This window comes from Thalia democratica, chromosome 2, assembly GCF_965202585.1.
Source record: "Thalia democratica chromosome 2, ktThaDemo2.hap1.1, whole genome shotgun sequence".
Lineage (NCBI taxonomy): Eukaryota > Metazoa > Chordata > Thaliacea > Salpida > Salpidae > Thalia > Thalia democratica.
In genome coordinates this window covers 9,766,104-9,838,192 of record NC_139166.1, presented here as the reverse complement: position 1 = coordinate 9,838,192, position 72,089 = coordinate 9,766,104, and positions in this window count along the sequence as shown.

Genomic DNA, 72,089 nt, shown 5'->3' with positions numbered 1-72,089 from the left:
AAGTAGAACAGCTAGCCACAAGGTTTAAAAATTTAGGTTTTTTTTACAATTAAAAATCTGAAATCAAGTTATTGAACAAAATACACTAGAAAATTACCAAATATTGAAAACTAGATCAGCTCAAACTCATTCAAAATTTAAAAGAAAACTAGCTTGAGCTTTTATAAAAAACTAAACTAGCCTGAGGCAGTCCAAGATTTTCTAACATTCCAAAAAATTTTCAAACTAGCAAGGGTTGCCACTGTTTAAGTCAATAAAACTAGCTAGAGTGAGTATAAACAAGCCTGAGTCAGAATGAGGTTTTTAAAAACTGAAAAATTACTTTAATCTAATAATCAGTAGAACAGCTAGCAAAGGTTGACAATTTGGTAGTAAAGTTGTGGACTGATTGTGGTACACTTAACTTATTAGTACTACCCATCATAATTAAATCCTACCTTATTTAATTAATATCTAACAAATACTAAATTCTAACTGAGACTACTTTCTATAATCAGACACTATAGTTTTGAGTGATGATTCTTTTATATAAAACACAACAAGAAATACTAGCGTATACAAAATTATTAATTACTTTTGTAACACTTTAAAAACTGGAAGCTATTTAAATCTATATCAAAAGACTTAAAACAATAAACTAAAAATTAAAAAAAAACTTTTAGTAAACAAGAAACTGTAAAATTTTTAATAAACTATTTAACTATAAACCTGGATTAAATATTAAAACAATTAAACACCAGTTGAAATATTCACTCATCAAAAAATTTCACAAAAAAGTTCAAGATATTTTGTTGATTCAAGCTGCACACCAAACTAACTAACAGCTTACATATAAACTGCCTGTCATGTTCTGATGTTTTGTTGCATCAGTGTTTAGTTTGAAACATTTCGTCATATGATCCTCATTGGCTCGTACATTCAACCGTATTAACTCTAAATATTCTCTGAGCTCAACTTTAAACAATAAATAATGCAAGTATTCATTCTAAAGTTTTCAATTTTACTACAAATGTAAAGAGTTGCATTCCTGAAATGTTTATTTCATAGTTTAAATGTAAACAAATGTAAATTAGTCACGTGTGCAAAATGAGCCAATCAAGGTAGGTGTTTAATTTTAACTGACGAAAATGACTCTTAGTAATTTACACAGGGTTTGTTTTTGAAAAAATACTTTTCAGTATGCTTTTTTCTACTAACTAGACCCGGGTCCGGCCGGATCTCTGTTAGGATCCGGCCGGACCCGGATCCGGACTTTTTTTTTAAACTAGAATCCGGCCGGAACTGGATCCGGACTTTTTTTTCAAATTAAAATCCGGCCGGAAACGGATCCGGACTTTTTTTTCAAATTAGAGTCCGGCCGGATCCGGATATCAGACAAAAATGGCAATATCCGGCCGGACCCGGATAGTGAGTCCGGTACATCACTAATAAAAATGTACTTAAAAACTAGTTTGGTAACATAACAATTAAAAATAGATGTAGCTTTTATCAACTTATAAAAACAGATAAACAATACTTATAGCAAACATTTGAATACTTGAATGATAGGTTACAACCTCTTTAAAAAAAGAAAAACTGAAGAACACTGAAATATTTTTACGTTTAGTTTTATCAGTATTTTGTGCTAAAAGTGTAATTTTTATTTTATTTAATAATTCCAATTGGACTGTAAAAAAAATTTTACATACGAATAGATAAATAAATTATTGCATAATTTTTTAATAACTTTAAAAAAGTGAATTCTACCATAACTGAACTTAACCTTTATAAATGAAAATAAAAAGATAAGTACTGTTAAATTTATGCTCCTATTAAAAAAAAAAAAGACAGTAATAGTATTAACAACAACAAATTTTCTTCTCTTTTTAAGTATACTTTTTTATATTTTGCATACTTTTCTAATTTTAAAGTTGTAATACTACAAGGCAAAAAATATTTTAAACATAAAAAAGATTTTTTTTTTCTTTTTGATTTCCCAAGAGATTATTTAAGATAAGTTTGCTTGAAACAGTTATCTCAGCGTACTTTTTAAATACTTAATTTTTTGTCAAAGTATATACTTCTTTAACTATGTTTTACGTTGGCATGCTAAAAGAAAAAACAAAATGTTTGTGAGTATTCTGAACTTTATTCGAAAAAGCAAATTAAAAAAATAGTCCAAAGAATAACCAGATAGAAAATGCTGCAATCTAGACTAAACCACTGTTATTGTAACCAAACAAAGTTCAATTTTTTAACAAAAAAAAACAAGAAAAAATAAAAATAAAAAATTGCTTATCAAATGACAAATACTATTTACTCCTTAAACAAAAGTAAATAGACGAATAGCAATGATCACTAATGACCTTAGTAGTCACTTTTTAATAGATAACTTTTTATTTTATACTGGAACTTTCTAATATGATTTATATTTTTGACATTGAAGTATTTAAAACCTTTAAAGATATGATAGAACACCAGATAAACAGCTATCAATTTTTAAGTATTAACTGCCAAGTATTTAATAGTATGCAACTTGTTGTAATTAGATATTTTTTCTTAACATTAATATATTATGTTTACACTTTTAATTTGTTTTTTTCGTAATAAACGTAACAATTTTAAAGCAACTATTGTTTATATTTTTAAACGAAAATAAGTATATAAAATCGTTTGACAAATTTTTAAAAAACATAATTAACTGATTTCGCAATCTGGAATTTGTGCCAAGAAACCAGATCCGTCCAGATCTTGATTTCAAAAAACGATACGGACTCCACTCTGATTCTAACTAAACTTAAAAGGATCTGGTTAAAAGAAACGGAAAATTAAAACAAACAAAATGTATTAATTTTTGACAAAATTATTAGAGAAGAATTAGTACTTACAGATTGTCTTAGAAAATAAAATTAATTATTTCATTCAATAATAACTCAAGATTACTATGAAAAAATTCTATGAAAAAAAAAACTCTAAGCAAAGTATTATAATTAAAAAGTTATCTTAAAAGATAAAAAGGTCTAAGTAAAACATCAACCAACACAAATCATCAGTGTAAGATTTTTTTTACAAAAAGTTTGACTTTTTAAGTAAACTTTTATCAATTCTAAAAAAGTTTTAAGATCACATAAAGGTGATCTTTTATTTAAATATTCAGTTATTGGCAATTAATTTTGCTTAATTGGAAGTTTCTTTTTTCTGCTAATGGTAACGTTTTATTCCCAAATAATAAACCCTCAATATTCTATATGTATGTTCTATAACAATTTTGATTGGTGTGAAAATTAGTTATCCGAAAATTATCAATAGAACATTTTTCTACTTATTGTTTATAACATAGTACTGGATATCAAAAAAGTATTAGAAATGTAATGTAATTGTTTTAAAACTTTAATTATGCAAATCCATATTTGACTTTCTGTAAAAGTTCTAATTAATTTATTTTAGGTTTGCTTTAATATTTTTTAGTAAGTATATTTTATTTTAAGCTTTTTTCTGTAAGTAAACTTGTTAGTTAGCAAGTTTTAAAAACTTTTTTTTAAAAGTATTGGTTGTCAAAGATAACAATAAGTAGCTACTTTTTATTAAAACTTTTTGTTAGAAACTACCTTATGTACTTTTTGCTATTATTTCCGAAACATATACAATTTATATTCACTAGTTTTCTATGGGTGCAGGACATTTTAATTTTGATAAATAAAATTCTGACTATTACAATGATGGAAAGTATCAGTGAATGTGAAATTTGTCTTCATTTTCGCATTATTTTTAAATCAGTTGAACCTTCTGATATATTTTCCTTAAGTCAAAGTAATGAACTTAAATCTATTCTTTAAACAATTTTTATGTAGTAACTTATACACATTTAATTCCTAAAAAAAAGACTAACTGAAATACAGTTTTTTATTAAAACAGTAATTTGTTGTTATTATAATAAATAGATATACAGTTTCTTACAACTTTTCAAAATTTTATTAATTGAAAAATTAGCTTAGCTATATTACTATATTATTAGCTTAAATTAGCGTTTAAGCAAACACTGAGGATCTTAAAATATAATCAATAGTTTTTAATGTATGACATCTTAAACAAACTTTAAATGTCTTATTTTCTTTTATTTCACTAAATACAAAACTTTTACATAATTATTTTTTCCTCTTATAGCTTATTACTAGTTGTTAAAAAGGTGTATTTCTATTTTGTATATGAGTTAACTAATTAAGCTAACTTTTTAATTTATTATTGTAAAATCTGTTAGTTTAACAAAACTAATTATGATGTTAAAATTAATAAAAATTTTAATTTAACTTTAGTTTTACTTACGTTTACTACTTATACAGCGGAAAAAAATTCAAATAAAAACAAATGAAATTAGTTTCATGTATAAATCTACCTTAAATAAAAAAAACAAATGATGCAACAAATTGTTTATTTACATGATTAATAAAAACAAAAGTAATTATAATCAAAAAAAGCAAACATTAAAATGTTGTACAGTTAAAATAACAATTAAGTTGTTTAAAATAATAACAAAAGTTTAATGAGATAAGATTGCATTATGAGAATTAGTTTTTTAGCTTTTTTAAAACAATTAAAAGTAAAAAATATTTAAAACAACCAAAACTTTAATTAAATGTTTCACTCTTTTGAGTATGTTAATTGCTTAAAAATAAAAGATTAAAAAGTAATTAATATTTAAATGTGATAGTGACAGCTGCAAATAATCAATAAAAAAAAAATCAATTATTTTAAACAACTTCACGCACCATCCATCGCATTGTCTTGAGTGCCATATTGTAATTGCTGGTATCGAAATAATTCCAGTGCATATACTCATTACCTGCATCTCCTTCTGCTCCATAAATTCCGTTCATATGTTGGTTAAAACAGTTGTAGTACCAGTTGCCTCCATTTCCACCATAATTAGCAGCGCAATTTACACCCGAATCGTCGTTATCCACCTCGTACGTACTGAATTGCATGTTGTTGTGGAAATCGAGTGCGTCATATCCTGTTTGATAAAGTTTCAGATTACTTAATGTTTAAAAATAAAAATTGTGATGTTTTTATTAAAATAAGGAAAGCTATCATTTCTATTGTTTATAAATATACAGCGTACGTTTGTATATAATATAATGTATAAGAAGAATGTAAAAAAGAATATTTCAATTAAATGTTTATCAAAGTAACATACTAGCAAATTAGCGTATACTTGATAAATTTAAACTATTAAACTTTGAAACTATAAAAGTTAAATAAAAATTATGACTCAGCACTGTACTCCTTGTTAAATTAGTTGTCCTAATCAACTTGTATCTAGTTATAAATTAATTAAAAAATATATAAAGTTGAGTTAGTTTATCAAGTTTAGTAACTTTTATAACTGAAATATTAACTAGTAACTGTATACTGATAGAGCATTGGTATAAATATAAGAAAAAGTATTATGAAAAGTTATACCTTCAGTCATTATATTATAATAATGAACAGATACCTCTTTTCAGTGATTTTTTATGGTGACCCCAAATACGAAAAGAATATTTTCTTGATAGAAAGAAAGTAAAGACTGTATTTGATTAAAAGAAGACAAAGATATTGATTTGTGACAAACCATATAACATAAAAGACGTGTAGTTTATCTAACTGATAACAAAGTTCACTAAAACAATTTCAAGTAGTACAAAAAAAACACCTCCGATTAATTAAATATGACTTAACAGTGCTACTAGTCATAATAATGATACCTTGTGAAGAGATGATAATTTATAGAATTAAGATACATCTATTCCAATAAGCTTATATAGAAAAGTGTATACAAGTTTAGAAATTATAAAAAAAAGATTTTAGAAACTTAGCAATGTTTGAAGCTAGTATGAGATTAATAACTAAGTAAACAAACTTATTTTATTTATTTTTTGTTTAAATATGTCATATGTTTTACATGGGTCATTCTATTTTTACTTTAACGAAAAATAAAGATTTTAGCAAACATTTTAATTTTTTTTTTTCATCCCTTTCAACTTTGATTTGCTTCTGTAAACGCACGAGGCGAGGAAAATAAAGGAAGAAAAGATTTCTATAAATAGTAAGGGAACGATAGTTGGAAGTACATACAAACTAAATACTATTCTGACTTGTTCTAACTTCAATCTTAAAAAAATATGGTGATATTAAGAGTTTTTAAATGCTTAATTCTATAGTTCGTTTTAAGATTTTTCTGTTAGATATAAAATTGTCAAAAATATTTAAAAAAAAGTAGTTGTAAACACCTCATAACAAAAAAAGAAAACACAGTGTAATGCTAAAGAGTCTGACGTATTCTTGTGTTTATAAAATATAAAAACAAAACAATAAATAAATAAAACCTTAATACATTTCAAAGTGTCTGAGTTTTTTATTTACAGTTATTTGTTACTTTAAGCTCATTTGTTCTTCTTTTAAAACAACTTTTACATAAAATAAGAAAAATACTATATTTTTAATTGTATATTATTACGTGTCTTAGTTTATTTAATGTTTTTTCTGTTAGGTGTAATTTTATTCTACTTGTGAATTAATTCTTTGTAGTTTATACTTTACTTATTAAGTATTAAAAATTAAGTAAGTAAAGCTACTATATTTAATAATGTGAGTCTTTAGCGGTTCTAGTAGCAGAATACTTGTAGAGTATTAGTGTTAGTTAAAAAAAAGACTTATAATAAGTTACGTTCTAAAAAAGAGTTTCCAAAAGTGGGCCAAGTGGTCCCATTGGGGCCGTAAGCAGTAAAAGAGCCACATGGGCCATGAGGTCATAATTAAAACATACACTAGATATCCTGGAGTGGCAGCAAAAAAAAGTCTTTGGCGTTTTTATTGATAGTTGTGAAACTTACACTAGATATTTTGGAGTTGCATATGAAGAGCAAAAAAAAGGTCTTTGGTGTTTATTATGGCAGTATTTTGAGTAATCTTGTTGGAGGAGGCTATAGCTTTTCTAATTTTTTTAAAAGGGGCTTTTTGAAAAAAAACTTTTGTAAACCCTGTTCTAAACTTATTTCACTTTATACCAAGTCAACACCTTTTAAATGTCATTTAACTTATTTACATACAACAAGTTACTTAATTACATCAAAGATAAAAAAAAAAGTTTTTAGTTTGTAATACTAAATTTTTAGACAAATTTTTATTATAATTCATTAAAACATTTATATGACTAAATTTTAACATTTTTGACCAATTCAAAACAAATTAAAAACTTTCTGTTTTTATTTGTAATACTATGTATATATTTAAATATTAACCTGCATTTCCGGAGTAAGATCCTGCCTTGAAAGACATTCTATAATTGTCCGAAGCATCAGAAACTTGAAAACCTCTGTGAATAAGATTTTATATCAGCAAATTGTTTATAATAATTAACTACTACAACATCAACTTTTAATTTTCTAGTTTGCTATATCTTAGAAGAATTATTACAAAATTAATCAACAATTTATTTTATAAAATAAACTAACTTGTATTCAGCATATTTATTTCTACCATCAAATGAAGACATCTCGATGCGAAGATCTACAGAACCAACACTTGTTAACTTGTTGATGTTTTTAAGACCTGTAGAAAAATAAAAAAAAAACTAATAAAGAATGGATGAGTTCAATAAAAAAACTAATTGCATAATACGCAGTCTAACTTTAAAACAACTTGTAATACTTTACAAATGGTATTGACTATAAAAGCGTAAACAATCAAAAAAAAATTCAGCCTCAACAATGAAAACAGAAATCAAATGTCCTGACAAGACGTTAAAAGGTATCCGTAGTGTGCGACTCGATAACCGCAAGGTTTTTTCGAGTACCAGGTCTTAAAACCAAATGTTTTGAGCGTCTTTTTTGTCGTTCAATAAATTATATATATATATGTATTCTATACATTGTATATTTTTTAACAGCTTGTATTTAAGTTTATTTATTTACGTTGGAAAACTAAAGAAAAAGCTTAAATCTTTTTTTATAAGTTTAGTTTTTAACTATCTTTATCTTTGAAATTTTAATCGAAAGTAATACTAACCTAACCAAAATTCTTTATCTAATTGGCCGAATCCGTTTTCATAAGACACCCAGTCTCTTGCGAAATTAGTTGATCCGTCAAATCTGTTTTGGAACACCTGCGAAAAAATAGATAGTTATTTTTTATTATAGGTTTGGTATAAAAATACTGTTTAATAATAAAAAACACACTAATATTTAAATTCTGGAACAAGTATACATTAACACAACTTATTTTAAAAACTAATTTGCAAGTTTAAGAATTAATTTCATTTTAAAAAATTTAAGATTAAACTTCGATTTAAAACTTTAAAGATAAAGTAAATAACTAAGCATTTTTAAATTTGTACACAAATTTAATATAATGAAATAAAACAAAACACTAGTTTTAACTTTAACTGTTTCTTCAGAAGATTAAAAAAGTTCATGGATGCTAAAAACCATGTAACAGTTAAGTCATTTATCCTCAAAAGGTGTTTGTGATAAAATGTTATTGACACATTTACTTTTTTATTTACTTTCAATACTACTATTTTAAGTTTGAAATTTAAGTATACGAAATGTTACTCAAACATTAGTGGCCATTATATAATATAATAAAATAAACTTTATAAATACTAACGGCCCATCCACCGCCCGAAGTTTCCATTTCACAAAATAATTTAATTGTTTCTCCTTGAGTTTCTACCTCATATATTCCACTTACTACACTCGGATCAGATTCTTTGATATTTTTGCAACTATACCCTCTTCCTAGATTTATTAAAATTTGTTAGGAAATTTCTTAAAACTCTTTAAAAAGTATGTAAGAATAGCTATCACATTGAGCAATAACAAAAATAGATTTAAACAAACTGTTTAATTTATTATTTACTATTTAGTTTTCTAATACTATTTAATTTTTGATTTTAACTTAATAAAAATTTTACATCAAAATTTATAATTTTGCAATATATCAATATCAGATAAAACAAGTAAGTTAATGTTTTTGATAAAAAAACAACATTTAAAGTTTATAAACGATTTATAAAAGTTGTAATTACCTACTTATGAACATAAAAAAGCATGTTATAACTAAAACCATTGACTGTATGAAATATTTTTAGTCTTGAAACATTTCATAAACTTGTATTTTAAATAAATTTTAAGCCATCTAAGCTAGCTTACGAGATCTGATCAAACTGGTATGATAAGGCTAAGTGTATGCAAAATACAAACTTTAAAAATGTTTAACAATAAGGAATAACAATACTTTATTTATAAATTTACCTAAAATATTAGGTGAAATAGTGGTTGTTTGGGTTGTTTCTTGTAAAGTTGTGGTGTTCATTTGTGTTGTTTCATATTGGGTTGATGTTTCAGGAAAGTAGGTTGTAGTATCCGGAACGTTGTTTGCTAAAGAAATAGAAAAACATATAAAACGTTTCAATTACTTTTTGTGCTACTTTAGATTTTCTTTTGCTTAGTTTCAATTCTTGATCAGAAAAATTATCTTAAACATTTTTTGATGTTTATTACAGTTTTTTCATTAACTTATTGTTTACAAACCCGTAGTACTTTGTGAAGTTTGTGGGATATCAGTAGTTGCCACGGGTGACGTGGTTTCCTGAACATCATTTCTCTTAACTGCTGACACCACCGCTCTGAAACCAGACATTGTGACATCACAATCAGATCGGAAGTCGATCATCAGGTTGTTGGTGTTTGTTTCCGTGGTTCCCAAACCTGACACCTCTGATATCAACCGGCGGGATCCTTCTGTGACGTCGAAAAGTGTGACGCCGTCGAATTCCGCCTCGACTTGGAAATGGGTGAATTGAAGGTTGATTACGTAATCAGGATGACATCGAACAATCCATCTGTGTAATATTTGGAATTATCTTTTTGAACTATGTTAGTTGGTTTGTAGTAATTAGTTTAACTCACAATAAAAAGTGTTAACATTTAGTTTAGTTTTTCAGTAGAGTTTATGTATTTGTTAATGTACTTTGCTATTAAAAGTATACTGTATAGTATATTGAGAATGTAACACTTTTTTATAGTGTTTGTGTAGATTTTTTAGAATTCTTAGTTGAATTGAAAATAAACTTTTCGCTTCACTGGAATAGAGCACGTTTAAAATTAATCATAATTGTTTGGATTAATTTATTTGCTTATAACAGAATACTGTATTATAAAAAAATTTACAAAATGACTAAAATGTTTTTAGAAAACTTAGTTAGATGTTCTTTACGACAAACTAAATACTTACAGGTGTTTTGAGTTGCTCGGATAGGAAGTAAGGTTGTAGTTGGCAGATGATATTATGACATTCACTTGCTGAGGATCCTCAGTGTCCAACACAAGTTCGCTCAGGAACTTATTCATCTTCTTCTTTTCAGGATGGCCACCAACGGCGCTGTAGCTGAATTCAAAAGATTCTTGTCCATCTTTTGAAACCCTTATCTTTGTCCAAGCTGCTTCATTTTCCTTCTTGAAAAGATCATCTAAAATGGTTGTTTCATTAAGTTCGAAACAATTAAGAAACTAGTTTATTAACTCAATTACATTTTAGTTTTGATTTAAATTGCTGTGGTGTTCTTAACATTTAAAGTAGCCTATCATCTTCTTAAAAGTTCGACCAACTAAATTATAAGAAAAAAATTACATTAACTATTTAGTTTTGATTAAATTATAAAAACAAAAAATATGCAATGACATATGCATAGAATTAGCACTTAAAGCATAAATTTATTAATAATAAACATAGTTAGTTTTTTGTCGTTATAAAAAAATGTTTTTATTTAACTTTTATCAACAAAATAACTTACCAGTAAATACTGTTGGTTCCAACACATAATCTTGCGCCTTGTTGATAGTTTTTGTGGTTTTGTCGGCGTAGAAACTCGTCAGTTCCGTGTTTTCATCCAAATAGACGGAAAATGTGGTCATTACTGAAAATTTCCCTGAATTTTCTACAATCACATTCACGACTTCATCATTTACAAGACTGGTGGAATTCTGTTGATAAAGTTATTTGTTTAAGCAGTGCTGAATAATAAATCAAATTTGAACCAGTTTAAATAAAATCTCATTTAGCAGCTAGCTTATTGAAAATAATTTTAATTGATAAAACATTAACACATAGTATTTCCAAAGTATTATATTAAAACAACATGTCTATGCATTAGAATACGCTTATTTAAAAATTTAAATAACTTTTGTTTATAATTTTAGTTGTATTAGCTATAAACTTTATTTTTAACTGAACAGAAACTAACTGAGTAGTAGTCAAATGGGTTCTGAACTTTGTTTACAGAAACTGGATTGGCTTTCAATAAAGTTGCCAAGAGAAATAAACAAATCATGTATTTAAACATGTCCTTTGCTGGCTGAATCACTGTTTAACTTTTAAATAGTAAAATAAAATAAGTCTATTTGAATTTTTTTATCATAAAAAGTTAACCTTTATATAGAACTTTTAGAGCTGTTTATTAGTTTTAATAAACAAAAAAAAAACATACTTTTATATGATATTATTTAAATATTGATAACATATTAAGTAAACAAAACTTAGTTTAAAGTATCACAAATAATAAATTAATTAATTCTGTTACACTATATTTTTAATTATAAGCCTAAAAACTGATAATCGTAATACAAATAACTTATGTTGTTTTTTTATAATTTTTTATTTTTTTTAATAAATTTCTATAACTTAATTAGTAATTTTTGTACCAGTTAGTTTATCATTAAAATATGGTATTCTTTTCATAAGTCCATTTTTTAGATTATCTTATTAAAGTTTATTTTGAATTTACTGAAAAATCAGATGCAATTGACTTTTAATTTAGTTTTTTATGTTAAATATAATAACTTTTGAAGATTCTATTTATTAAATATTTTTTATCCCCCAAAAAGTAATCAAAAATTTATTTTACTTAATAACGTTTAATTAGTTTAAACAAGCGTATTATGTCTTTAACTAAAATAAAAGAAAAATAACATTTATAATGAACAGTAGTTATAAACACTGAAGCTGAGTGTGCAAGAAAATTAACGGTTTTGAATAAATAAAATAAATAATTGTTTTCAGTAAAACAACTAAAATCAAAATAAAATTGAACAATCAAACGTGAATTTCGAGTGACAAGAAAAAAATTTCGAATTTTAAAACAAATAAAAAACAAAATATTTGGACTTGATTTTTAATTAAAAGTTAAATACTTAAAGTTTTTAAATTAATAACTTTTTATTTAACTTAATAAAAATTTGTTTTCTATTTTGTTATTCTGAAAACTAAATTATTTTTACTTAAAATAAAAAACAATGCACTATTAAACGCCTTTTTTTCTTATTTTTATTAGTATGTAATCTATTACCTTAAGTTGTTTTTTAGTTTATAATGTTTTTTTTAGCAAATTACATTCTAGTTTTCCATAATATTTTTAAGTTGTCACTTAAATATCTTATTCACACTTGTTATTATATTTTTCTTTAAATAATCTTAGACTGTTTTAACATATTTAAAACCGACAAAACTGTTTGGAAAAAATATTCGAAAGGTTTTATTCGTTAAATAACAGTATTTTAAATAGTTTTTTCTTTAAATTCATAATTTCATCTCTATAAATATCTTTAAGTAGTTTTAAATAGTTTCAATAAACATTTTTTTAATGAATTTATGTATTATAGTTATTTAAAACTTACAACCATAAAGTTTGAGAATTAACTAAAAAGCATGCTATAAAAATTGAGAAGTAAAATACTACAATTACAATTAATACACCAAAATAAGTTACAATGAATTTTATTTTTTATTACATGTTTTATATTGCAATAAGTTTGTTATGTTAAATATAGTTTTGATTTTGGTATTTTGAATAATTTTTTAAAACAATTTCATATTTAATTGTTTTGTTAATGTTAAAACTAGGTTTTTAGAGTTAGATTGTTAACAGTTGACAAAGCAAAAACATTGGTTGTAACGAGACTTAAGTAAAATAATAATTCTGCTTAACACCAAAATAAGGTATTCAACTCAACTTTCTAGCTTAGGTCAATAATCTAGTTGTTTGTACCGTGGTATTTAAACTTTTTGAAAGTTTTTTCAATTACAACAAACTCTATGTGCTCATAAAACTATCTTTACGCTTTTTATCTAGCTTTATTTATGTTGCTACAACAAACTGTACTATTTTTGTATGCTATATATAAACAATACTGAAGTTGTTTTTGGGAACTTATGAATGTTTCCATAAAAATTTGCTAAGTTTCGATAGCTGAATATAGCTTTTTTTTCTGATTTATAAAACACAAGTTTAAAATGCAAAAAAAGTCAGTTAAGACAATTACCAACTACAGCATTTTACTTTGTCTAGAAATGTTTAAAATAATTTTCTTTTCTCAGACACCACATCTTTTCAGGTTGGCAACATTTAGTGAAACTGCTACCATCAGACTGCTTATATACAGCATACTAGCTTCCTTGGTAACAATACACAAGCGTCCCAAGCAACGACAAACAAATTGGAAAGCTATTAAGAAACATTCGTAGTGTGCGTGCGAGTAAGTAATGGCCTTTGAAGTAAAGCAAATAAAAAACAATGAACGAAATTTTTAATTTACATAAGGTGTGATTCAATTTTCTAAAGAAACAAATAACTGACGTTTGCGACATTTAAAGAAATTATTATTATGAAACCGTTTATTTAAAAACATTTAAGATAGTAGAAATTTTTACCTGAATAAATTAAATAAAAAGTACATTACAAAATACGACAATAAACGACAACAATAATACTAAAAACACGCTATTTATAAAGTTTTAAATTGTATATAACTTTTTGATTGCAAATTTACGGCCCACGAGTTCTAATAAACAAATATTTTAGAACTGAGAGATGGTAAGTGTTTCTCGCTCTAGATAGAATTTTGAAACTACTATCCAAGTCGGTGTTTAAAAATTACTGTATATAACTAAATATACACTAAATTATTAACAGTTTCTAGCAAGTTTATTCTGATGAAGAGCTAAACGAAATTAACTAATAAACCTTTTTGAAATTAGTCACTTATGTTTAAATTTTTTAGTTAAACTGGTACCAAAACCAAACTATTCAACAAACTTTATGTGCTCATAAAACTACTTTTATGCACTTTATCTAGCTTTACTTATGTAGCTACAACAAACTGTACTATTTTTGTATGCTGGATATAAACAATACTGAAGTTATTTTAAAACATAATATTATTTTTGGGAACTTATGAATGTTTCCATAAAAATTTGCTAAGTTTCGATAGCTGAATATAGCTTTTTTTGATCTGATTTATAAAAACACAAGTTTAAAATGCAAAAAAGTGAGTTAAGAAAATTACCAACTACAGCATTTTACTTTGTCTATAAATGTTTAGTATTTTTTCTTTTCTCAGACACCAACTTATCTATTTGGCAACATTTAGTGAAACTGCTACCATCAGACTGCTCATATACAGCATACAAGTTTCCTTGGTAACAATACACAACCGCCCAAGCAACGACAAACAAATTGGAAAACTATTAAGAAACATTCGTAGTGTGCGTGCGAGTAAGTAATGGCCTTTGAAGTAAAGCAAATAAAAAACATTGAACGAAATTTTTATTGACATAAGGTGTGATTTAATTTTCTAAAGAAACAAATAACTGACGTTTGCGACATTTAAAGAAATTATTATTATTATGAAACCGTTTATTTAAAAACAAGGATAGTTTTATATTTGAATTAAAAAACAACTGTTGTTCACCTTTAAGACTTATTTTATTGAGAAAAAAAAATTCATCATTTTGTGACTTACTTAAAATTTTAAGTGTTCATATTCTAACGCAAAAAGAAATTTATTAACAGGTTGCTAGTTTGATTAAAACAAATTTTGTATTCATAAAACAAACACTAAGATTGTTAATGAAGAAATGTTTTTTTTTCGTACACAAGAAAATGCTTTATAGTTTATAAAAAATAAATTGCAGTAAATTTAATTATACAAACTGTAATTCAAGTATAAATTAGGAATATTCTAAAACTATTAAATCTCTTATTTAATTTTCCTAATATAAGATACATTATCACTAATTTTATGGTAAAAACAAATAAAAGAAAAACAGAACTCTAACTTCTTCCATGTGTTTTGTTTTTTTACATCGAGTAAAAAATTGTTTTTAGTTTACCATAAAGGTTTCTTTTTCTATAGTAGATCGAATATACAATATAAAGGTTTTTTAAGTCTACTGATTTATTTTTAATAAACGTACTACAACTTAAAATAGTTTTTGTAATAAATTAATTAGTACACAGATATTAATTTTAGTACAAGTATTTTTAAAATAGCAAACTAAGTCAAGATTAGATACATTTATTATAGTTCTATAAATTATATAATATTACTAAGTTTGTAATCTTTAACGATGCACTATGGATTATTTTTATATATTATATTATTTACAAAGTTTTGTTCTAAATTTGCACTGTACAATGATACTAATTGTAAAAGGTACTTAAAAATATGAATGAATATATATTTTTTAAGTATAACTTCTACTTTTATTTTGTCAAAATTTGGCTTAACTAATATTTTATTATTTAAAAACTATTAGCGTATTACTCGAAATCTTTTAATACAACCGTTGCACTTGAAAGTCCTAACTTTACAGTTTACTTTTATTAAAAATAAATTAAATGTATATTACACTTTTTTTTGTTAGAAAGTTTACTATTATAATCAAAAAAACTTTAAACACCTTACTTAAGCTAGTATTTACTAATTTAAGTAATAAATAAAGTCACAGACCAGTTTTAACAGTTTGAATAAAATGTAAGTTTTTCTATGTAAGTAAATAAAAATGGTAAATAATATCGAAAACTTTCCGTGCGAGAAATGAGTGGTTTTGAAGCAAAACAAAGAAAAGTAAAACATTCGTACGTGATTATTAATTTTCAAGTAAGATGCTTAAAATAAAATAAAAACAAATACTTTACGTTTTCGATAATTCAATAAAAACTATTTTTAAAGGCCACTCATTATTAAAACAATAGTATTATGTAACGTTTATATAAAAACTTTGTGCAAAAAATTTACTCAGTTTTTGTCAAACTTTATTTTGTTTAATCTTCATAACTACAGATACTTTAAAGTGTAGAAACATAAAGTTTTTATATTTAAATTATAAATTTAGTATTAATAATTTCTATTTTAAAAACAATTTAATTCTTTTTTTCCCAAAGGATTATTTAAACAAATTTAAATATTGAATAAATAAACTTATACCTTAACACTTAAACCTAGGTTAAAACATAATCTTATGGCTTGTTTTATAATAGAAATGTTTTATAGTTTTTAATGTAATTTATTTAAAAACATTAAATTAGATAAATAGTTTTCTGCATAAAAATATTTCGTGTTGCTTAATCTAGCACGTTTTAATTAACGTAATTTTTCCTCTAAAAAGTGTAAGTTATTTAGACTAGCCACTAATTAAAAAGGTTGAATATCTTGCAAATAAAATCTGACAATATAAAAGTTTCAAGTTATTTGTACAAAACATTCTAATGTTCAAATACTAAGATTTACTTGAGGTTAACTATTAAATAACTTAGATTAAATAAATTGTCGTCAATCATAATACCAATGACAATTTATAAGTTAATAAATAAGTCAATAAAGCGATTCAAACCAATAAATAAACTTATTGCACGAAAATCATTTGAAGCTTTATACTAAGTACTTATACCCATGGTGAAGACATTAAAAGGTATCCACGGTGTAAAGTCCTTGGACCAAATATTTTGAGCGTTATTTTTTTCGTTCAATAAACTAAATAAATATAGTATAAAGTAGGTATGTTTGATAACTGTTTCGGAACCGGGGATTTTTGAGAATTTTGGCGGTTTGTTTTTGTAACTTTTTTTATATAGAGTTTAGATGTTGGATTTTATATATGATTTTTATGTTTCAGTTCAGTAGTTAAACTTTAATGCGATTCATTCTGCAAAATGTTCTGAGACTTTCTTTCGTGGTTGCTTCAAAACTTCCAGTTTTTTTTTATATTTCGTATGTCCAAGAGTGTTGAAAAAATTTAAAGTTAAAGCTCGTGACTTTATCAAAATATTTGTTTTTTTTCAGGATTTTTTTAAATTGCTGGTTAAATGCAAGCTGCTTTTTTTTCGTAAATTTATCCGACTTGTGTTTCTGTCGTTTTTCTGCAGAAATTTAAATTTTTTACAAATAAAAAAAACCTCGAATTGCTTATATAAGAGTCGAAATGAAGAAACCAGTAATAAGGTTTTGTCGTGCATTTCGTTAAATTGATTTATTTTTAAAGATTTATATAGTTTTGACAGTAACCTTACATTAAGGTAAAAAAAAGTCAATATCTACCCATCTAACTTTACGATCTATATTAAAAAAAAACAATAACACTTAATGTTTTAAAACGATTGATTTAGCTTTTAACCTATGCTTTTTTTAGTTTTAGTTGAAAAAATATATTTAAATATAAAACTTTACAATTCCATCTCATCAATCCGTAAATTTGCTTCATGAAACTTTTTATTCCATTATTGTTTGTACAAATTTGAGTTTTTATTACCAGATATTTTACAATATTTTTTGTTTTACCAGACAAAAATTTTTAACTCGAGTTCTAACGCCAATGCTTTTTGTGTCTTCTTGTGAACTAAAAAACAGTATAAATACTTTTTATTAAAATTACTTAAGTTCCAAATTAATAATAAACAAGTTTGTATTTAAAGAGGATAAAATAAAAATTTTGTGTGGTTTTTGAAAATAACAGTTTTTTTTGTTTTTCTAATATATTTCTGCAGTTTTTTAAAACCAACTAATTCTCACAACAAAACCAAAGCTTTGATATTTTTATTAAACTTACACAAAAACAATTACTGTGCTTTACGCTACATGAACTTTTTAACAATAAAAGTCTGTTTTGCTTGTATTTATTTTTATATCAGATACTTGTTTGTCAGAAATGTTTGAGTTTTTATTTGTCGCAGTTCTTACATTCCTTATTACATTTCAAACTGATAATAATGTGAAACACACCAATGCTTTAAAAATATCAATTTTTTAAATGTTAAAATAGTGTTAGAATTGATAGAGAGTTTACTTTTATAAATTTGAAATAGCGTTTATAATTTAAAATACTACAATTATGACGTGAATATTTTTTTATGTGCCTTTGTTAATTTAGCGCTAGTTTTTTAAATACAAAAACAAATTATATTCTTGATGTTGTGCTCTAAGATTTTGAATATTAAAAAGTGTCGTAAATTAAACACGAAGGTTAAAAGTTTGTATAAAAATTGATTCAGCTGTTTGAAAAAAAGTAAAAACTTGGTTGTATAGGCTGAAGCGGGCCGGATTTATCAAAAGAAAACAATTTTTGTGTGAAACTTGCTAGAAAGTAGATTCAAATTGCTGTCAACTTTGAAAATTATGTTAGAGAAAGTTGCCAAAAATATTCCAAGTCTAAACGTGTAAAGAAACATTAATCTAACAAGCATTAGTTTGTACTGGAAACAAAATTAGTAATAAATTTAAAAGTGAGTGTTAAAAAAAATTATTTGTTTTGCACACAATGTATTCTAAGGTGAATGAAAATTTATAAAATCACTAATTCAATAAATTTTTCAAAAAACAATGAATAGTTAATCAATAAGATCTTCAGTTACAATTTAGTTATTATCTTATTTGAATTGTTGCAATTAAAAAACGCAAAGAGTATACAGTTTGAATTTAAACTGAGTAAGTTAGCGTCAAAATCTGTAAAAAAAAAAAAAATAAAAGTTGTTAATTTGTTGTAGGAGCTGCTTATACGAGATAACTTTCGTTTATTTTTCATGAATTTAAATTTATTATTATTCAAAAAATTGAATTTTTGTGTAAAATTTATTAAGTTTGTAGGCAATGGACCTCAAAAATTTCGCAATGTAAATCTTTAAATAAAACCCTGTGCATCCTAGATTACTAAGTAAGAAAGACCAATGCAAAAATTTATAGCTACTATATTTTTATAATTTTTTATTTTGTAAAATTTGGAACAAAACTTTCAGAAGTTATAATACTTGTATATTCATCAACAAACATGAAAGTTACCGAGTGATTATTGAAGGTTAGATTTAAGTTTATTTTTTTTTTGTGCCAACAAGTATATATTTTTTGTGAACTGTTATCATGGTTTATTTGTGTATGATATGTTAAGTTTAGGACATTAAACAAGTATCGAATAAAATAAAAAAAGCTACTTTAAAAAAAAATTTTTTTACAGCAAACACAATGTTGAGATACACAAACTTATTAGAAGTACTAAGCTAGTAAGACAATGTTAACAATTAATATGTACATAAAAATAAAACAGTCTATGAAAAAATACACGATCAAATCTTACGGTATGGTGGATCCTTTAGCAGATTGTGTCATTGCATCACGTGCCATCTCTTTTGCTTCAATAAACCGATTGTGTCACTGCTATCTTTCGCATCTAGACCTCCCCATCCTAGCACCTCTTTGCGGATACCCTCATCTGCTAGACCAGACACCATAACATCTTTTAGGATTATGTCTGTGAAGTCTATTACTTGATTATAGCCATCCTTTGGACAAGTACAGGTGTAAGAGCATGTACTGGCTTTTCCATTTAAACAAGCAGCAAATGATCTAGTGCTTTCAGTCAAATCCTTCTTGTACTAAGAAAGTCTGATTTTCGTACAACAACTGAAAGCAGAATGAATGCAAACTGCTTGATCATACTTGAAAGCTCACTTGAATTTATCACATCTGCATGTCCCTTTAGATAAGCATCGCCTAGATCTTCATCATAGCACATTTATAATTGACGACGTTTTTATAACTCTGTCATCTCTGTGCTTTCTTTGAACACAATTATTGCAGAAATGTGTTCCACACTTCTTCATTACAGTATCTCCCTATTCGAGGACGGACCATCTTTGAAGGCTTTAATTTAGAAGAACTTAAATTAATTCGGACATTATTGTGAATGATAAGCAAAGCAGCAGGTACAGAAGCATCGACGTCTGGTGTTTCATATGTGCAACTCTCTAGCGGGCATTTAACCACAGGCATTGTTGATTCAATTCAGTAGGATTTTAACAAATTTTTATATCTTTTTTGCTTAATTTTATTTAGAAACAATTTACAAAAACTACAAGATCTTTAAAATGAAAATAAAGTTAACAATCATGCACTACTTTTATCTGGTTGTTATAAGCTAAAATAAATTTAAGATCTCCCAAAACTATGTTAGTCTTTAGATTACACAACTTCTTTTCTTTAAAAATAAATAAGCAAATAAGTTTGTATCATTTTTTTTTCATAAATAACTTTATTTGAAAGCAACAGTCTAATTTTTTTTTACTGTAGAAAAATAAAAAATCTTTATAAGTATAAAATAACACTAGATAATAGTAACCAATCCTAAAGTATCAACTGTCAGTTGATACAAGTACAAAATAGTATACAACTTTATATACTAAAGTAATTGTGCTTTAAAGTAAATATTATACTTACAGTTCTAATTTGCTTTTTATCGTAATTAACTTAATAATTCTAAATCAACTGCTGTTGTTGGTTTTAAGTAAAATTGATATACACAGGCGTTTGACAAATTTTTAAAAATCGTAATTTACTGATTTCGCAATCTAGCTATTTTTACCAAGAAGCCAGTTCCGTCCAGATCTTGATTTCAAAAAATAAAGACAGGTTTGTCCAGATCTTGATTGAAATAAAATCCAGATCTAACCAGAATTTTATTTAAGAAAATAAAAATATTCTGATCATATCTAAATCGAAAAGGATCTGGGTAAAAGATGCGAACAATGGATTAAACACAAAATTTTATTTTATATGTATTTAAAAAAGAAAAATTAAAGTTTACAGAAAAACACAATAACAAAAATAATAGTTTCATTCAACATTAACACAAGATAATTATTAAAAAAATTTTCCTTAAAATATAAAAAGCTCTAAACAAAAACCAAGCAATACAAATCGTCAGTGAAAGATTTTTCTTAAGAAAAATTTGTCCTTTACGGTAAAAATCTGAAAAAGTTCACTTAAATTTTTATCAATTCTAAAACAGCTTTTGATCACTTAATAAAAACATAAGAGTCAATTTTCGGGTAACAACACCAATTGGCAATTACTTTTTTTTAATCGGAAGTTTCTTTTTTTGTGTATGATAATGTTCTATTCTTAACTAATTTACCCTAAATATTATATATTTAAATGTTCTATAATATATTTGCTTAGTGTAAAAATTAAATAACCACAAACTATCGATATAATATTTATAACCATTAACCCTTTCGTAGAGCTAAGTATCAAAGAAATACTAAAATTGTAATGCTATTATCTTAAAGAGCTTAAATTATCCAAACCCGTATGTGACTTTTGGTATAACTTTTACTTTGTTTTTTCAGTTTGCTAAAGTTTTCTATAATTTTCAAGCCTCTTTTCTTTAAGTAAGTTTGTTGAACGAAATGATTAAAAACTGTTTTGAAAAGTACTGGTTGTATTTGTCAACGACAACAACAAGTAATTACTTTTTATTAAAAATTTCTAATACAATTTATTTGTTGTTTGTTGAGCTTATACTAATGTTTCAAAAACAAGTATAAGAGTATTTTTTTTATGGGTGCACGACAGAATCTAGATAATTAGAATTAAGACATATAAAACTCTGATAGTTGATAGTAATTGTTATCTTTCTAGTTATTTTTTTAAAGTGTTTCATGAATTTAATTATCTATTATACACGATTAAAGTTTAGAAATCATTTAGAAGTAATTTAGTTGTCATATAGTAATTTACACACGTTTAGTTCTAAAAAACAGACTAACTGATTTATACATTTTTACTATAACAGTAACTTGTTCTTATACTTCTAAATATTTATAAAACGTTTTACAAATTTACTAAATTTTGTTAGTTAACAGACTTAGCATACACTAAAAAAAATAAAACTTAATTTATGATTTTTATGTATAACATGGTAAATAAACTTCAAATGTCTTTATTAATATCATTTAACTTAATTCTAAACTTTTACATATTTATTTAGTCCTCTTATAGCTTATTTCTAGTTATTAAAAAGTTTATTTTTATTTTATATATGAGTAAACTAATTAAGCTAACTTTTTAGTTTATATTGTAAAATCTTTAAGTTTAACGAAACTAATAAAAATATAAATAAAGATAAGTTTAATTTAACTTACTTAACTGAATTTAGTTTTAATTATGTTTACTACTTATACAGCGGAAAAAAATTCAAATAAAAACAAATGAAAATAGTTTCATGTATAAATCTATGTTAAATAAAAAACAAATGATGAAACAAATTGTTTATTTACATGATCAACAAAAGCAATGGTAATTGAAAGCTAAATAAGCAAACATTAAAACACTGTTCATTAAAATAAACGATTAAATTGTTTAAAATAATAACAAAAGCTTAATGAGATCAGATTGAATTATGAGAATTGATTTTACAGCTTTTTCAAAACAATTAATAGTAAAAAAGTATTTAAAACAATCAAACTTTTAGCTAAATGTTTCACTCTTTTGAGTATGTTAATTGCTTAGAAATAAACAGTTATAAAGTAATTAATATTTAAATGTTTTAGAGACAGCTGCAAATAATCAATAAAATTAAAATTAATTATTTTAAACAACTTCACGCACCATCCATCGCATTGCCTTAAGTGCCATGAATTCATTGTTGGTATCAAACCTGAACCAAGACATGTACTCATCACCTTCATCTCCTTCTGCTCCATATTTTCCGTTCATACTTTGGTAGTGACAGGCTTGATACCAGTTACCACCATTTCCACCAGAGTAAGTAGCGCAATTTCTAGAACTGGACTCATCATTATCAACGTCGTAAGTGCTGAAATTCATGTTGTTTTGGTACTCGAGTGCGTCATATCCTGTTCGATAAAGTTTCTGATTATTTAATGTTTAAAATTGAACACAGTGCTGCCTTTATTAAAATAAATGAAACCGTGATTTTATTGTATTTAAATAAAGAACGTACGTTTATATATAATATAATGTATAAAAACAATGTGAAAAATAATATTTCAATTAAATGTTTATCAAAGTAACATACTAGCAAATTAGCGTATACATGATAAATTAAAACTATTAAACTTTGAAACTATAAAACTTGAACAAAAATTATGACTTAGCACTATATTTGTTGTTAAATTTGTTGTCCTAATAAACTTTTACCTAGTTATATTTATAATAATAAATATATTAAATTGAGTTTGTTTATCAAGTATAGTAACTTTTATAACTGAAATCTTAAAGTGATCTAGTAACTAGATACTTATAGAGCATTGGTATAAATATAAAAAAGGCATTATAATTAGTCATATCTTCAGTCATTACATTATAATAATGAATAGATTCCTTTGTTCAGTGATTATATATGGCGACCCTTAAATCAAAAATGATATTTTCAAATAATAATAAACAAAAAAGAATTCTATAAATAGCAAGGAAACAATAGTTTAAAGACAACTACAAACTGAATACTATTCTTATATATTCTAACATCAATCTTGAAAAAAATGATGATAGCAAGAAATTTATATTCTTATTCTAAAGTTCATTTTAAATTATTCAGTTGAGCATAAAACTTTAAAACATTAAAAAAAAAAGGTATTAGAATAAACAAAGTTTAAACACTGTGTAACGCTAGAGGGCACTAAAGAGTTTGACGAACTCTTGTGCTTATAAAATTTTACGATCTTAAGTGCAAAAACATTAATTTTAAATTAACTTAGGAGGTAATAAAAAAAGCACAGCCAATAGCAGATGGTAATAACCCTGTTTGTAGGCTGTGCTTAAAAGAATCAACAGCCGTTGTGTATGCGTTAAAAAAGGAAGATTGTTTAAATAAGAGGAGGAATTCATATCGACTTCTCGACATATTAAAGAGCTCTTTTTAAAATACAATAAGTTTAAAAGATTTTATGGTCACTTAACTGAGGTTTTTTTAAAATTAGTTGTTTGATTAGTTAGATGGAACATCAATTTTTGCACCGAATATTTGTTATATACAATATTCATTAATACGTCATACTGTTTTTTGTTTTTTTAAAACTTATGAATCTCTGTTAACCAAAGTGCTTTTTTTTTATTGAATAGTTGAAGATTAAATACAACATTTTTGTCTCTTTATTAAACATATGTTCTAGAATTTTTAAAATCGTATTTTTCTAACAAACTACATACGTGTATATATATAAAATAAGGTTAATGTTTAAACGTAAACACTTTCAACTGAGCCCACTTGAAGGGCTTTTAAATAATTTATTCAAATGGCGATTTTAAAAATTCTGGAACATATGTTTCACAAAACTTTAATTTTTCATAAAGCTTTGATCATCAGCCAGTTAAATTCATTACGTCATACTGTTTTTTGTTTTTTTGCATAACTTTTGTATCTCTGTTTAGTACAGTGCTTTGTATTTTGAATTTAACTGGCTGATGATCAAAGCTTTATGAAAAATTAAAGCTTTGTGAAACATATGTTCCAGAATTTTTAAAATCGCCATTTGAATAAATTATATATAAATATATATATAATATATTAAAATAATATAACTACATGATTTATTTATATATAAATAAATATGTGGTTATATGAACTTAATCACTTTCCATAGAGCCCACTTAAATGGCTTTTAAACAATTTATCAAGAAAATTCGATTAAAAAAAATAAATAGAACAAACGTTTTATTAAAACTAAACGTTTTTTAATCTTGAGCTAGCACGGTTTTTAATAAATGACAGTTTGCTGAAGAATAATATAAAAGTTATACGAAAAAACAAAAAACACTATGACATAATTAATTGATATTGTACAGTACAAATATTCTGCGCTAAATTTAATCTTCCACGTAAACTAGGGTTTCCCAAACTCTTTTTAAAAAATGCCCCATTTTAAACAAAATAGAAAGGCTACGGTTCTCTTCAACAAGACTTCTCAAAAACCTACCGTTAAAAACACCTATGACTTTTTTTTTTGCTTTTCATCATCAACTCCAGAATATTTAAATAGGTTTCAAACTATAACCTCATACCCCCTGTAACCCTTTTGCTGCTCACGGCTCCCAAGGGGCCACTTTGCCCACTTTGGGAAACTCTGATGTAAACAAACAGCTAAAATTCACAAAACTACAACTAAGTTATCAGAAAATACTTTAAAATTTGTTGTTTTTTAAGAGGAGCTTTCTATATGTCAAGAAAACGGTATGACTACACTATTATTTTTTAAGCAACCATACAACTTTCCATTTGAAATTATATATAAATATAGTCAAATACATTTCAAAATATATTTTTTTCTTATTTACAGCTGTTACTTAAAACTGCTACTTTAATCTAATTTAAGAATTTCGTTACAAATTTTACTCAAAATAATATAAATACTATCTTTTTAATTGCCGGTACATTGTTTACTATGACGTATCTTTATTTATATAGTTTTTTTTTTAAATAGGTTTAATTTTAATATAATTTTATTTTAATCTACTTAAGAACTATTTGAATAAAGTTTACTTTTTATTTATGAAGTATTAAAAAATTGAGTGCATTTAGTAAGTAAAGTTTCTAGATTTAGTATTATGAAACTTAAATGGACCTAGTAGCAGAATACTAGTAGAGTACTTGTATTAGTTTAAAGAATATATTTATAACGATTAAAGTCTTATCCTATTTTAGTTTACACCAATCCAATACCCTTTTTAATGTCATTTTTAGTATTTATATACAAAAAGTTAAATTACATGAAACAAAAAAAGAACTTGATAGTTTTCAGTTTGTTATATTATGATACTAAACTTATACTTAAATGTATTTTAAATAATTATTATGACTATATCGAAAAGTTTTCACCAATTTGAAACAAAGTTACAGTTGTAGTTTTTTTATAATAATATATAATTGTGCTAACCTACATTTCCGGAGTAAGAGTTTTCCTTAAAAGACATTCTATAATTGTCTGAAGCATTAGAAACTGTGAAATTCCTGAAAGATTTTATTTTTTATTAACAACTTGTTGACAACAACTAATAATTATAACATTTTTTATCATGTGTTAGTTTGTTTCTATGTCCAAACAGAATTATTACAAAGTTAATAAACAATTTCTTCGTAAAACAAACTAACTTGTACTCAACATATTTACTTCTACCATCAAATGAAGACATCTCGATGCGAAGATCTACAGAACCAACACTTGTTAACTTGTTGATGTTTTTTAGACCTGTAGATAATATAAAGATTAGGATAGATTTAAAAAATAGTTATAATTCTATAGCATATTGAACAATAAAAAACGACGCAAAAGTATTAATTGCATTATACGCAGTCCATTTTTTTTAAATTTCAATACATCACAAATGGTATTAATTATATTTGCGTTAAATCTTAAGTTAAATTTCGTTTTAACGGTGAAAGCAGTTGCTTGTTAGTTTACGGATGTTCTTAAGACCTGCAAAGAATAATTAAACTAGTTTTGTGTATAATAACATAATCAAAGCTGTTGTGTATAATATTCAAATTCTATTTTAATTAGTTATATATTGCAGAAAAAGCATACAACAACAAAAGCATGAAAAACCAACAAAATAGTTATATGTTGAAATAATGGTTTTTCCATTATAAAAATCACAATTTTTATACATTAAAGTTTATTGCAAACAAAATACAAAATAGAAGTCAAACAAAATCTTTGCGACTTTAGGTTACCCTCTAGACATAATAAAGAACACAATACAAAAAACAAAGACAAGGTTTGAGTCAATAAAATTTAGTCCAAAAAAGTGTCCGGTATACCTTAAGTTGCCATACAATCAGAATACAGTTTTGCATAACAATTTGAAGAAAATAGTAGAAAATGGCTATAGATCTGTTAATTTACGAATAGTATACTCAACCAATAAACTGTTTCAGATTAAAAGCAAAGATAAATTACCCACCCTAAACACCAGCAATGTAATTTGTAAATTTGTATGTTTATGTAAAAAAACATACGTGGGTAGAACGAGTAACAATTTGATTGTAAGAATTAACCAACACATACCAAAAAACCTTTTAAACAAGATAAAGTCATGTAACGAGGAAAAGAAATTTGATGATTTGGAAAAACTAAATAGTAGTTCAGCGATTGGCCAACACCTGATTACTAATCCTAAGTGTGTCGAAAACTATAAAGTGGACAACTTCAAAATAATATCAGTTGCTCGTAATGAATTTCACCTAAAAACTTTAGAAGCTATATACATTTTAAGCTTAAAGCCAGTTCTCTGTAAACAAAAGAAATTTGTTTATTCGACCATTTTGTTTAATTCGTTGAACTTAAATTAGTTGATTAGTAAAGTTTTGTTACATTTATATTATTTCTGATTAAACGATTGCCTTAATTTGTTAATTATTACTATTGTGTTAAATTTAATTTGTTTTCTTAAATACTTAGTTTTATTAGTTTTATCAGTAATTCATTATTTCAGCTTGTTTTGACACGAAAAATACTGAAGAGCGTGTCCGAAAAGTACTTCTATTTTGTATTTAGTTTGCAATAAACTTTAATAAAATAGTTATAGCTTTGGTAAGTTTTCTCTGAAGAACGTTATATTCTATTTTAAAACAAGATGCATAGAAACAAAAATTTAGGCTGTATATGTATTAATAGTATTAACTGAAAACTATATAAAAATGGTGCTTTATCTAACAAAAGCTTATACAGTTAGATTGAACTCGGTTATAATTTCAAGAAGTTTATATGTTTTATATAGTTTATATATAAATGTTCTTCAGAACACTTTGTGACTTATACGTTCTGAAGAACATCTTGTAATTTATAAGTTCTGAAAAACAACTTGTCACATTTAAGTTCTGAAGAGCATTTAGTGATTTATAAGTTCTTAAGAACATTAAGTGACTTGAAAGTTTTGAAGAACATTTTGTTACTTATAAGTTGTGAGTGATTTATAAGTTCTGAAGAACATTAAGTGATTTATAAGTTCTAAAAAACAATTAGTTACATTTAAGTTCTGAAGAGCATTTAGTGATTTATAAGTTCGAAGAACATTTAGTGGAATGTAAGTTGTGAAGAACATCTAGTGACTTGAAAGTTTTGAAGAAAACTAAGTGATTTATAAGTTCTGAAAAACAATTAGTCACATTTAAGTTCTGAAGAGCATTTAGTGATTTATAAGTTCTGAAGAACATTTAGTGAAACGTAAGTTCTTAAGAACATCTAGTGACTTGAAAGTTTTAAAGAAAATTTTGTGACTTATAAGTGCTGAGTGATTTATAAGTTCTGAAGAACAATTAGTCACATTTAAGTTCTGAAGAGCATTTAGTGACTTGAAAGTTTTGAAGAAAACTAAGTGATTTATAAGTTCTGAAAAACAATTAGTCACATTTATGTTCTAAAGAGCATTTAGTGATTTAAAAGTTCTGAAGAGCATTTAGTGATTTATAAGTTCTAAAGAACATCTAGTGACTTGAAAGTTTTAAAAAACATTTTGTGACTTATAAGTGCTGAGTGATTTATAAGTGTTGAAGAACAATTAGTCACATTTAAGTTCTGAAGAGCATTTAGTGACTTGAAAGTTTTGAAGAAAACTAAGTGATTTATAAGTTCTGAAAAACAATTAGTCACATTTATGTTCTGAAGAGCATTTAGTGATTTATAAGTTCTGAAGAACATTTAGTGAAATGTAAGTTCTAAAGAACATCTAGTGACTTGAAAGTTTTAAAGAACATTTTGTGACTTATAAGTGCTGAGTGACTTATAAGTTCTGAAGAACATTAAGTGATTTATAAGTTCTAAAAAACAATTAGTCACGTTTAAGTTCTGAAGAGCATTTAGTGACTTGAAAGTTCTAAGGAACATTTAGTGACTTTTCGGTTTTAAAACACAAATATTAATACTAACCCAGCCAGAATTCTTTATTTAATTGGCCGAAGCCATTTTCATAAGATACCCAGTCTCTTGCGAAATCTGTAGACCCGTCCATTCTATTGTGGAACACCTTTGAAACGTTTAAAATTGATTTTTATTGTAACATTAGCTTTAAACTATTTAATGTCTAATGAAAGATATAAGAAAAGCGCTGAAAAGTTTTGTTTTAGGACCTGGTGTACAAAGGAACCTTTCGGTTGTCGAGTCGTACACCACAGGTTTGTGAAAAGGTAAAAATTTATGGTGAAAATAAAATTAAATAATACTTTTTTTGCTTAAATTGGCTACCTTGGAGTATAAAATTTAGTGAAATAACTTGTTTAACATAATACGTACGATTTTTTTAGTAATTAACTTTTTAGAATAAAACTCTAAAGTTTTAGATTTGAAGGTAGTAGTACTAAGCTAAATTTAAAATTCTTGCATACAGTCGACCTAAAAAAATAGAACAAAGAACTTGTTTGTTTAAATTATTTCTTAAAGGGAATTAAAAAAAAGTATGCATCAAAGCAATAAAACTTTTTTGTTATTTTTAACTCGTTATCTTTTATTTTATTAAGACGTAAAACTTTTTACTAGTTTGAAAATTTAAGTTATAGTACTAATAAGATTTTTAATACGTAAAATTTATTAAAATACTAACGGCCCAGCCACCGCCTGAACTTTCCATTTCACAAAATAGTTTAATTGTTTCTCCTTGAATTTCTACCTCATATATTCCACTATTTGCACTCGAATCAGAATCTTTAATCTTCTTGCAAGTCTTTGTGGTTCCTAAAATTATAGAAATTGTTACATAAAGTTCTTTAATACCTTAAAAAACTATAAAAGATTAGCTTTTCATAATAAGCCGTATAAAAAATTTAGTTTAAACAAGGTAAGTATAAAATTATTCTATTCGTTGAACTAATGTTACTTTCCTTTTACAGTTTTGCTTTTTTTCAATTAAAAAATAAAACTTATAACGTGAGTAACTATTTTATAGTATATCACTAATAATTGAAAAAAAAAGTTCATGCTTGTTATAGTTTACCGATTTTTTTTAGACTGAAGAACTGAAGAAATTAAAACTACTTGGTTTTAAAATGTTGTTATTTAGTTGAAAAACAAAAGCAAAATTGTATATAATTAGTTTTAAACACCTAAAACCAAACCTAATTACAGCTACTAACTGTAAGAAATAGTTTTAAGCTTAAAACATTTAGTAAACTTGTATTTTTAATAATTTTTAAGCCATCTAAGCTAGCTGACGAGATTTGATAAGACTGGTAATATAAGGCTTAAAATATACAAAATAAGAAGTTTAAAAATGTTTAAGAGTAAGGACGAAGGAATCACAATATTTTATTTATAAATTACCTAAAATACTAGATGTGGTTTGTTCATTGGAAATAGTGGTCATTTGAACAGTTTCTTGTAAAGTTGTGGTGCTCATTTCTGTTGTTTCATACTGAGTTGATGTTTCAGGAAAGTAGGTTGTAGCTTCTTGATGGTCATTTTCTAAATAAAGAAAAGTTTTAGTAACTATTTGTATCAGTTATAGGTTATTTTGCTTAGCTTTGTTTCTTAATAACAGTTTGTATATTAAACATTTTCACTAACTTGAATTAAAAATTTTTAAATGATATGTTTTATTTAAAATTTTTATTAACTTTTTTTTTGTTTCTTAAAAACATTTGTAGTATTGAACGATTTTTGTTGATTTTTACATTTTTTTCTGAATAATATATACTGACCTATAGTACTTTGTGTAGTTTGTGGGATATCAGTAGTTGCCACGGGTGACGTGGTTTCCTGAACATCATTCCTCTTAACTGCTGACACCACCGCTCTGAAACCAGACATTGTGACATCACAATCAGATTGGAAGTTGATCATCAGGTTGTTGGTGTTGGTTTCCGTGGTTCCCATACCTGACACCTCTGATATCAACCGGCGGGATCCTTCTGTGACGTCGAAGAGAGTGACGCCGTCGAATTCCGCCTCGAGTTGGAAATGGGTGAATTGAATGTTGAATACGTAATCAGGATGACATCGAACAACCCATCTGTGTAATGTTTGGAATAATCATTTTGAACTATGTTAGTTGATTTGTAGTAATTTGTTTAACTCACAATAAAAAAGTAACATTTAGTATAATTTTTCAGTAAAGTTTATGTATTTGTTAATGTATTTTGCTATTAAAAGTATACTGTATAGTATATTGAGAATGTAACACTTGTTTATAGTGTTTGTGTAGATGTTTTAGAATTCTTAGTTGAATTGAAAATAAACTTTTCGCTTCACTTGGAATAGAGCACGTTTGAAATTAATCATAATTGTTTGGATAAATTTATATACTGTAAAATAAAAAATGTTAAAACAATTTTTTTATTTCTAAACATAATCTTGGTATAACTAAAGTTTATTTAGAAAACTTAGTTAGATGTTTTTTATAACAAACTAAATACTTACAGGTGTTTTGAGTTGCTGAGATAGGAAGTCAGATTGAAGTTAGCAGATGATATTATGACATTCACTTGCTGAGGATCCTCAGTATCCAACACAAGTTCGCTCAGGAACTTATTCATCTTCTTCTTTTCAGGATGGCCACCAACGGCGCTGTAGCTGAATTCAAAAGATTCTTGTTCATCTTTTGAAATCCACATCTTTGTCCAAGCTGCTTCATTTTCCTTCTTGAAAAGATCATCTGCAAATAAAGTTGTCATAAAAATAAAATTTTGTCTCATACAACAAATAAAGCATATCAAGTTATTAAAGCAGTTAATTTTTGAATTTTAAACCAACATGAAGTTTCAAAAATAAATACTAAAATAAATACGTGTTTTCAATGGGTACACCATTAAAAGTTTATACACAGTTTATACCACTAACAGTTTAACAACGTAACATAAAATGGGTCAAAAAAGGACAGTAGCTATTATAAATTTATTCGTTAACTGAATACTTTAGTTATCACGATACGTATTTAAACTATTCGCTTTTAGTGTTTGTAATGCATTATGCTAACGAACATACTCACCAGCAAATACTGTTGGTTCCAACACATAATCTCGCGCCTTGTTGCTAGTTTTTGTGGTTTTGTCGGCGTAGAAACTCATCAGCTCCGTGTTTTCATCCAAGTAGACGGAAAATGTCGTCATTACTGAAAATTCTCCGGAATTTTCTACAATCACATTCACGACATCATCATTTACAAGACTAGTGGAATTCTGTTGATAAAGTTATTTGTTCAAGCAGTGCTGAATAATAAGTCAAATTTGAACCGGTTTAAATAAAATCTCATTTAGCATTTAACATTAAGCCAAATAATTTTACTTGATAAAACATTAACACACATTATTTGTATTATATTAAAACAATATGACTATGTATTAAAATACGCTTATTTAAAAATGTAAATAACTTTTGTTTATAATTTAGTTGTAATAGCTATAAACTTTAGTTTTAACTGAACAGAAACTAACTGAGTAGTAGTTAAATGGCTCCTGAACTTTGTTGACAGAAACTGGATTGGCTTTCAATAAAGTTGCCAGGAGAAATAAACAAATCATGTATTTAAACATGTCCTTTGCTGCTTGTATTACTACTTAATTTTTAAATAGTAAAATGAAAGAAGTCTGTTTGAATTTTTATATCATAAAAAGTTAACCTTTATATAGAACTTTTAGAGCTGTTTATTAGTTTTAATAAACAAAAAATACAGACTTTTATATTATATTAATAAGATGTCGATAACATATTAAGTAAACAAAACTTAGTTTAAAGTATCACAAATAATAAATTAATTAATTCTGTTACACTGTATTTTTCATTATAAGCCTAAAAACTGATAATCGTAATACAAATAACTTATGTTGTTTTTTTATAATTTTATTATTTTTATAAATAATTTTCTACAATTTAATTAGTAATTTTTGTACCAGTTTATCATTAAATTATGGTATTCTTTTCATAAGTCCACTTTTTAGATTATCTTATTAAAGTTTATTTTGAATTTACTGAAAAATCAGATGCAATTAACTTTTATTTTAGTTTTTTATGTTATATATTATAACTTTTTCCGATTCTATTTATTAAATAATTTTTATCCCCCAAAAAGTAATCAAAAATTTATTTTACTTAATAACGTTTAATTAGTTTAAACAAGCGTATTATGTCTTTAACTAAAATGAAAGAAAAATAAAACATTTATAATGAACGGTAGTTATAAACGCTGAAGCTGAGTGTGAAAGAAAATTAACGGTTTTGAATAAATAAAAAAATAATTGTTTTCAGTAAACCAACTAAAGTCAAAATAAAATTGAACAATCAAACGTGAAGTTCGAGTGACAAGCGAAAAATTTCGAATTTTAAAACAAACAAAAACAAAATATTTGGACTTGATTTTTAATTAAAAGTTAAATACTTAAAGTTTTTAAACTAATAACTTTTAGTTTAACTTAATAAAAATTTGTTTTCTATTTTGTTATTCTGAAAACTAAATTATTTTTACTTAAAATAAAAAACAATGCACTATTAAACGCCTTTTTTTCTTTTTTTTATTAGTATGTAATCTATTACTTTAAGTTGTTTTTTAGTTTATAATGTTTTTCTTTAGCAATTTACATTCTAGTTTTCCATAACATTTTTAAGTTGTTACTTAAATATCTTATTCACAGTTGTTATTATATTTTTCTTTAAATAATCTTAGACTGTTTTAACATAGTTAAAACCGACAAAACTATTTGGAAAAAATATTCGAAAGGTTTTATTCGTTAAATAACAGTGTTTTAAATAGTTTTTTTTTTAAATCAATAATTTCATCTCTATAAATATCTTAAGTAGTTTTAAATAGTTTCAATAAACATTAATTAATGAATTTATGTATTATAGTTTTCAAAAAAATTACAACCATAAAGTTTGAGAATTAACTAAAAAGCATGCTATAAAAATTGAGAAGTAAAATATTACAATTACAATTAATACATTAAAATAAGTTACAATGAATTTTATTTTTTATTACATATTTTATATTGCAATAAGTGTGTTATGTTAAATATAATTTTTATTTTTGGTTTTTTGAATAACTTATTAAAACAATTTCACAATTAATTGTTTTGTTAATGTTAAAACTAGGTTTTTAGAATTAGATTGTTATCAGTTGACAAAACAAAAAACATTGGTCGTAACGAAACTTAAGTTAAATAATAACTCTGCTTAACACCAAAATAAAATATTCAACTTAACTTTCTAGCTTAGGTCAATAATCTAGTTGTTTGTACAATGGTCTATAAACTTTTTAAAAGTTTTTTTAATTACAACAAACACTATGTGCTCATATAACTACTTTTATGCACTTTATCTAGCTTTACTTATGTAGCTACAACAAACTGTACTATTTTTGTATGCTGCACATAAACAATATTGTTGTTATTTTTAAACAAAAAATATTTTTTGGAACTTATGAATGTTTCCATAAAAATTTGCTAAGTTTCGATAGCTAAAGATTGCTTTTTTTAGTCTGATTTATAAAAACACAAGTTGCAAAAAATGAGTTAAGACAACTACCAACTACAGCATTTTACTTTGTCTAGAAATGTTTTATATATTTTTCTTTTCTCAGACACCGCAACTTATCTGTTTGGCAACATTTGGTGAAACTGCTACCATCAGACTGCTTATATACAGCATACTAGCTTCCTTGGTAACAATACACAAGCGTCCCAAGCAACGACAAACAAATTGGAAAACTGTTAAGAAACATTTGTAGTGTGCGTGCGAGTAAGTAATGGCCTTTGAAGTAAAGCAAATAAAAAACATTGAACGAAATTGTTAATTTACATAAGGTGTGATTTAATTTTCTAAAGAAACAAATAACTGACGTTTGCGACATTTAAAGAAATTATTATTATTATGAAACCGTTTATTTAAAAACATTTAAGATAGTAGAAATTTTACCTGAATGAATTAAATAAAAAGTACATTACAAAATAAGACAATAAACGACAACAATAATACTAAAAACACGCTATTTATAAAGTTTTAAATTGTGTATATCTTTATGTTTGCAAATTTACGGCCCACGAGTTCTAATAAACAAATATTTAGAACTGAGAGATTGTAAGTGTTTTTCGCTCTAGATAGAATTTTTAACCTACTATCCAAGTCGGTGTTTCAAAATTACTGTATATAACTAAATTATCATTATTTATTCAGTTTATAGCAATTTAATTCTGATGAAGAGCTAAACGAAATTTACTAATAAACATTTTTTAAATGAGTCACTTATGTTTAAATTTTTTAGTTAAACTGGTACCAGAACCAAACTATTTAACAAACTTTATGTGCTCATAAAACTACTTTTATGCATTTTATCTAGCTTTACTTATGTAGCTACAACAAACTGTACTATTTTTGTATGCTATATATAAACAATATTGAAGTTATTTTTAAACATAATATTATTTTTGGAACTTATGAATGTTTCCATAAAAACTTGCTTAGTTTCTATAGCTGAATATAGCTTTTTTTAGTCTGATTTATAAAACACAAGTTTAAACTACAAAAAAGTGAGTTAAGACAATTACCAACTACAGCAATTTACTTTGTCTAAAAATGTTTAATATAATTTTCTTTTCCACACCAACTTATCTAGTTGGCAACATTTGGTGAAACTGCTACCATTAGACTGCTTATATACAGCATACAGGCTTACTTGGTAACAATACACAAGCGTCTCAAGCAACGACAAACAAATTGGAAAGTTATTAAGAAACATTCGTAGTGTGCGTGCGAGTAAGTAATGGCCTTTGAAGTAAAGCAAACAAAAATTTTGAACGAAATTTTTAATTTACATAAGGTGTGATTTATTTTTCTAAAGAAACAAATAACTGACGTTTGCGACATTTAAAGAAATTTTTATGAAACCGTTTATTTAAAAACAAGGATAGTTTTGTTTTTGAATTAAAAAACAACTGTTGTTCACCTTTAAGACTTGTTTTATTGAGAAAAAAAAATCAATTATTTTGTGACTTGCTTAAAATTTTTAGTGTTCATATTCTAACGCAAAAAGAAAGCTATTATCAGGTTATTAGTTTAATTAAAACAAATTCTGTATTTCTTATAACAAACACTAATATTGTTAATGACGAAATATTTTTTTTCAGTACAAAAGAAATTACTTTATAGTTTATAAAAATAGACTGCAGTAAATTTAATTACACAAATTGTAACTGAAATATAAATATAACTCAAAATTTCAAATTATCCAATCTCTAATCTATTTTTTTCAATGTAAGGTACATTATTACTAACTTCTATAGTAAAAAAATCAACAAAAACACAACTTTGAGTTATTTTAAACTACTATGTTTTTTTTTAATCGACTAAAAAGTTTTTATTAGTTTATCATAAAGGTTTCTTTTTTTTTAGTAGATCGTATTTATAAATTAAAGGTTTTCTTAGTCCACTGATGTATTTTAAGTATACGTACTACAACTCAAAATAGTTTTTGTAATTAAATAATTAGTATAGAGTCGTTAATTTTACTACAAGTGTTTTTAAAATAGCAAAAAAAAGTCAAAATTAAATACATATATTATAATAGAAAAAAGTATTTAATATTCATAAGTTTGTAATCTTTAATGATGTATTGTGTAAGAATTTTTTTATATTATATTATTTAAAAAGCTTTTTGTACTGTACAATGATACTAATCGTGTTAGGATTTCTTTAATTAGATTAAAGATTGCTTTTTGAAGTATAACTTCTCTTATTATTTTGTCAAAATTTGGCTTAACTTGTTTTTATTATTTAAAAACTATTAGCATATTACTCGAACTCTTTTAACACAACCTCTACACTTGAAAGTCCTAACTTTATTATTTACTTTTATTGAAAATAAATTTAATGTATATTAAAATAAAAATTATAATGTTACTATTATTATCAAAAACAAATTAAACACCTTACTTAAGCTAGTATTTACTAATTTAAGTAATGAATAAAATCACAGACCAGTTTTAACAGTTTGAAGAAAATGTAAGTTTTTCTATGTAAGTAAATAAAAATGTTAAATAATATCAAATACTTTTCGTGCAATCAATGAATGGTTTTGAAGTAAAACAAACAAAAATAAAACATTCGGAAGTGATTAATAAATCTCAAGTAAGATACTTAAAATAAAATAAAAACAAATACTTTACGTTTTCGATAATTCAATAAAAACAATTTTCAAAGGCCGTTCATCATTAACACAATAGTATCATGTAACTTTTATATAAAAACTTTGTGCAAAAAATTTACTCAGTTTTTGTCAAACTTTAGTTTGTTTAATCTTCAAAACTACAGATACTTTAAAGTGTAGAAACATAAAGTTTTTATATTTAAATTATGAATTTAGTATTAATAATTGCTATTTTAAAAACACTGTAATTCTTTTTTTCCAAAGGATTATTCAAAAAAAATTTATATATTGAGTAAATAATCTTATACCTTAATACTTAAACCTAGGTTAATACATTATCTTATATTTTGTTTTATAGTAGAAATGTTTTATAGTTTCAAATAAGCTTAATAAAAATTTGTATAACATATTCAAAGCTTAAATTTATTGAAGTAAGGTTAAGCATAAAGAAACATATTGTTTTAAAGTTGTATTTTTTATCTAATTAAATCAAAAACAGTATTTTATATAAACAATTTTCTGCATAAGAATATTTCGTGCTGCTTAATCTAGCAAAGGTTTTATTTAATGTAATTTTTTTAAAGTGTATGTTATTTAGACTAGCCACTATTTAAAAAGGTTGAACATCTTTCAAAAAAAAAGTTTACTTTATTGACAATATAACAGTTTTTAAGTTATTTATACAATATTATTTATATTTTTGTCCATTAAATAAATAGTTTTTCTTTAAATTCAAAGTTTTATCTTCGTAAATATTTTCAAATAGTTATTAAGTAATTTTAAATAGTTTCAATAATCATTGTTTTAATAAATTTATGTATTATAGCTATATATAGGTTGCTACCATAAAGTTTGAAAAATAACTAAAAAGCATCCTATAAAAATGAGAAAAGTAAAATATTACAGTTACAATTAATACACCAAAATAAGTTACAATGAATTTTATTTTTATTACATATTTTTTATTGCAATAAGTTCGCTATGTTAAATATAGTTTTTGATTTTGTTTTTTTGAATAACTTCTTAAAACAGTTTCAAATTTAATTGTTTCGTTAATGTTAAAACTAGGTTTTTAGAGTTAGATTGTTATCAGCTGACAAAACAAAAGCATTGGTCGTAACGAGACTTGAGTTAAATAATAATTCTGCTTAACACCAAAAAAAGATATTCAACTTAACTTTCTAGCTTAGGTCAATAATCTAGTACAATGATCTTCAACTTTTCAAAAGTTTTTTTTTTTAATTACAATAAATTTTATCTAAAAAATTTAAAAATAAGTCACTCATTAAAAGAAAATATATTAACTAATTTCGTTTAGCTTTTCATCAGAATAAACTTGCTAAAAACTGATGATATATAGTGTAAATTAAGTTATAAACATTTATTTTAAAATACCTAGCTAAAATTACGTCGTAAAGCATAAAAGTCTGTTTAAAATGTTTAAATTTAAGTTGAATTATACTTATGAATTTGAAGTTGTTTATAAAACAAAACTGTTTAAAATAAAAAAATTTGATATAGTAGAAATTTTACCTAAATAAATTAAATAAAAATTACATTACAAAATATGACAATAAACGACAACAATAATACTAAAAACACGCTATTTATAAAGTTTTAAATTGTATATATCTTTTTGATTGCAAATTTACGGCTCACGAGTTCTAATAAACAAATATTTTAGAACTGAGAGATTGTAAGTGTTTCTCGCTCTAGATAGAATTTTTAACCAACTCTCCAAGTCGGTGTTTCAAAATTACTGTATATAACTAAATATACACTAAATTATTATCAGTTTATAGCAATTTAATTCTGATGATGAAATAAACGAAATTAACTAATAAACCTTTTTAAAATGAGTCACTTATGTTTAAGTTCTTTAGTTAAACTAATACAAAAACCAAACTATTCAACAAACTACATGTGCTCATAAAACTACTTTTATGAACTTTATCTAGCTTTACTTATGTAGCTACAACAAACTGTACTATTTTTGTATGCTGCATATAAACAATACTGAAGTTATTTTTAAACATAATATTTTTTGGAACTTATAAATGTTTTCATAAAAATTTGCTAAGTTTCGATAGCTGAATATAGCTTTATTTAGTCTGATTTATAAAAACACAAGTTTAAAATGCAAAAAAGTGAGTTAAGACAATTACCAACTACAGCATTTTACTTTGTCTAGAAATGTTTAATATTTTTTTTCTTTTCTCACTACACATCTAATCAGGTTGGCAACATTTAGTGAAACTGCTACCATCAGACTGCTTATATACAGCATACTAGCTTCCTTGGTAACAATACACAAGCGTCCCAAGCAACGACAAACAAATTGGAAAATTATTAAGAAACATTCGTAGTGTGCGTGCGAGTAAGTGCCTTTGAAGTAAAGCAAATAAAAAACATTGAACGAAGTTGTTAATTTACATAAGGTGTGATTTAATTTTCTAAAGAAACAAATAACTGACGTTTGCGACATTTAAAGAAATTATTATTATGAAACCTTTTATTTAAAAACATTTAAGATAGTATAAATTTTACCTGAATGAATTAAATAAAAAGTACATTACAAAATACGACAATAAACGACAACAATAATACTAAAAACACGCTATTTATAAAATTTTAAATTGTATATATCTCTTTGTTTGCGAATTTACGGCCCACGAGTTCTAATAAACAAAGATTTTAGAACTGAGAGATTGTAAGTGTTTCTCGCTCTAGATAGAATTTTGAACCTACTATCCTAGTTGGTGTTTCAAAATTACTGTATATAACTAAATTATCATTCTTTATTCAGTTTATAGCAATTTAATTCTGATGAAGAGCTAAACGAAATTAACTAATAAACCTTTTTTAAATAAGTCACTTATGTTTAAATTTTTTAGTTAAACTGGTACCAGAACCAAACTATTTAACAAACTTTATGTGCTCATAAAACTACTTTTATGCATTTTATCTAGCTTTACTTATGTAGCTACAACAAACTGAACTATTTTTGAATGCTGCATATAAACAATACTGAAGTTATTTTAAAACATAATATTATTTTTGGAAACTTATGAATGTTTCCATAAAAATTTGCCAAGTTTCGATAGCTGAATATAGCTTTTTTTAGTCTGATTTATAAAAACACAAGTTTAAAATGCCAAAAAGTGAGTTAAGACAATTACCAACTATATCATTTTACTTTGTCTAGAAATGTTTAATATTTTTTCTTTTCTTAGACACTACAACTTATCAGGTTGGCAACATTTAGTGAAACTGCTACCATCAGACTGCTTATATACAGCATACAAGCTTTCTTGGTAACAATACACAAGCGTCCCAAGCAACGACAAACAAATTGGAAAATTATTAAGAAACATTCGTAGTGTGCGTGTGAGTAAGTAATGGCCTTTGAAGTAAAGCAAATAAAAAACATTGAACGAAATTTTTAATTTACATAAGGTGTGAATTAATTTTCTAAAGAAACAAATAACTGACGTTTGCGACACTTAAAGAAATTATTATTATGAAACCGTTTATTCAAAAACATTTAAGATAGTAGAAATTTTACCTGAATGAATTAAATAAAAAATACATTACAAAATACGACAATAAACGACAACAATAATACTAAAAACACGCTATTTATAAAGTTTTAAATTGTATATATCTTTTTGTTTGCAAATTTACGGCCCACGAGTTCTAATAAACAAATATTTTAGAACTGAGAGATTGTAAGTGTTTCTCGCTCTAGATAGAATTTTTAACCAACTATCCAAGTCGGTGTTTCAAAATTACTGTATATAACTAAATATACACTAAATTATTATCAGTTTATAGCAACTTTATTCTGATGAAGAGCTAAACGAAAATTACTAATAAACCTTTTTTAAATGAGTCACTTATGTTTAAATTTTTTAGTTAAACTGGTACCAGAACCAAACTATTCAACAAACTTTATGTGCTCATAAAACTACTTTTATGCACTTTATTTAGCTTTACTTATGTAGCTACAACTAACTGAACTATTTTTGTATGCTGCACATAAACAATACTGAAGTTATTTTTAAACAAAATATTATTTTTTGGAACTCATGAATGTTTCCATAAAAATTTGCTAAGTTTCGATAGCTGAATAAAGCTTTTTTTAGTCTGATTTATAAAAACACAAGTTTAAAATGCAAAAAAACGTGAGTTAAGACAATTACCAACTACAGCATTTTACTTTGTCTAGAAATGTTTAATTTTTTTTTTCTCAGACACCAACTTATCTAGTTGGCAACATTTAGTGAAACTGCTACCATCAGACTGCTTACATACAGCATACTAGCTTCCTTGGTAACAATACACAAGCGTCCCAAGCAACGACAAACAAATTGGAAAATTATTAAGAAACATTCGTAGTGTGCGTGCGAGTAAGTAATGGCCTTTGAAGTAAAGCAAATAAATAACATTGAACGAAATTTTTAATTGACATAAGGTGTGATTTAATTTTCTAAAGAAACAAAAAACTGACGTTTGCGACATTTAAAGAAATTATTATTATTATGAAACCGTTTATTTAAAATCATTTAAGATAGTAGAAATTTTACCTGAATGAATTAAATAAAAAATACATTACAAAAAACGACAATAAACGACAACAATAATACTAAAAACACGCTATTTATAAAATTTTAAACTGTATATATCTTTTTGATTGCAAATTTACGGCCCACGAGTTCTAATAAACAATGATTCTAGAACTGAAAGATTTTAAGTGTTTCTCGCTTTAGATAGAATGTTGAACCTACTATACAAGCAGGTGTTTTAAAATTACTGTATATAACTAAATATACACTATATTATAATCAGTTTATAGCAAGTTTATTCTGATGAAGAGCTAAACGAAATTAACTAATAAACCATTTTTAAATGAGTCACTTATGTTTAAATTTTTTAGTTAAACTGGTACCAAAACCAAACTATTCAACAAACTTTATGTGCTCATAAAATTACTTTTATGCAATTTATCTGTGCTTTACTTATGTAGCTACAACAAACTGTACTATTTTTGTATGCTATATATAAACAATATTGAAGTTATTTTTAAACATAATATTAATTTTGGGAACTTATGAATGTTTCCATAAAAATTTGCTAAGTTTCGATAGCTGAAGATAGCTTTTTTTAGTCTGATTTATAAAAACTAAAGTTGCAAAAAATGAGTTAAGACAATTACCAACTACAGCATTTTACTTTGTCTAGAAATGTTTTTTTTTTCTCAGAAACCAGCTTATCTATTTGGCAACATTTGGTGAAACTGCTACCATCAGACTGCTTATATACAGCATACTAGCTTCCTTGGTAACAATACACAAGCGTCCCAAGCAACGACAAACAAATTGGAAAACTATTAAGAAACATTCGTAGTGTGCGTGCGAGTAAGTAATGGCCTTTGAAGTAAAGCAAATTAAAACATTGAACGAAATTTTTAATTGAAATAAGGTGTGATTTAATTTTCTAAAGAACAAATAACTGACGTTTGCGACATTTAAAGAAATTATAATTATGAAACCGTTTATTTAAAAACATTTAAGATAGTAGAAATTTTACCTGAATGAATTAGATAAAAAATACATTACAAAATACGGCAATAAACGACAACAATAATACTAAAAACACGCTATTTATAAAGTTTCAAATTGTATATATCTTTTTGATTGCAAATTTACGGCCCACGAGTTCTAATAAACAAAGATTCTAGAACTGAGAGATTGTAAGTGTTTCTCGCTCTAGATAGAATTTTTAACCAACTATCCAAGTCGGTGTTTCAAAATTACTGTTTATAACTAAATATACACTATATTATTATCAGTTTGTTGCAAGTTTATTCTGATGAAGAGACAAACTTATAACTAATAAACCTTTTTTAAATGAGTCACTTATGTTTAGATTTTTTAGTTAAACTAGTACCAAAACCAAACTATTCAACAAACTTTATGTGCTCATATAACTACTTTTATGCACTTTATCTAGCTTTACTTATGTAGCTACAACAAACTGAACTATTTTTGTATGCTGCATATAAACAATACTGATTTGTTTTTAGGAACTTATGAATGTTTCCATAAAAATTTGCTAAGTTTCGATAGCTGAATATAGCTTTTTTTAGTCTGATTTATAAAACACCAGTTTAAAATGCAAAAAAGTGAGTTAAGACAATTACCAACTACAGCATTTTACTTTGTCTAGAAATGTTTAATATATTTTTCTTTTCTCAGACACCACAACTTTTCTAGTTGGCAACATTTTGTGAAACTGCTACCATCAGAATGCTTATATACAGCATACTAGCTTCCTTGGTAACAATACACAAGCGTCCCAAGCAACGACAAACAAATTGGAAAATTATTAAGAAACATTCGTAGTGTGCGTGTGAGTAAGTAATGGCCTTTGAAGTAAAACAAATAAAAAACATTGAACGAAATTTTTAATTGACATAAGGTGTGATTTAATTTTCTAAAGAAACAAATAACTGACGTTTGCGACACTTAAAGAAATTATTATTATGAAACCGTTTATTTAAAAACATTTAGGATAGTAGAAATTTTAACCTTAATGAATTAAATAAAATGTACATTACAAAATACGACAATAAACGACAACAATAATACTAAAAACACGCTATTTACAAAGTTTTAAATTGTATATATCTTTTTGATTGCAAATTTACGGCCCACGAGTTCTAATAAACAAAGATTCTAGAACTGAGAGACTGTAAGTGTTTCACGCTCTAGATAGAATTTTGAACCTACTATCCAAGTTGGTGTTTCAAAATTACTGTATATAACTAAATATACACTAAATTATTATCAGTTTATAGCAAGTTTATTCTGATGAAGAGAAAAACGAAATTAACTAATAAGCCTTTTTTAAATGAGTCACTTATGTTTAAATTTTTTAGTTAAACTGGTACCAAAACCAAACTATTCAACAAACTTTATGTGCTCATAAAACTACTTTTATGCACTTTATCTAGCTTTACTTATGTAGCTACAACAAACTGTACTATTTTTGTATGCTGCATATAAACAATACTGAAGTTATTTTAAAACATAATATTATTTTTGGGAACTTTTGAATGTTTCTATAAAAATTTGCTAAGTTTCGATATTTGAATATAGCTTTTTTTAGTCTGATTTATAAAAACACAAGTTTAAAATGCAAAAAAAAAATAGTTAAGACAATTACCAACTACAGCATTTTACTTTGTCTAAAAATGTTTAATATAATTTTCTTTTCCACACCAACTTATCTAGTTGGCGACATTTGGTGAAACTGCTACCATAAGACTGCTTATATACAGCATACAAGCTTCCTTGGTAACAATACACAAGCGTCCCAAGCAACGACAAACAAATTGGAAAACTATTAAGAAACATTCGTAGTGTGCGTGCGAGTAAGTAATGGCCTTTGAAGTAAAGCAAATAAAAAACATTGAACGAAATTTTAATTGACATAAGTTGTGAATTAATTTTCTAAAGAAACAAATAACTGACGTTTGCGACATTTAAAGAAATTATTATAATAATACCGTTTATTTAAAAACAAGGATAGTTTTGTTTTTGAATTAAAAAACAACTGTTGTTCACCTTTAAGACTTCTTTTATTCAGAAGAAAAATTCAATTATTTTTTGACTTGCTTAAAATTTTAAGTGTTCATACTTTAATGCAAAAAGAAATCTGTTATCAGGTTATTAGTTTGATTAAAACAAATTCTGTATTTCATAAAACAAACACGATTGTTAATGAAGAAATGTTTTTTTTTTATACAAATAAAATACAATATAGTTTATAAAAATAAATTGCAGTAAATTTAATTATACAAATTGTAACTCAAATATGAATTAGGAATATTCTAAAACTATTTAATCTCTTATTTAATTTTCCTTTTAAAAGATACTTTTTTACTAATTTATGGTAAAAAAATAAAAATAAAACAGAACTCTAATTTCTTACATGTGTTTTGAATTTTTACATCTAGTTGGTATGGTAGATCGAATATACAATTTAAAGGTTTTTTAAGTCTACTGATTTATTTTAAATACACGTACTACAACTCTAAAAAATTTTTGTAATACATATATTAATTAGTATACGGATGTTAATTTTAGTACAAGTGTTTTTTAAATAGCAAAATTACTTAAGATTAGATACATTCATTATAATTCAAAAAAGTGTATAGTATTACTAAGTTTGTAATCTTTAATGATGCACTATGGAACTCTTTTTATATATTATATTATTTACAAAGTTTTGTTCTAAATTTGCACTGTACAATGATACTAATTGTAAAATGTACTTAAAAATATGAATGAATATAGACTTTTTAAGTATAACTTCTACTTTTATCTTTTTAACATTTGGCTTAACTTATATTTTATTATTTAAAAAAACTTTTAGCGTATTACTCGAACTCTTTTAACACAACCTCTGCACTTGAAAGTCCTAACTTAATAGTTTACTTTTATTAAAAATAAATTAAATGTATATTACAAATTTTTTTTGTTATAAAGTTTACTATTATAATCAAAAAAACTTTAAACACCTTACTTAAGCTAGTATTTACTAATTTAAGTAATGAATAAAATCACAGGCCAGTTTTAACAGTTTGAAGAAAATTTAAGTGTTGCTATTAAAGTAAATAAAAATGTTTAATAATATCGAAAACTTTCCGTACGAGAAATGAATGGTTCTGAAGTAAAACAAAGAAAAATAAAACATTCGGATTATTAATTTTCAAGTAAGATGCTTAAAATAAAGTAAAAACAAATACTTTACGTTTTCGATAACTCAATAAAAACAATTTTTAAAGGCCATTCATCTTTAAAACAATAGTATTACGTAACGTTTATATAAAAACTTTGTGCAAAAAATTTACTCAGTTTTTGTCAAACTTTAGTTTGTTTAATCTTCATAACTACAGATACTTTAAAGTGTAGAAACATAAAGTTTTTATATTCAAATTATAAATTAGTATTAATAATTGCTATTTTAAAAACACTGTAATTCTTTTTTTCCAAAGGATAATTTAAAAAAAATATATTGAATAAATAAACTTATACCTTAATACTTAAACCTAGGTTAATACATAACCTTATAGCTTGTTTTATAATAGAAATGTTTTATAGTTTCAAATAAGCATAACAAAAGTATGTATATCATATTCACAGCTTAAACTAATTGAAGAAAAGTTAATTATAAAGAAACATATTGTTTTAAATTTGTATTAGTTATGTAATTATTTTAAAAACATTAATTTATAAAAATAACTTTCTGCATAAAAATATTTCGTGCTGCTTAATCTAGCACGTTTTAATTAATTTTTTTTTTTTTGCTAAAAAGTGTAAGTTATTTAGACTAGCTACTATTTAAAAAGGTTGAATATCTTGCAAATAAAACTTTTAGCTACTTTATTGACAATATAAAAGTTTTTAAGTTATTTGTACAAAACATTCTAATGTTCAAGTACTAAGATTTACTTGAGGTTAACTATTGAATAACTTAGATTAAATAAATTGTTATCAATAACAATACCAATGACAATTTATAAGTTAATTAATAAATAAGTCAATAAAGCGATTCACACCAATAAATAAATTTATTGGCTAAGCAAAAAAAGTTTATTTTTTACATTTTATAAGGATCAATAGTACGAAAAAACTATAAAAACTAAAGCTTGTCCTTAAATGTTTATTTTATTTTGCACGAAAATCATTTAAAGCTTTATATTAAGTATTTAATACCAATAGTAAAGACATTAAAAGGTATCCACGGTGTAAGGTACAAGGACCAAATATTTTGAGCTTTTTTTTATTCGTTTAATAAACTAAGTAACTGTAGTATAAAGTAGGTATGTTTGATAACTGTTTCGGACCCGGGGGATTTTTGAAAATTTTGGCGGTTTGTTTTTGTAACTTTTTTTATAGAGTTTAGATGTTGGAATTTATATATGATTTTTATGTTTCAGTTCAGTAGTTAAATTTTAATGCGATTCATTCTGCAAAATGATCTCTCGTGGTTGCTTCAAAATTTCCAGTTTTTCAAATATTTCTTATGTTCAAAAGTGTTAAAAAATCTAAGTTCACCAGGGCCGACTTTCGAGCGGGGGGATTTCCCGCCGCCAAGTCGCCCGCCGTCCTCGTCACAGACCTGGTCGTGGCCCGCCTCATCCCGGACCAGTCGTTCTACCTGTGCGCCAGGACGCGCGGCGACCAGATTGTGCTCGAACCGCGCAGACGTTTTGGTTGTTTTGTCACGGACATGTTTTTGTTGTTTTTCTGCAGAAGTTTAAACTTTTCGACAAATTTATTAAAACATTCTCGAACTGCTCATTAAGGTCGGAATGAAGAAACCTAAAATGAAGTTTTGTTGTACATTTCGTTAAATGATTTATTTTGATGATTTATCTGTAACCTTACATTAAGGTAAAAAAAAACGTCACTTTCTAACCATCTAAGTCTACGATCTATATTGAATAAAAAGAAAAATAACAGCTTAATTTAGGGATATAATTTAAACAAATGATTGATTTAGCTTTTAGCCCATGCTTTTTTTAGTTTTAGTTAAAAAAATATATTTAAATATAAAACTTTACAATTCCAACGCTAAACTCATCAATCCGTAAATTTGCTTCATAAAACTTTTTATTCCATTATTGTTTGTACAAATTTGAGTTTTTATTACCAGATGTTTTACAATATTTCTTTATTACCAGACAAAAATTTTTAACTCGAGTTCTAACGCCAATGCTTTTTGTGTCTTCTTGTAAACTAAAAAGTAGTATAAATACTTTTTATTAAAGTTAGTTCCAAGTTAAAGATAAACAAGTTAGTATTTAAAGAGGATAAAGTAAAAATTTTGTGTGTTTTTTGAAAATACCTGTTTTTTTTGTTTTTCTAATACATATATCTGCAGTTTTGTAAAACAACTAATTCTCACAGCGAAACCAAAGCTTTGATATTTTTATTAAACTTACACAAAAACAATTACTGTGCTTTACACTACATGAACTTTTGAAACATAAAAGTTTTTTTTCGCTTGTATTTATTTTATATCAGATACTTGTTTGTCAGAAATGTTTGAATTTTTATTTGTTGCAGTTCTTGCATTCCTTATTACATCTTAAACTCCAAATAATGTGAAACACACCGATGCTTTTATAATATCAATTTCTAAATGTTAAAATAGTGTTTTAAAAACAGAATTAATAAAGAGTTTAATTTTGAAATTTTCCATTTACAACAGCGTTTTTACAGAATACTAGAATTATGACGTGAATATTTTTTTATGTGCCTTTGTTAATTTTGCGCTAGTTTTTTAAATACAAAAACAAATTATATTTTTGGTGTTGTGCTCTAAGATTTTGAATATTAAAAAGTGTCGTAAATTAAACAAGAAGGTTAAAAACTTGTATTAAAATGGATTTAGCTGTTTAAAATAAAGATAAAAACTTGGTTGTATAAGCTGAAGCGGGCCGGATTTATGAAAAGAAAACATTTTTTGGGTGAAACTAGCTAGAAAGTAGATTCAAATTGCTGTCAACTTCGAAAATTATGTTAGAGAAAGTTGCCAAAAAGATTCTGAAGTCTAAAAGTGTAAAGAAACATTAATCTAATAAGCATTAATTTGTACTTGAATTAAAATTAGTAGCAAATTTTAAAGTAAGTGTTAAAAAAAATTAGTTTATTTTTTACAAAATGCATTCTAAGGTAAATGAAAGTTTATAAAATCACTAATTCAATAACTCTTTCAAAAAGCAATGATTAGTTAATCAATAAGATCTTCAGTTACAATTGAGTTATTATATTATTTGAATTGTTGCAATTAAAAAACGCAAAGAGTTTACAGTTTGAATTTAAATAAATTTACAGTGTAAGTCAGCGTCAAAAACTGTAAAAGCAAAAATAATAAAAGTTGTTAATTTGTTGTAGGAGCTGCTTATACTAGCTAACTTTCGTTTATTTATCATGAATTTTAATTTATTTATATTCAAAAAATTGAATTTTTGTTTAAAATTTATTAAGTTTGTAGGCAATGGACCTCAAAAATTTCGCAATGTAAGTCTTTAAATAAAAACCTGTGCATCCTACATTACTAAGTAAGAAAGACCAATGCAAAAATTTATAGCTACTATTTTTTATAATATTTTATAGTTCGTAAATTTTGGAACAAAACTTTCAGAACTCATAATATTTGTATAGTCATCAACAAACATGAAAATTACCGAGTGATTATTGAAGGTTAGATTTAAGTTTAATTTTTTTTTGTGCCAATAAGTATATATTTTTTGTTAACTGTTATCATGGTGTATTAAGTTTAAGATATTAAACAAGTATCGAATAAAATAAAAAAAGCTACTTTTTTTTTAATTTTTTTTTTACAGCAAACACAATGTTGAGATACACCAACTTATTAGAAGTACTGAGCTAGTAAGACAATGTTAACAATTAATATGTTCATAAAAATAAAACAGTCTATGAAAAAAGACACGATCTTACGGTATGGTGGATCCTTTAGCAGATTGTGTCATTGCATCACGTGCCATCTCTTTTGCTTCAATAAACCGATTGTCTCACTGCTATCTTTCGCATCTAGACCTTCCCATCCTAGCACCTTTTTGCGGATACCCTCATCTGCTAGACCAGACACCATAATATCTTTTAGGATTATGTCTGTGAAGTCTATTACTTGATTACATACATCTTTTGGGCAAGTACACGTGTAAGAGCATGTATTAGTTTTTCCATTTAAACTTGCAGCAAATGATCTAATGCTTTCAGTCAAATCCTTCTTGTACTAAGAAAGTCTGATTTTCGTACAACTGCAAGCTGCTTGATCATATTTTAAAGCTCACTTGAATTTATCACATCTGCATGTCTCTTTAGAATAGCATCGACTAGATCTTCATCACAGCACATTTATAATTGACGACGTTTTTATAACGTGCTTTCTTTAAACACAGTTATTGCATAATTGTGTTCCATACTATTTCATTACAGTATCTCCCTATTCGAGGACGGACCATCTTTGAAGGCTTTAGTTTAGAAGAAATTAAATTAATTTGGACCATATTGTGGATGATAAGCAAAGCGGCAGGTACAAAAGTATCGACGTCTGGTGTTTCATATGTGCAACTCTATAGCGGGCATTTAACCACAGGCATTGTTGATTCAATTCAGTAGGATTTTATCAAATTTTTATATCTTTTTTGCTTAATTTTATTTAGAAACAATTTACAAAAACTACAAGATCTTTAAAATGAAAGTAAAGTAAACAATCATGCACTACTTTTATCTGGTTGTTATAAGCTAAAATAAATTTAAGATCTCCCAAAACTATGTTAGTCTTTAGATTACACAACTTCTTTTCTTTAAAAATAAATAAGCTAATAAGTTTGTATCATTTTTTTTTTCATAAATAACTTTATTTATAAGCGAACATTCTAAAAATTTTTTTACTGTAGAAACATAAAAAATCTTTATAAGTATAAAATAACACTAGATAATAGTGATCAATCCTAAAGTATCAACTGACAAGTATAAAATAGTATACAACTTTGTATACTAAAGTAATTGTGCTTTAAAGCGATAATTATATTTTTACTTCTAATTTGCTTTGTTTTTCATAATTAACTTATAAATCAACTGCTGTTGTTGGTTTTAATCAAAATAGATATACACAAGCGTTTGACAAATTTAAAAAAATCGTAATTTACTGATTTCGCAATTTGGCTATTTTTACCAAGAAACCAAATCCGTCCAGATCTCGATTTCGAAAAAAAAAAGACAGGTTTGTCCAGATCTTGATTTTAAAAAAATCCAGATCTAACCAGAATTTTATTAAAAAAAAAAAGATTCTGATCATATCTAAATCGAAAAGGATCTGGGTAAAAGATGCGAACAATGGATTAAACACAAAATGTTATTTTAAATGTATTTAGAAAAGAAAAATTAAAGTTTTCAGAAAAACACAATAACAAACATAATAGTTTGATTCAACATTAGCACAAGATAATTATTAAAAAAGTTACCTTAAAATATAAAAAGCTCTAAACAAAAACCAAGCAATACAAATCGTCAGTGAAAGATTTTTCTTAAGAAACATTTGTCCTTTACGGTAAAAATCAGAAAAAGTTCACTAAAACTTTATCAATTCTAAAACAGTTTCAAATGACTTAATAAAAACATAAGAGTCAAATTTTTGGTAACAACGCCTATTGGCAATTACTTTTTTTTTAATTGGAAGTTTCTTTTTTTGCGTATGATAATGTTTTATTCCCAACTAATTTACCATTAATATTATATAATTAAATGTTCTATAATAAATTTGTTTAGTGTAAAAATTAATAAACCACAAACTATCGATATAATATTTTTAACCATTAACCATAACGTAGTGCTAGGTATCAAAGAAATACTAAAATTGTAATGCTATTATCTAAAAGAAACTTAAATTATCAAAACCCGTATGTGACTTTTCGTATAACTGTTACTTTGTTTTTTAAGTTTGCTTTAATGTTTTATAATGGCCGTTTAAATTTCAAGCCTCTTTTCTTTAAGTAAGTTTGTTGAACGAAATTATTTGAAAAGTACTGGTTGTATTTTTCAACGACAACATCAAGTAATTACTTTTTATTAAAAATTTCTAATACAATTTATTTGTATTTTGTTGAGCTTATACTAATGTTTTTAAAACAAGTAAAAAATATTTTTTTATGGGTGCACGACAACTTAATCTAGATAATTAAAATTGAGATGTTTAAAACTCTGATAATTGATAGTATTTTTTATCTTTCTAATTTTTTCTTTTAAAGCTTTTCATGAGTTTAAATATCTGTTATACACTTTTTAAGTTTAAAATATTATATATTATTATATAATATATTGTCATGTAGTAATTTACACACGTTTAGTTATAAAAAAAAAGACTAAGTGAAGTATACATTTTTACTATAACAGTATCTTGTTCTTATACTTCTAAATATTTATAATGCGTTTTACAAGTTTACTCAATTTTGTTAGTTAACAGACTTGCTTAAGAAAAACGCTTAGCATACACTAATAAACCTAAAAACTTAATTAATGTTTTTTATGTATAACATGGTAAATAAACTTTAAATGTCTTTATTTATTTCATTAAACTTAATACTAAAATTTTACATATTTACTTAGACATCTTATAGCTTATTACTAGTTATCAAAAAGTGTATTTCTATTTTATATATGAGTAAACTAATTAAGCTAATTTTTTAATTTATTTTTGTAAAATCTTTAAGAAACTAATAACAATATAAATAAAGATAAGTTTAATTTGACTTATTTAACTTAATTTATTTTTAATTATGTTTACTACTTATACAGCGGAAAAAAATTCAAATAAAAACAAATGAAATTAGTTTCATGTATAAATCTATGTTAAATAAAAAACAAATGATGCAACAAATTGTTTATTTACATGATTAATAAAAGCAATGGTAATTGAAAGCTAAATAAGCAAACATTAAAACACTGTTCATTAAAATAAACGATTAAAATGTTTAAAATAATAAGAAAAGTTTAATTAGATAAGATTGCATTATGAGAAATGATTTTAAAGCATTTTCAAAACAATTAATAATAGTAAAATATATAAAACATTCAATTTTTTAGCTAAATGTTCCACCCTGTTTAGTATGTTAATTGCTTAGAAATAAAAGATTAAAAAGTAATTAATATTTAAATATAATAATGACAGCTGCAAATAATCAATAAAATTAAAATTAATTATTTTAAACAACTTCACGCACCATCCATCGCATTGTCTTGAGTGACATGCCCCAGTTGTTAGTATCAAACATGAACCAGTACATATACTCATCACCTTCATCTCCGTCTGCTCCGTAAACTCCATTCATATTTTGTAAGTGACAGTTGTTGTTCCAGTTGCCTCCATTTCCACCAAAGTAAGTAGCGCAATTTCCACTGTACTCATCATTATCAACCTCGTAAGTGCTGAACTGCATGTTGTTGTGGTGCTCGAGTGCGTCATATCCTGTTTGATAAAAATTGTAAACTTTAAAAATAAACGTTGTGCTGCTTATATTATAATAAATAAAACCGCGATTTTTATTGTATTTAAATAAAGAACGTACATCTGTATATAATATAATGTATAAGAACAATGTAAAAAAGAATATTTCAATTAGATGTTTAATCAAAGTAACATACTAGCAGATTATCGTATACTTGATAATTTAAACTTTGAAACTATAAAAGTTAAATAAAAATTATGACTCAGCACTATATTTGTTGTTAAATTTGTTGTCCTAATCAACTTGTATCTAGTTATAAATATATTATTAAATATATAAAATTGAGTTTGCTTATCAAGTATAGTAACTTTTATAATTGAAATATTGAATTGATCTAGTAACTAGATACTGATAGAGCATTGGTATAAATATAAGAAAAAGCATATAATTAGTTATATCTTCAGTCATTACATTATAAAAATGATAGATTCCTCTGTTCAGTGATTATATATGATGACCCCAAAAACGAAAATAATATTTTCTTGAAAGAAAGAAAGTAAAGAATGTTTTTGATAAAAAGAAAACAAAGATATTGGTTTGGAGCAACTTATAATTATAAAAGACGTGTAGTTGACTTGACTGAGAACAAAAACTTTTTAAAACGATTTCATGAAAGTACAAAAAAGTACCTGATGTAAGTACAAAAATCAGATTTTTTTAGCTAATTTAACATTTTCAAATTTAAGTAAACTAATTTATTTGTAATTCTTTAGTTAAACTAATATAGTTTACTTGGGTCTTTCATTTATTATTTATAATTTCATAATTTTTTACGCTTGTTCACGGTTAAGTTTAATGTTCAAAAAGCATTTCAAAAATACATCTAAAATGTTTTACTTAGTTGTTTAACAAACGAAAAATAAACGCTTTTAAGGCTCAAAAATTTTAAGCAGTTTCTTTTCATCTCTTTCAACTTTGATTTGCTTTTATAAACGCACGAAGCACAAAGGCTGTTATGAGGAAAATTAACTAAAAAAGAATTCTATAAATAGCAAGGAAACAACAGTTTAAAGAAAACTACAAACTAAAAACTATTTTTATTTATACTAACATTAAACTTTTAATAAATAATGATATCAAGAGTTTTTATCAGCTTAATTCTAAAGTTCATTTTAAATTATTTTGTTGAATATACTATTGTTTAAAATATTCAAAAAAGATAGAAGAATAAACAAAGTATAAACACCATGTAACGCTAGAGGGCATTAAAGAGTCTGACGAACACTTGTGTTTAAAAATTTTGCGTTCTAAAGCGCAAAAACAATAATTTTAAATAAATATGGGAGGTGATAAAAAGAGCGCAGCCAATAGCAGACAGTATTAACCCTGTTTGTAGGCTGTGCTTAAAAGAATCAACAGCCGTTGTGTATGCATTAAAAAAGGAAGGTTGTTTAAATAATAGGAGTGAATTCATATCGTTTTGTCGATATATGAAAAAGTTCCTCTTAAATTAAAATAAATTTTAAAATATGTATAGTGTTAATTAGATGGAAGATCGATTTTTGCACCGAATATTTTTTATGTACAATATTCAATTCTTACGGCATATTGTTTTTTGTATAACTTTTGCATCTCTGTTTACCAAAGTGCTTTTTTTAAATTGAAGTAGCTGAAGATTAAAGACAACATTTTTGTCTCTTTATGAAACATATGTTCTAGAATTTTCAAAATCATATTTTTTTAATAAACTACATATATGTATATATATATATATATATATCTATATAAACATGTGGTTATATGAACTTAATTACTTTCCACGGAGCCCAATTAAATGGCTTTTAAACAATTTATCAAGAAAATTCGATTAAAAAAATAAACAAAACAAACGTTTCATTAAAACAATATTTTATTTAATCTTGAGCTAGCACGGTTTTTAATGAATAGAATTTTGCTAAAGAATAATACAAAAGTTATACAAAAAAACAAAAAACACTATGACGTAGTTATTTCTTATTGTTCAGTACAAATATTCTGCGCAGAAATTAGTCTTCCATCTAAACCACGGTTTTCCAAACTCTTTTTTTAAAGCCCCCTTTAAACAAAATAGAAAAGCTACGGCTCCCTTGAACAAGACTTCTCAAAAACCTACCATTAAAAATACCTAAGATCTTTTTTTATGGCCTTGTGGCTCCATCGTTTACGGCTTGTGGCCCTCTAAATTTCCTATAACTTTATCATGTTATGTAGTATAAGTTTTAAAACTACTATTAAAAACACCTAAGACCTATTTTTTTTGCTTTTCATCATCAAATCCAGAGTATCTAAAAATAAGTTTCAACCTATGAACTAATGCCCCCATGTAGCCCCTTTGCCGCTTATTGCTCCCAAGTGGCCAACTTTGCCCTTTTTTGGGAAACAATGGTCTAAACAAACAACTAAATTTCACAAAACTACAATTAAGTTATCATAAAATACTTTAGAATTTGTTATTTTTTAAGAGGAGCTTTTTTTATGTCAACAAAACGGTATGAATACGCTATTATTATTTAAGCAACCATACTACTTTTCATTTGATATTATATACATATATATAGTCAAATACATTTCAAAATATATAGTTTTCTTATTTACAGCTGTTACTTAAAAGTTATTTTTTTTATTTCGTTACAATTAATACTAGAAATAATATAAATACTCTCTTTTTAATTGCTGTTACATTGTATACTACGACGTATCTTTATTTATATATCTTTTTTATAATAGGTTTATTTTAAATATAATTTTAATCTAATCTGCTTAAGAACTGTTTGAATAAAGTTTACTTTTTATTTATTAAGTATTAAAAAGTTGAGTGTATTTAGTAAGTAAAGCTAATAGATTTAGTTTTATGAAACTTTAATTTAATTTACACCAATCAAATACCCTTTTCAATGTCATTTTTAGTATTTATACACAACAAGTTACTTAATTACATGAAAAAAAATAGTTTTTAGTTTGTTACATTATTATACTAAACTTATATTATAATATAGTAAAGTAATTGTTATGACTATATTGAAAACTTTTCATCAATTTAAAACAAAGTTACAGTTGTAGTTTTTTTTTTGTAACTATATATAATTTTACCTACCTGCATTTCCGGAGTAAGAGTTTTCCTTAAAAGACATTCTATAATTGTCCGAAGCATCAGAAACTGTGAAATTCCTGAAAATTTTAATTTTTTATTAACAGTTTGTTCAAAATAAGTAAGAATTATGACAAAGTTTTTTATCATGTGTTCGTTTGTTTCTATGTCCAAACAGAATTATTACAAAGTTGTTCAACAATTTATTTATAAAACAAACTAACTTGTATTCAGCATATTTATTTCTACCATCAAATGAGGACATCTCGATGCGCAGATCTACAGAACCAACGCTTGTTAATTTGTTGATGTTTTTAAGACCTGTAGAAAAAAACAACAATATAGAACAGAATAAATTGAGATAATTATAAATAGCTAGTTGCATTTAACCCACTTTGACTTGTACTTTTAAAAGTTTTATTATACTTTACAAATTGGATTGTTTATATATGTATAGGCATTTAAATTAAATTCAGCTAAAACGGTAAAAGCAGAAATAAAAGCATGCAAACTATGATAGTGTATATTTCTTATACACAAAATTAAATGACAACTTTTATTGAAGTTTATTTATTTACGTTTAAAACTTAAAGAAATACTTTTAATCGTTTTTTATAATTTAAATTTTTCATTAACTTTATTCTTTTACTTTTGATCGCATGTAATACTAACCTAACCAGAACTCTTTATTTAACTGGCCGAATCCGCTTTCATAAGACACCCAGTCTCTTGCGAAGTCAATTGATCCGTCAAATCTGTTATGGAACACCTGCGAAAAAGTAGATAGTTATTTTTAATTATAGGTCTGGTATAAAAATACTATTTAATATTTAAGTTCTGAAACAAGTTTACATTAACACAACAATAAAACTAATTTCAAAAACTAATTTGAAAGTTTAAGAATTCATTTCATTTAAAAAAATTTTGATTTTTTTGCTTAAGATTAAACTTCGATTTAAAACTTTAAAGACAAAGTGTATAACTCAGCATCTTTAAATTTGTACACAAATTTAATATAATGAAATAAAACAAAACACTAGTTTTAACTCTAATTAGTACTTAAGAAGATTTGAAAAGTTCATACATGCCAAAACCATAAAACAGTTAAGTCATTTATCATCAAAAGGTGTTTGTGATAAAATGTTATGGGAACATTTACTTTTTAATTTACTTCCAATACTATTATTAAAAGTTTGAAACGAAATGTTGCTCAAACATTAGTGGCTATTAAAAACTAAATAAAAAAACTTTATAAATACTAACAGCCCATCCACCGCCCGAAGTTTCCATTTCACAAAATAATTTAATTGTTTCTCCTTGAATTTCTACCTCATATATTCCACTATTTGCACTCGGATCAGAATCTTTAATCTTCTTGCAACTATTTCCTCTTTCTAAAATTAGTAAATTTTTACACAAAGTTTTTAAACTATTTTGAAAAGTATAAAAGATTAGCTTTTTTTAATAAGTCGTTTAAATAAATATTTAAACACAATAATTTAGAAATTGTTCAATTTATTGAAATAATGCAAGTTTGCTAAAACTATGTAACTTCAATTTAAATTTAATATAAAGTTTACAGTACAAATACTATTTTTGTAGTTTATCACTATTAAAAAGACAATCAAGTTCTTACTTTTAATAAATAACCTACATTTTAATTTTTTAGCTGGTTTATTAAATTTGTAGCTAGCTAATTTCAAAAACACACAACCAATCAATATCGACTATTAACTGTATGAAATAGTTTTAGTTTTGAAATATTTAATGAACTTGTTTTTTTTTAAATAACTTTCCAGCCATCTGAGTTAGCTGACGAGTTTTTATTGAACTGGTATGATAAGGTTTAAATACAAAATATACATTTTATAAATGTTAAACAGTAACAAATTAAAATACTTTATTTATAATTTACCTAAAATACTAGATGTGGTTTGTTCATTGGAAACAGTGGTCATTTGATCAGTTTGTTGTGAAGCTGTGGTGCTCATCTGATCAATTTCTTGTAAAGTTGTTGTGCTCCTTTGATCAGTTTCTTGTAAAGCTGTGGTGCTCATTTCTGTTGTTTCATACTGAGTTGATGTTTCAGGAAAGTAGGCTGTAGCTTCTTGACGGTCATTTTCTGAATAAAGAAAAGTTTTAGTAACTATTTGTATCAGTTTTAAATTGTTTTGCTTAGCTTATTTTCTTAATAAAAGTTTTTATTTTTAATATTTTATATCAACCTGAATTAAAATTTTGAATTCCAATTTGTTTTATTTTAAACTTTATCTTACTTTGTTTTGTTTTTTAAAAACATTTATTCCTTCGGAATTTTTTATTGTTTTTTTTTCAAAAAATTTTCTGAATAATTATTGTATACCAACCCACAGTACTTTGTGTAGTTTGTGGGATATCAGTAGTTGCCACGGGTGACGTGGTTTCCTGAACATCATTCCTCTTAACTGCTGACACCACCGCTCTGAAACCAGACATTGTGACATCACAATCAGATCGGAAGTTGATCATCAGGTTGTTGGTGTTGGTTTCCGTGGTTCCCAAACCTGACACCTCTGATATCAACCGGCGGGATCCTTCTGTGACGTCGAAGAGAGTGACGTCATCGAATTCCGCCTCGACTTGGTAATGGGTGAATTGAAGGTTGAATACGTAATCAGGATGACATCGAACAACCCATCTGTATAATATTTGGAATTATCTTTTTGAACTATGTTAGTTGATTTGTAGTAATTTGTATAACTCACGATAAAAAGTGTTAACATTTAGTTTAGTTTTTCAGTAGAGTTTATGTATTTGTTAATGTACTTTGCTATTAAAAGTATACTGTATAGTATATTGAGAATGTAACACTTTTTTATAGTGTTTGTGTAGATTTTTTAGAATTCTTAGTTGAATTGAAAATAAACTTTTCGCTTCACTGGAATAGAGCACGTTTAGAATTAATCATAATTGTTTGGATTAATTTATTTGCTTTTAACAGAATACTGTATTATAAAAAAAATTACAAAATGACTAAAATGTATTTAGAAAACTTAGTTAGATGTTCTTTACGACAAACTAAATACTTACAGGTGTTTTGAGTTGCTCGGATAGGAAGTAAGGTTGTAGTTGGCAGATGATACGACGACATTCACTTGCTGAGGATCTTCAGTGTCCAACACAAGTTCGCTCAGGAACTTATTCATCTTCTTCTTTTCAGGATTGCCACCAACGGCGCTGTAGCTGAATTCAAAAGATTCTTGTTCATCTTTTGAAACCCTCATCTTTGTCCAAGCTGCTTCATTTTCCTTCTTGAAAAGATCATCTAAAATGGTTGTTTCATTAAGTTCGAAACAATTAAGAAACTAGTTTATTAACTCAATTACATTTTAGTTTTGATTTAAATTGCTGTGGTGTTCTTAACATTTAAAGTAGCCTATCATCTTCTTAAAAGTTCGACCAACTAAATTATAAGAAAAAAATTACATTAACTATTTAGTTTAGATTAAATTATAAAAACAAAAAATATGCAATGACATATGCATAGAATTAGCACTTAAAGCATAAATTTATTAATAATAACATAGTTAGTTTTTTGTCGTTATAAAATAATGTTTTTATTTAATTTTTATCAACAAAATAACTTACCAGCAAATACTGTTGGTTTCAACACATAATCTCGCGCCTTGTTGCTTGTTGTTGTGGTTTTGTCGGCGTAGAAACTCATCAGTTCCGTGTTTTCATCCAAATAGAGGGAAAATATGGTCATTACTGAAAATTCCCCTGAATTTTCTACAATCACATTCACGACATCATCGTTTACAAGACTGGTGGAATTCTGTTGATAAAGTTATTGTTCAAGCAGTGTTAAATAAAAATTATATTTTAAACCGGTTACGTTCAAGCTCATTTAGCAGTTAATGTTATTCTAAATAAACTTATTTAATAAAACATTTACACACAGTATTTCTAAAGTGTTATATTAAAACAATATGCATATGCATTAAAAGTAAACAATGTGCTTCTTTAAAAGTGTAAATACTTGTTTTACTTTATATTTAATAAGTCATAGCTATAAATTTTAGACTTACTAAACAATAAATTAAACTAACTGAGTAGTAATCAAATGCTTTCTGAACTCTATTGACAGAAACTGGGTTGGCTTTCGATAAAGTTACCACGAGATAAAAACAAATCATGTATTTAAACATGTCCTTTGCTGGCTGAATCACTTTTTAACTTTTAAATAGTAAAATAAAAGAAGTCTGTTTAAATTTCTATATCATAAAAAGTTAACCTTTTTATAGAACTTTTAGAGCAGTTTCTTAGTTTTAATAAACAAAAAAAAAACAGACTTTTATATTATATTAATAAAATATTGATAACATATTAAATAAACAAAACTTAGTTTAAAGTAACACAAATAATAAATTAATCTATTCTGTTACACTATATTTTTCATTATAAGCCTAAAAACTGATAATCGTAATATTAATAAGTTATGTTGTTTATTTGTAATTTTATAATTTTCATAAATAATTTTATATAATTAATTTAGTAATTTTTGTATTAGTTTATTATTAGATTACCATATTCTTTTCATAAGTCCACTTTTTAGATGATATTATTAAAGATTATTTTGAATTTACTTGAAAAATCAGATGCAATTAACTTTTATTTTAATTTTTAATGTTACATGTTATTATTTCTGCTGATTCTATTGGTTAAGTCATCTTTATTCGACGAAAGTTAATCAAATATGTTTTTTCACTTAAAAAGGTTTAGTTAGTTTGAACAAGCGTATTTCGTTTTAACTAATTAAGTTAAAAACTTAAACAAACAAAAGAAAAACAAAATCAAATTAAAGGTAATTATGAACGCTTGACATAAGAAAAGTAATGATTGAATAAATAAAATAACTATAGTAAATAATGGTTAATTAATTAATGGTTTTGAGTAGAACAAATAATATCAAAATAAAATTTAACATTAAAACGTGAATTTTGAGTAACAAGCAAAATATTTAGAATTTTAAGACAAACAAAAACAAAATATTCGGACTTTATTTTAAATGAAATGTAAAATACTTAAAGTTTTAAAAATAATAACTTCTGATTTAACTCAAAAAAACTTTTTTTTTTAATTTGTTATTCTGAAAACTTAATTATTATTACTTAAAAATAGAAAATAATGCACTATTAAAGTTTTTTTTCTTTGTATTTATTACTATGTAATCTAAAACTTTAAGTTATTCATTACTTTTAGATGCTTTTAATTAACAAAGTTATATATTATTTATTTCAAGTTACTTAGACTTGTTAATTAAGTAACTTAAATCAGTTATTAATAGTTTTTCCTTTAAATAATCTTATATTATTTAACATATTAAAAACCAATACAACTGCTTGGAAAAAATGTTTAAAAGTCTTTGTCCATTACTTAACAGTGTTATAAATAGTTTTTTCTTTAAATTCAATATTTATATCAAGGTTGTTACTATAAAGTTTGAAAAATAACTAAGAAGCATCCTATAAAAATGAGAAAAGTAAAATATTAAAGTTATAATTAATACACCAAAATAAGTTACAATGAATTTAATTTTTTATTACATATTTTATATTGCAATAAGTTTGTTATGTTAAATATAGTTTTTGTTTTTGGTTTTTTGAATAACTTCTTAAAACAATTTCACACTTAATTATTTTTTAATGTTAGAACTAGGTTTTTAGAGTTAGATTGTTAACAGTTGACAAAACAAAAACATTGGTTATAACTAGACTTAAGTTAAATAATAATTCTGCTTAACACTAAAATAAGATATTCAACTTAACTTTCTAGCTTAGGTCAATAATCTAGTACAATGATCTTCAACTTTTCAAAAGTTTTTTTTTTAATTACAATAGTTTTACCAAAAAATTTTAAAAATAAGTCACTCATTAAAAGAAAATATATTAACTAATTTCGTTTAGCTTTTCATCAGAATAAACTTGCTAAAAACTGATGATATATAGTGTAAATTAAGTTATAAACAGTTATTTTTAAATACCTAGCTAAAATTACGTCGTAAAGCATAAAAGTCTGTTTAAAATGTTTAAATTTAAGTTGAATTATACTTATGAATTTGAAGTGTAAACCAAACTGTTTAAAACAAAACTGTTTAAAATAAAAAAATTTGATATAGTAGAAATTTTACCTGAATAAATTAAATAAAAATTACATTACAAAATATGACAATAAACGACAACAATAATACTAAAAACACGCTATTTATAAAGTTTTAAATTGTATATAGCTTTTTGATTGCAAATTTACGGCCCACGAGTTCTAATAAACAAATGTTTAGAACTGAGAGATTGTAAGTGTTTCTCGCTCTAGATAGAATTTTGAACCTACTATCCAAGTCGGTGTTTCAAAATTACTGTATATAACTAAATATACACTATATTACTATCAGTTTATAGCAAGTTTATTCTGATGAAGAGCTAAACGAAATTAACTAATAAACCTTTTTTAAATAAGTTTATTATGTTTAAATTTTTTAGTTAAACTAATACCAAAACCAAACTATTCAACAAACTTTATGTGCTCATAAAACTACTTTTATGCACTTTATCTAGCTTTACTTATGTAGCTACAACAAACTGTACTATTTTGTATGCTGCATATAAACAATACTGAAGTTATTTTTAAACATAAAATTATTTTTGGGAACTTATGAATGTTTCCATAAAAATTTGCTAAGTTTCGATAGCTGAATATAGCTTTTTTTTTCTGATTTATAAAAACATAAGTTTAAAATGCAAAAATATGAGTTAAGACAATTACCAACTACAGCATTTTACTTTGTCTAGAAATGTTTAATTTTTTTTTTCTCAGACTCCAACTTATCTAGTTGGCAACATTTGGTGAAACTGCTACCATCAGACTGCTTATATACAGCATACTAGCTTCCTTGGTAACAATACACAAGCGTCCAAAGCAACGAAAATAAATTGGAAAGCTATTAAGAAACATTCGTAGTGTGCGTGCGAGTAAGTAATGGCCTTTGAAGTAAAGCAAATAAAAAACATTGAAAGAAATTTTTAATTTACATAAGGTGTGAATTAATTTTCTAAAGAAACAAATAACTGACGTTTGCGACATTTAAAGAAATTATTATTATGAAATCGTTTATTTAAAAACAAGGATAGTTTTGTTTTTGAATTTAAAAACAACTGTTGTTCACCTTTAAGACTTGTTTAATTGAGAAAAAAAATTCAATTATTTTGTGACTTGCTTAAAATTTTAAGTGTTCATATTCTAACGCAAAAAGAAAGCTATTATCAGGTTGTTAGTTTGATTAAAACAAATTTTGTATTTCATATAACAAACACTAAGCTTGTTAATGACGAAATGTTTTTTTTTAGTACAAAATAAATCACTTTATAGTTTATAAAAATTAATTGCAGTAAATTTAATTATACAAATTGTAACTGAAATACAAATATAACTCAAAATTTTAAAATTATCCAATCTCTAATTTATTTTTTCAATGTAAGGTACATTATCACTAACTTCTATAGTAAAAAAAATCAACAAAAACACAACTCTGATTTTTTTAATCTAACATGTATTTTTTTTTAATCGAGTAAAAAGTTTTTATTAGTTTATCATAAAGGTTTCTTTTTTTAGTAGATCGTATTTATAATTTAAAGGCTTTTTAAGTCCACTGATTTATTTTAAGTATACTTACTACAACTCATAATAAATTTTGTAATAAATTAATTAGTATACAGTCGTTAATTTTACTACAAGTGTTTTTAAAATAGCAAAAAAAGTCAAAATTAAATAAATATATTATAATAGAAAAAAGTATTTAATATTCATAAGTTTGTAATCTTTAAAGATGTTCTGTGTAAGACTTTTTTTATATTATATTATTTTATAAGCTTTTTGTACTGTACAATGATACTAATCGTGTTAGGATTTTTTAATTAGATTAAACATTGATTTTTGAAGTATGACTTCTCTTATTATTTTGTCAAAATTTTGCTTAACTTGTTTTTATTATTTAAAAACTATTTATTGTATTACTCGAACTCTTTTAACACAACCTCTGCACTTGAAAGTCCTAACTTTATTATTTACTTTTATTTAAAATAAATTAAATGTATATTAAAATAAAAATTATAATGTTACTGTTATTATCAAAAACAAATTAAACACCTTACTTAAGCTAGTATTTACTAATTTAAGTAATGAATTAAATCACAGACCAGTTTTAACAGTTTGAAGAAAATGTAAGTTTTTCTATGTAAGTAAATAAAAATGTTCAATAATATCAAATACTTTTCGTGCGAGCAATGAATGGTTTTGAAGTAAAACAAACAAAAATAAAACATTCGGACGTGATTATTAAATTTCAAGTAAGATACTTAAAATAAAATAAAAACGAATCCATTACGTTTTCGATAATTCAATAAAAACAATTTTCAAAGGCCGTTCATCATTAACGCAATAGTATCATGTAACTTTTATATAAAAACTTTGTGCAAAAAATTTACTCAGTTTTTGTCAAACTTTAGTTTGTTTAATTTTCATAACTTCAGATACTTTAAAGTGTAGAAACATAAAGTTTTTAAATAAAATCTATAAATTTAGTTTTAATAATTGCTATTAATTCTTTTTTCCAAAGGATTATTTAAAAGAATTTAATTATTGAATAAATAAACTTATACCTTAGTACTTAAACATAGGTTAATACATAACCTTATAGTTTGTTTTATAATAGAAATGTTATATAGTTTCAAATAAGCTTAACAAAAATTTATATATTATATTCACAGCTTAAACTAATTGAAGTAAGGTTAAGCATAAAGAAAAATTTGTATTTTTTATGTAATTAATTTAAAAACATTAATTTATATAAATAACTTTCTGCATAAAAATATTTCGTGCTGCTTAATCTAGCACGTTTTGATTAATATAATTTTTTTAGCTAAAAAGTGTAAGTTATTTAGACTAGCTACTATTTTAAAAGGTTGAATATCTTCCAAATAAAAGTTTTAATTACTTTATTGACAATATAACAGTTTTTAAGTTATTTATACAAAAACGTTCTAATGTTTTAATATTCAGATTTACTTGAGGTTGACAATTGAATAGTTTAGATTAAATAGATTTTCATCAATAAAATAACTAATGAAAATTGATAAGTTAATAAATAAGTCAATAAATAAATTTATAAGTTATCAAATAATAAAGCCAATAAAGCAATTTGAGCCAATAAGTCTTTAAGTCAATAAATAAATTCATAAAAAAATATAAAAAGTTTCTCTTTTAAATTTTATCAGGATCAGTACTCAGTAGTAAGAAAAAACTAAATATTAATGCTCGACCTTAAATGTGTAAAATTGTTTTGCACAAAAATTATTTGAAGCTTTACATTAACCTTTTAATATGAATGGACAAGACATAAAAAGGTGTTCCTAGGGACCAAATAGTTTAAGCTTTTTTTTATTTGTTCAATAAACTAATTAAATAACTTTAGTATAGAGTACAAAAATTTTGATAACTGTTTCGAAACCGGTGGATTTTGAAAATTTTTGAGGTTTGTTTTTGTATTTTTTTTTAGTTTAGATGTTGGATTTTATATCGATTTTTTTTTAATATTTCAATAAAATAGTTAAATCTTAATACAATTCATTCTGCAGAATGTTTTAAGACTTTCTCTTGTAGTTGCTTCGAAATTTCCTGTTTTACTTTATTTTTCGTATGTCGAAGAGTGTTGAAAAAATTTAAAGTTAAAGTTCGTGACTTTATCAAAATATTTGTTTTTTTTAGGATTTTTTTTAATTACTGGTTAAATGCAAGCTGCTTTTTTTCATAAATTTATCCGACTTTTGTTGTTTGTCATTTTTCTGCATAGGTTTAATCTTTCGAGAAATTTTTCAGAAAACCTTCGAATTGCTTATATAAGGGTCGAATTGTAGAAACTTAAAATAATGTTTTGTTGTACATATCGTTTAATTGATTTATTTTTATAATTTCGACTGAACCTTACAGTAAGGTAAGAAAAAGGTCAGTTTATACCCATCTAACTTTAAAACTTATATTAAAAAACAAAACAATAACACTTAATGTTGGGACGTAATGTCAAAAAATGATTGATTTAGCTTTTAGTCCATGCTTTTTTTAGTTTTAATCAAAAAAATTGATTTAGTTTTAAAACTTTATAATTTCAATGCTAAACTCATCAATCCGTAAATTTGCTTCATAAAACTTTTTATTCCATTATTGTTTGTACAAATTTCAAGTTTTTATTACCAGATATTTTACAATATTTTTTTACTACCATACAAATAATTTTAACATGTGTTCTAACGCCAATGCTTTTTGTGTCTTCTTGTGAACTAAAAAATAGTATAAATACTTTTTATTAAAGTTAGTTAAGTTCCAAATTAATGATAAACAAGTTAGTATTCAAAGAGGACAAAGTAAATATTTTGTGTGTTTTTTTGAAAATAACTGTTTTTTTGTTTTTTTAATATATATCTGCAGTTTTGTAAAACAACTAATTCTCACAGCGAAACAAAAGCTTTGATATTTTTATTAAACTTACACAAAAACAATTACTGTGCTTTACACTACTTGAACTTTTGAAACATAAAAGTCTCTTTCCGCTTGTATTTATTTTATATCACATACTTGTTTGTCAGAAATGTTTCAATTTTTATTTGTGCAGTTCTTGCATTCCTTATTAAATTTCAAACTCCAAATAATGTGAAACACACCGATGCTTTTATAATATCAATTTCTAAATGTTAAAATAGTGTTTTAAAAACAGAACTAATAAAGACTTTAATTTTAAAATTTTCTGATTACAACAGCGTTTTTACAGAGTACTAGAATTATGACGTGAATATTCTTTTATGTGCCTTTGTTAATTTTGCATTTATTTAAATACAAAAACTTATTATATTTTTGATGTTGTGCTCTAAGATTTTGAATATTAAAAAGTGTCGTAAATTAAGCAAGAAGGTTAAAACTTGTATTAAAATGGATTTAGCTGTTTAAAATAAAGATAAAAACTTATTTGTATAGGCTGAAGCGGGCCGGATTTATGAAAAGAAAACATTTTTTGGGTGAAACTTGCTAAAAAGGAGATTCAAATTGCTGTCAACTTTGAAAATTATGTTAGAGAAAGTTGCCAAAAAGATTCTCAAGTCTAAATTTGTAAAGAAACATTAATCTAATAAGCATTAGTTTGTACTGGAATTAAAATTAGTAGCAAATTTAAAAGTAAGTGTTAAAAAAAATTAATTTATTCTTTACAAAATGCATTCTAAGGTGAATGAAAATTTATAAAATCACTAATTCAATAATTCTTTCAAAAAGCAATTATTAGTTAATTAATAAGATCTTCAGTTACAATTGAGTTATTATCTTATTTGAATTGTTCCAATTTAAAAACGCAAACAGTATACAATTTGAATTTAAACTGTGTTAGTTAGTTTCAAAAACTGTGAAAGCAAAAATAATAAAAGTTGTTAATTTGTTGTAGGAAATGCTTATATAAGCTAATTTTTGTTTATCTATCATGTAATCAAATTTATTATTATTTAAACAATTTAATTTTGGCTTAAAATTTTTAACTTACTAAGTTTATAGGCTATGTACCTCAAAAATTTCGCAATGTAGATCTTTAAATAAAACCCTGTGCATCCTAGATTACTAAGTAAGAAAGACTTATGCAAAAACTGTAGCTACTATATTATTATAATATTTTATAGTTTGTAAATTTTGGAATAAAACTTTCAGAAGTTATAATACTTGTATATTTGTCAACAAACATGAAAGTTACCGAGTGATTATTGAAGGTTAGATTTAAGTTTTTTTTTTTGTGCCAATAAGTATATATTTTTTTATAAACTGTTATCATGGTTTATTTGTGTATGATATGTTAAGTTTAGGACATTAAACAAGTATCGAATAAAATAAAATACTTTTTTTTAATTTTTTTTTTACAGCAAACACAATGTTGAGATACACAAACTTATTAGAAGTACTGAGCTAGTAAGACAATGTAAACAATTAATATGTTCATAAAAATAAAACAGTCTATGAAAAAATACACGATCAAATCTTACGGTATGGTGGATCCTTTAGCAGATTGTGTCATTGCATCACGTGCCATCTCTTTTGCTTCAATAAAACCGATTGTCTCATTGACATCTTTCGCATCTAGACTTCCCCCATCCTAGCACCTCATTGCGGATATCCTCACCTTCTAGACCAGACACCATAATATCTTTTAGGATTATGTCTGTGAAGTCTATTACTTGATTACAGACATCTTTTGGGCAAGTACAGGTGTAAGAGCATGTATTAGTTTTACCATTTAAACGAGCAGCAAATGATCTAGTGATTTCAGTCAAATCCTTCTTGTACTAAGAAAGTCTGATTTTCGTACAACAACTGAAAGCAGAATGAATGCAAGCTGCTTGATCATACTTTAAAGCTCACTTGAATTTATCACATATGCATGTCTCTTTAGAGTAACATCGCCTAGATCTTCATCACAGCACATTTATAATTGACGACGTTTTTATAACTCTGTCATTTTTGAACTCAATTATTACAGAAATGTGTTCCATATTTCTTCATTACAGTATCTTACTATTCGAGGACGGACCATCTTTGAAGGCTTTTGCTTAGAAGAACTTAATATAAATTGAACATTATTGTGAATGATAAGCAAAGCGGCAGCTACAGAAGCATCGACGTCTGGTGTTTCATATGTGCAACTCTCTAGCGGGCATTTAACCACAGGCATTGTTGATTCAATTCAGTAGGATTTTATCGAATTGTATATCCTTTTTGCTTAATTTTATTCACAAACAATTTACAAAAACTACAAGATCTTTAAAATGAAAATAAAGTAAACAATCATGCACTACTTTTATCTGGTTGTTATAAGCAAAAATCAATTTGAGATTTCCCAAAACTATGTTAGTCTTTAGATTACACAACATCTTTTCTTTAAAAATAAATAAGCAAACAAGTTTGCCTTTTTTTTTCTTTCATAAATAACTTTATTTAAAAGCGAACAGTCTAAAAATTTTTTTACTGTAGAAAAATAAAAAAAATTTGTAAGTATAAAACAACACTAGATAATAGTGATCAATCCTAACGTATCAACTGACAAGTACAAAATAGTATACAACTTTGTATACTAAAGTAATTGTGCTTTAAAGTAAATATTATGTTTACAGTTCTAATTTGCTTTTTATTGTAATTAACTTAATAATTCTAAATCAACTGCTGTTGTTGGTTTTAAGTAAAATAGATATACACAAGCGTTTGACAAATTTTTAAAAATCGTAATTTACTGATTTCGCAATCTGGCTATTTTTACCAGTTCCGTCCATATCTTGATTTCAAAAAATAAAGACAGGTTTGTCCAGATCTTGATTAAAAAAATCCAGATCTAACCAGAATTTTATCTGAAAAAATAAAATGATACTGATCTGATAATATCTAAATCAAAAAGGATCTGGGTAAAAGATGCGAACAATGGATTGAACACAAAATGTTATTTTATATGTATTTAGAAAAGATTAATTTATTAATTAATAATCTTAATTTAAAAGATTAAAGTTTTCAGAAAAACACAATAACAAACATAATAGTTTGATTCAACATTAACACAGTATAATTATTATAAAAATTTCCTTTGAATATTAAAATCTCTAAACAAAAATTAAGCAATACAATTAGTAAGTGTAAGATTTTTCTTAAGAAAATTTTGACCTTTACGGTAAAGGTCAAAAAAAGTTTACTAAAATCTTATCAATTCTAAAACAGTTTTTAATCTCTTAATAAAAACATAAGAATCAATTTTTCAGTAACAACGCATATTGGCAATTACTTTTTCTTAATCAGAAGTTTCTTTTTTTGCGTATGATAATGTTTTATTCCCAACTAATTTACCCTTAATATTATATAATTAAATGTTTTATAATATATTTGTTTAGTGTAAAAATTAATCAACAACAAACATTTGATATAATATTCTTAACTATTAACCATATCGTAGTGCTAGGTATCAAAGAAATACTAAAATTGTAATGTTATTATTTAAAAAAAAATTAAATATCCAAACCCGTATGTGACTTTTCGTATAACTTTGTTTTTTAAGTTTGCTTTAATGTTTTATAATGGCATTTCAAATTTCAAGCCTCTTTTCTTTAAGTAAGTTTGTTGAACGAAATGAATTGAAAACTGTTTTGAAAAGTACTGGTTGTATTTGTCAACGACAACGACAAGTAATTACTTTGTTTTATGTTGAGCTTATACTAATGTTTCCAAAAGAAGTAAAAATTATTTTTTCTATGGGTGCACGACTATTTAATCTAGATAATTAAAATTGAGACATATAAAACTCTGATAATTGATAGTAATTCTTATCTTTTTAATTATTTCTTTTAAAGTTTTTCATGAATTTGACTATCTTTTGTACACTTTTAAAGTTTAAAAGTCATTTAGAAATAATTTAGTTGTCATGTAGTAATTTACACACGTTTAGTTATAAAAAAAAGACTAACTGAATTATACATTTTTACTATAACATTAACTTGTTCTTATACTTCTAAATATTTATAAAGCGTTTTACAAGTTTACCAAGTTTTGTTATTTAACAGACTTAGCATACACTAAAAAACCTAAAAACTTAATTAATGATTTTTATGTATAACATGGTAAATAAACTTCAAATGTCTTTATTTATTTCATTTAACTTAATACTTAAATTTTACATATTTGTGTAGTCCTCTTATAGCTTATTACTAGTTATTGAAAAGTTTCTTTTTTTGCATATGAGTAAACTAATTAAGCTAACTTTTTAATTTATATTGTAAAATCTTTAAGTTTAACAAACTTATAACAATATTAATAAAGACAAGTTTAAATTAACTTATTTAACTTAATTTAGTTTTAATTATGTATACTACTTATACAGCGGAAAAAAATTCAAATAAAAACAGATGAAATTAGTTTCATGTATAAATCTATGTTAAATAAAAAACAAATGATGCAACAAATTGTTTATTTACATGATCAATAAAAGCAATGGTAATTGAAAGCTAAACAAAAAACATTAAAACATTGTTCGCTTAAAACAAACAATTAAATTGTTTAAAATAAGAACGAAAGCTTAATGAGAAAAGATTGCATTATGAAAACCAATTTTACAGCATTTTCAAAACAATTAATAATAATAAAATATATAAAACATTCAATTTTTTAGCTAAATGTTCCACTCTGTTTAATATTTAAATTTCATGTAATTAATACTTAAATGTAATAATGACAGCTGCAAATAATCAATAAAATAAAATTAATTATTTTAAACAACTTTACGCAGCATCCATCTCATTGTCTTGAGTGACATGTAAGGTTTGCTGCTGTCGAAATTCCTCCAACACATAAACTCACCACCTGCATATCCATCTGCGCCGTATTTTCCGTTCATGCTTTGGCTGTAACAGGCTCGATACCAGTTGCCTCCATTTCCACCATACTTAGCAGCACAATTTTCATTTCGCTCGTCGTTATCCACGTCGTACGTGCTGAACTGCATGGTGTTGTGGTGCTCGAGTCCGTCATTACCTGTTTGATAAAGTTTCAGATTATTTTATGTTTAAAATTTAAAATTGTGATGTTTTTATTAAAATAAGGAAAACTATCATTTCTA